The sequence below is a fragment of the Coffea eugenioides genome, chromosome 2, assembly GCF_003713205.1.
Source record: "Coffea eugenioides isolate CCC68of chromosome 2, Ceug_1.0, whole genome shotgun sequence".
In the NCBI taxonomy this organism is placed as follows: Eukaryota; Viridiplantae; Streptophyta; class Magnoliopsida; order Gentianales; family Rubiaceae; genus Coffea; species Coffea eugenioides.
In genome coordinates, this window is record NC_040036.1 from 27,523,205 (window position 1) to 27,591,204 (window position 68,000).

The window sequence follows — 68,000 nt, forward strand, 5'->3', positions numbered from 1 at the left end:
GAGGAATAGGGATTGGTTGTAGCAATCCAGGATAAGGAACATGCTCAGCTTTATTCTTCTGGCAAGTATCACAGTTCTGCACATATGCAATCACTGCCTGCTTCATTCCAGGCCAATAAAACAAGGATTTGAGCTTCTGCCAGCAGTTCCTCTGGCCTGAGTGCCCCCCCAAGGCAGAGTCATGCAAGGTCTGAATCAGTTGGCTCCTAATATTGTTGGCTCCCCCTACATAAAGCTTCCCCTGATACTTCAGAATTCCATCCATCAGGCTATACTCAGCATGTGCATTGGGGTCTAGAACTAGGTGGCTCATGATATCTTGGCATTGCAAGTCCCCTTCATAGCTCTTCTGCAACTCCTGCATCCATCCAGGTTTGACAGATGAGATGGCTAAACAGGACCCCAGCTCAGTTGGTTGTGCAGGTTCATGCCTCCTGGATAGGGCATCCGCTACCAAATTTTCAGCTCCCTTCCTATATTCTATCTTATAATCCAACCCCAAGAGTTTAGTCATCCACTTGTGCTGGATCGCAGTGTTAAGCTTCTGATCCAAAAGATATTTCAGTGACTGATGATCAGTCCGTATAATGAAATGGTTGCCCAACAAATAGTGTCTCCATTTGGTGACAGCCATTACCAGAGCTAAGAGCTCTTTTTCGTAGACTGAGAGTCCCAAATTTCTGACTGAAAGTGCCTTACTCAGGAAGGCAATGGGGTGTCCTTCCTGCATTAAGACAGCTCCAATTCCTCCCCCACTCGCATCTGTCTCCACCACAAAAGGTTTTGTAAAATCTGGTAACTGCAGGACTGGGGCTGAGCACATCAATTGTTTCAATTTTTCGAATGCCCCCTGAGCTTGACTGTTCCATTTGAAGTTATCCTTTCTCAGTAACTCATTGAGTGGTTTGCACACCATACCATAGTGTTGAATAAACCTCCTATAGTACCCTGTAAGGCCCAGAAAACCCCTTAACTCCTTAACTGACTGAGGCACAGGCCACTGCATAATGCTGCTAATTTTTGAGCAATCCATGCTAACCCCCTGATCTGTGATAGTATGTCCTAAGTAGTCAACCCTCTTCTCAGCAAACGCACACTTAGATCTCTTCACATAAAGTTGGTGTTTCCTTAGAATCTCCAATACAGCCCTCAAGTGTTGAACATGAGCCTCCATGGTGGGGCTATATACCAGAATATCATCAAAAAAAACCAATACAAATTTTCGCAGATAAGGTTGAAATATCTGATTCATCAATGATTGAAAAGTAGCTGGTGCATTAGTAAGCCCAAAGGGCATAACCAAGAATTCAAAGTGCCCACAATGAGTCTGGAAGGCTGTCTTGAAGGTGTCATGAGGCTTAACCCTGATCTGATGATAACCTGCAGTGAGATCCAATTTCGTTTTGTAAACAGACCCCACCAACTCATCCAGTAGTTCATCCACATTGGGAATTGGAAACCTGTCCTTGATGGTTATTTCATTCAATTTTCTATAGTCCACACAGAAACGCCAAGTCCCTTCTTTCTTCTTAACTAGCAACACAGGTGAAGCAAAAGGGCTGTTGCTGTACTTGACTATTCCCTTCTGAAGCATTTCTTTCACCTGTTTCTCTATTTCCTCCTTGTGACAGTGGGGGTACCTATAGGGTTTCAACTTGAAGGGTTGTGCCTCCTTCTTGAGGAGAATCTCATGGTCCACACTTCTGTGAGGGGGCAAGGATTGTGGAGTCTGGAACACATCCTCATAATCCTGAAGCACCTTCCTGACTTCCTGGGGAATAACTGCTGTCTCTTCTTCTATCTCCTTCTTACAGTTCAAAGCCAAGCACATCTGTCTTTTATACTCTATGAAGGTTCTCAGATCCTTCCCCCTGATTAAATCCATATCACAATCTTCTGCTTGTCCATGTAAGTGGATTTCGTTCCCTTCACTGTGTAAGGATATCCTAAGTTGTTGGAAGTCAAACGTGATAGGACTAAAGTGTGTCATCCAATCCACCCCCAAAATGATGTCCCATCCTTCTAATTCCATTACCTTCAAATCAAATCTGAACCCATGTTGGTTAATTTTCCAGTGCACGTTAGGACAGATAGCATTGCTAGTCACAGTAGTTCCATTCCCCATTGTGACAGAAAATGGCTGTTTAACCATTCTGTAAGCAATATCCATCCCTATTACCATTTCACTGTTGATATAACTGTCTGAACTACCCGTATCTACCAAAATAAAAACTTTCTCCCCATCCAGGTTGCCTGTCAGTGTGATTGTTTTCCTTCTCAGGGATTCAGACAATGCATGTAGGGACATCTCCATAGTTTGTCCTGGATTCCCTGTCTGTTCATCCTGCTCACCTACAGCATCTTCAAACACTGCATCCTCTTCATCCTCCAGTATCATGCAGTTTACATACCCTCGCTTACACTGGTGTCCTACACCATATTTCTCCCCACATTTGAAGCACAGTCCCTTACTTCTTCTATACTGTAACTCCTGTGTTGAAATCCTCTTTACGTCCTTAGTATCTTCCTGCACCTGGTTACTGTACCTAGGGCCCTTAGGAGCATTACTGACAGGGACCTTATAAGTACTGCTATCTACCACTGATGTATTATTCCTTGAAAATCCAAACCTACTCTCTCCTGACTGTTTAGAGTTTTTATTCTGCACCTGGAGTGAGTACTCCTGCCATTGAGACAGCTCGAAAGCTTCAGTCAAGGTAGCAGGTCTCAGCATCCTAATCATAGGTCTGATCTCCTCCTTCAAGCCACTAATGAAGCTAGAAATGAAGTAGTGCTCATCTAAATTCTTGTTCTTAATTAACTTTTGTGGTTTCAATTCTTCGAACTGCTCCTGGTATTCCCTCACACTACCTCTCTGTTGCAACTTATTAAATTCCTCTACTATATCCTTGCAAATACTGTCTGTGAATCGTTTGCACAACAGATCTCCAAATTCTGTCCAATTCAACTCAGGCCTTTCCAGTTTAATACCTTGAAACCACTTGTCCGCCCTTCCATCTAAGTACATTTCTATGATTTCAACCTTCTGATTTTCCAGAATTTGATAATTCATGAAGTATTTCTCACACTTGCGCAGCCAGTCCCTAGGATTTTCTCCACTAAACAGTTGTAAATCTAGCTTAGGAGGATTAGGAAGGTGATACTTACTCCAATCTCTTCTGTAAGAATTCTGTTGATCTCCTTCCGGTTGCAATCTTTGATGAGGCGGCGGCGTAGGAAGAAGTGGTCCTTGATCCATCGTGATTCGTTCTCCTCTGTCCGCTACTTTGTCCTGCGCAGTAGTCATCCTGGATAGTAGTGCATTAAATTTCTGATCCAGAGACTTGCTGAAGTTCTGTTCCATTCTTGACAACATATTCTCCATCCGTTTGTTGTTTTCTTCCAATTCCATTGTTAAATTGTTCTTGAGCTGTTGCTGTTCTGATTGATGTGAAAGTAGAGATTCCATCAGTTCTTGGAGCTTGATTTCCTGCCTCTTGACTTGTTCCTCCAATGTTCTGAATCTCGTACCTTCTGCCATGAATTTGATCTTGCTCCAAGGATCTAATGCTCTTGATACCAATTGTTAAGCTCTGGAGTTCTAATCATGTAAATTGAATGACTCCTAGCGAAGGAAGAAGATATCTGGGAGGGAGAGAGAAGAATTGGAAAGAGAGAAAAGAGAGGGAATTGAGCAGAGAGGGAAGTAACGAATTCAGTTATTTCTTGTCTGCTGATACACAGGTGGGACCCACCTTTAATACAATCATCCCACTAAGCAATTAGCCGCCCTACCCCAATTACATTTCTATTAAATGAAACGACATCGTTTCATGCCCTCAATTCCTGACCCGAATTCCTAATTTCTAACCCAATTACCCGCTCCTAACAACTGACCAATGACGACAATGCGCGTCCGTTGACTTCATTCCCTAACAATTCAACGACAAAAAAAAATCAAATCAAATCCCCTGTAAAGTGTCCAACGATTCAGGCAGAGCGTACAACACCCCACTGCGGGGCAGCCGAGCTCGTCAGAGCCACACCACTCTTCAGAGCTCAAACTTTCTTTCTGACACTCGTTTTCTGCTCATATTTCTTCTTCTAGACCTCTGTCGTAAATTTCCAACTTTCCACGGACCGGAATTAGGGTTTAAGACCTTGCACACGTAGTTTTAGCTTGGTTTTCTGATCGAAAATGTCGAACTTTTCGCGTAAATTGAGGTTATCATCAACGCTGTTGAAGCGTTTGCAACAAAATGTTACCGCGGTAAATTCGAAGAACGTGTGTAGATCTTTTACCACGACGGAAGGGCATCGTCCGACCCTTGTTCATAAACGCAGTCTCGACATTCTTCACGATCCATGGTTCAACAAGGTTAGACGAAGGATCTTATTTTTTTTGCTTTTTTTTTCTCTTGGTTTGTTTCTTAATTTTCGCAGATTTACTAGTGATTCTAGTTGTGAAGCTAAGAGCTTTATTTATAAATGCTTAACTATGCTGAGAAACATTTGAATTTTTCGACCTTCGTGTGCTTCAATTATTTATGATTTGCTGGATTGAGAATGAGCTTCTGGCAGCAGCCGAAGACTGTGAGCAGTTGCAGATTGTAAGGATATGCTTCAACAGTAGAAGTGGTTGTACACTTGCACGAAAGAATCTCCATAACTCAATTGTGCATGACTCAACTCTAGCTTGGCCATCTTTTTTCCCCTCTTTGGGGTATATTGGAGTATACTGCCATTGGCTTATTTGAAGTTTTTATACTTGGCTAGATGCTTACTCAAAATTCCGAGCAAAGTCTTAGTTTTGGATTGTCCTTTCGAAAGTAGGGAAAAGGAGCTTTTACGATGAGTTACATCTGTCAAATGGTTATCTAAAGTTTACATAATAGCATGAATTGCTGAATGCTAACTGAACTCTTGAGTTATAATTCTTAATTGAGTTGTCCTTGTGGAAGTATAATATTTATCTTAAAATGTGGTAATCTTGGGCAAATGAGATTTGTTGGCAAGTAAATTTTGACAAATCTTTGGGTTTGGAAAGCCTTTATTAATGTTTATAATTGCATCGGAAACTCTTGAACCATGAGAAGTGACTCGGAGTAGGAAGAAAGTTGCTTGAAAAATGGGAAGGGAACTCAAACCAGTTGTTCAGTTGTTGGTTTTAACACATTAGAAGACATACTAGTGCTCCAATTTCATATGGAGTAGAGATATGATGCACATTTCTCATTTCTATTATGATCCTCTACAGACTCTTATTTAACATAGAATGTCTCTTGACACTTGTACATGGTTCAAGTCTTCAATAGTTGCATGTTGTTGAATACAAGATGTGGCTCTTCGTGGTCCAAGGTTTGATTTTCTCAAGGTGTATGAAGAATTAATTCCTTGCTTTAGATCTGGGAGTTTATGCTCTTTGAATTCTGAAGTGAGTAAAGAGTGCATAGTTTTAGCTTCTTACATAGTCGTGTTTCAAATGCTAGGGAACAGCATTCTCAATGACAGAACGTGATCGCCTTAACCTTCGTGGGCTTTTGCCTCCAACTGTTATGTCTTCTGAACAGCAAATTCAGCGCTTCAGTAAGTCTTAATCGAGTGATATTTCATATGCAAATGGATAATACAGGATTTCCATCCCAACAGGAAGTAATTGATTAGTTTTGTGTAGAAAATTCGTGGGAACTAAGTAAATCAGATTAATTACTCAGTTGTTAAGATTGAGATGTTCTTGAACTTTAAGTTTCAGGCAAGAAGAAAGTCGGTGTTTTCAACTTAGGTAGTTTAGGATCAGATATTACAAAACAGAGGGCTATGGTTCTTTTAATATTTGTTATTAAATTTTGTTATTTAGTCTCAATATGCTTTAGCCATCCTAGTGAGAATTTAACTTCCTTTTAGGCTACCAGCATTTTTTATGCCACGTAAAGTCACTTGACCTTTCAAAATCAGACAAGTTCTGTATTATAAGTTGTTACCCCTTTGCATTTTAACATTCTCGGATATCCAGTAGATTCTGAAACTTCTATTGTGTCGCTGAAAAGTGAAAAGTGTTGTTTTTTATGGTAGTCTCTCCTAGATTTTTAGTTGCTTCTCTAACTTAATAGAGCTTTATCTTGTTTTAGGTTTTAAAATTGAGATAAAGATGCTTAATTTTTTTAATGTTGCCTTATAATAAATAATTATCTAGGCTTGTATTATTTCTGATTTCTTCTTGGACAACAGTGGCTGACCTCAAAAGACTTCAAGTCAATGCTAGAGATGGACCATTTGATCCAAATGCTTTGGCCAAGTGGCGCATTCTCAACCGCTTGCATGACAGAAATGAGACTATGTATTACAAGGTTGGTGCTTATAGTACTGCTTTCTATTTATCTTGCTTGAATTTTTTCAAATAAGATGCGAGGTTACTAACTCTGGACTCGACATGTTGGTTTGATCTGTTAGAGTTGAATTTTATCCAAGATATACTTTAAATCTAGGTATTTCAATAAATTCAAAACGTATGAGGATATAGAGATGGCAAATATTGGTAATAAAGGAAAACCAGAGCAGTTGTACACTCTGGAATTTCCTTTTTTTCTTGTTTTCTTTTCTTTGAGCATATCTTTTTTTATTAGGACCTGTTTGCTCATCTAATCAAGTGTGAAATCTTTGCCACGTGCAATAGCTTGAATCAACAATTCAACTCCAACAGCATCTATTTTAATTGCAATTGTAACAGCTGTGTCATAGTGACAACTTAGTTTTGGCTGATGACTAGCTCTTTCTTGGTTTTGTGCTGGACATATATGATTGGAGCTTTCACAAACCTTCTTCACTTGGAATTATGCAATTTCTCTACTATAATTTTCCATTTTCTGTTGTGCCAAGGCATTTTGCTGATTGTTGACATTTGAATTTTCCAGAGGCAATTTGGATTCATATTCGTATCTCATTTCAATGCTGCACATGTTGAACCAGAGATTTTAAATGATGTTGACAGGTTTTAATTGACAACATTGAGGAATATGCACCTGTAGTTTACACCCCTACTGTAGGTCTGGTGTGCCAGAAGTATAGTGGATTATTTAGACGACCAAGAGGAATGTACTTCAGTTCAGAAGATCGTGGAGAAATGATGTCAATGGTATATAATTGGCCTTCTGACCAGGTTTGTAGCACTTCTGGATATCTAATCCATTGGGAAGTTTTTATATTCTGGCATGAATTTATTTTGTTGAATTGCCATTACCAATATTTTGTAAACCTTGAAATTAGTGGACCAAATTCAGTAATTATGAAGCTTCAGTAGTATTTTGTGAAACTTTGCTCATGTAGTTTTCAGTAAAATCTTGTTTGTGATTTATTTTAAGTAAAAGTTAAAATGTACTGATGTGTGATCTTTTGCTGCAGGTTGATATGATTGTTGTCACTGATGGAAGCAGGATTTTAGGTCTTGGAGATCTTGGAGTTCAGGGAATTGCAATTGCAATAGGGAAGCTGGATCTTTATGTTGCTGCTGCTGGAATAAACCCTCAGAGAGTATTTTCTTACTCTTATGTATCCAGCTGTATTTGATGACTGCATTGGATTTGTGGATTATCAAATGAATTGGGACATGATGCTGCTGCTATTTCTTCATTCTGTTGTTGGATAAGCTTTTAAGATTTCATGACTAGGACTCATTGACATAACAAATGGAAAAAGTGTCATGACGAGCAATAGAGTAAACAGTTTAGTTTTTTAAAATTCTCTCATAATGTTAAAGAAGGTTTTGCATTACTTGAACAGGAACTTCAAATCTTAATGCTGAAATCGTACGAGCAAACAAGAGGGTATTCACCTGCTGTATAGCCTACTCATATAAAAGCTCAATTTTTTTTTTGTCTTGACTATTCTAAAGTTTATGCCACTCCCTCTTTTGGATATTAAACTCACTTATAGGAACTCCTACCTTTTATTAAAATGCCACAATGTTGCTTTTGAGTTATTCCAGCTTGCCCTCATGCACAATGATAACTAGTCATTTTGATTTGAGGAAATGGTTGCCTTGAGGTCTCATTTCATGTATTGGCGGAATGAAACTTCGGACTCGTTTTGGTGTAGTTGGAGTGACGCAGATGTGCCTACCCACATAACAGGATTGTTATGCGCTCACTATATTGTAGATTAAAAAATTTTTACATGTGCCCCACATAAAGTATTCTAACATCTTTTCAAGACTCATTTAAAGGTAATAGTATAAAAGAAACAAAATTTAGTGCAGCTCTAATTTTGCTGTAGCAAAAAAGGTGAAATATGACATTAGCAATGAGATTATAACTGCTGAATGTCTAGAATTAAATCAAGAGAGTAGTGACTTTAAGACTTCTGTATCAGTTTTATGCTGACTTTCTTCAATCTTATCCTTGGTCTTCTCAAATTCATTGTCTGCACTTTTGCTGGAGTTGCCTTTCACACGCCATCAAATGCCTTTAGGAGAGAGTTCGTTGACCATCTTGTGTTGTTTCCTGAAATTTTCAACTTTTGCTCTAGTTTATGCTGTAAACTGAAGTTCATGTTATATATTCGCAAGTTGACCAATACTTACATGTGCTTCTATTTGACCCCCTATAGGTGCTTCCAGTTATGATTGATGTAGGAACTAACAATGAGAAGCTTCTTCATGATCCTTTGTGTAAGTTTGTTCTTCTCCTACATTTGGATTAAGCTACTGTCCATTATTTTATTGCTTGTGACCCTTTTCACTTTGTGTGACTCTTGGAACATTGGAACCAAAAGGAACTTGGATTAGTGATTTTGTCATTATCTCTAGAAAAGATTAAGAGTAGCTTTCCTATCGTTAAAAGGTGGTGATCCATGAAGCTTAAGCCATATTTGTGTTAGTCTATAGAGCTTTACTGGATACAATACAAATTTCTAAAGACTTCAGTTATATGTGTTTTGAGCATGAACTTTTTACATTGCTCCATTGATAATCCTTAGAGTTTCTGAGTTTCTTTAAATGCTGAGTCTAGATTGGAGCATCCAACAAGGTTCTTTTCTTATAAAAGAATTCTATATGGTTTTGCATGCTTACAATAATACATGCATTGTTTTAACTGTGTCAGTGGATCATAAATCGTACCTCAGCTCTTGATATAAATAGGTTTTATCCTTGGTTTTTGTTGTTATATAGCCATCAGTATAGTAATTTGTGAGCTTCCACAATTATTAGAAGTTGCTTTTTTATTGTTAATTAGAGATTAAGGACTAAATGGGTACACAATGGGGACATAAAACTGTCAAAATGCAGTTTTTGATATAGCAACGGCCAAATTGAGATCTCTATGATACTTACAAAGTAACCAATTAGCTAACTTGCCATGCTTCTTACATTTTTCTCTTTCCCTTATTGCTTAGCATGGTTTTCTTGCTCAAACTGCACTGTGCAATCCAGTCTACCTGTTTTCATGATGCCATTTTGATTGCTTAATTTTTGTGCTGCTAGTAAGGCTGCTCTAATGTGGATGTTCAGATTAAGTTATTGATGTCTGCTTTCTGTAGAAGAGTATATTTATTATAATCTTAATCATGGTTGAAAGTCCATCTTTCATAACTGTATCCTACAAGTTCTTTCTTCAAATCTTGTAATTTCCTCTAAGTCATTTCATGTCTTGAATCCAGTAATGTGGAGCTAGGGGTTCACCTATTTGCCCTTTTTTTTTGGTGACTTTTTGGTCAATATATGTTACATTTCATGTCTATAGACTTGGGAATACAGCAGCATCGCCTTGAAGGAGATGAATACCTTGCAGTCATAGATGAATTCATGAATGCTGTCTTCACTCGTTGGCCCCACGTCATTGTGCAGGTATTTCATCAAGTTTGTTGTAGTTATATTGATTTAACCAAATGTTGAGGATCTTCATGTTGAGCTCTTACAAGAAATGAGGATGTCAAGATTTTTGTTGCCATTGTCATCATTTTCCCTTGCTCTTAACAAAATGTTGAAAGCATTTTGCATTGTTGCAGTTTGAAGATTTTCAAAGCAAGTGGGCCTTTAAGCTGTTGCAGCGTTACAGGAACGATTACAGAATGTTCAATGATGATGTTCAGGTAAAATTTCTCTGACTAATATGACATGGCATACTAACTAAAAATGTATGTTTGTACAAAGGATAATAGCATTGTACTGCAGAAGAAAATATGATTTACATGGTAGAACAACACAATTCAGGACCTTGAGATATATTGCAGGCATTATTTGTTGAGAAGGAAAAAAAAAGGAAAAGATGAAGCTCCCCTTAATTCATTACCAGCTTTCTGAAAGGAGAAACATGAGCCAAGGAGAAGTTGGACATTAGAAATGAATAATGGTGGTCTGGGAAAGGGGAAATGTGTAGGTGATGAAAGGGTAAATTTACATACCAGATGCCAAGTGGAAGTCTCTCTGAGATAGAATGCCCTTTGAGTTGGGTTTGTTGATTGATTTTTCAACTGTGAACCTATCATAGACTTGAGTTTCCAGATTTCTTTAGAGTATCAGAAATCTAAATTTGTGAAGTTGCTTGATCCAAGTACTCTATTAACTGACTTCTATCACTTCCTTTAGCAAAAGTTTTTGATTACTGGGTATACTTGATTGGCTAAAACATAGCTGACGTTGGAAATAGTATATGATTTGGGATTTGGCCTAATGCTAGTGAATGAGATCAGTTGCACATCAAAAGTTGTCTAAGGTGCATTGAACATCAAAGTAAATTGCATGGACGTGAAAAATCTCAATCACTTACAGGGTACAGCTGGAGTTGCAATTGCTGGTCTTTTAGGGGCTGTAAGAGCACAAGGGAGGCCAATGATTGATTTTCCTAAGATGAAGATTGTAGTTGCTGGTGCTGGAAGGTGAGGTTTTCTAGTAATTTTCAGTTTCCTTTTCTTTGTCTTCCTTTCTTTTTGTTTCTTTTCTTTCTCTTTCATGCCTTGGTAGAGGGAGGTTGAGTCATGCCTTGATAACATTGTAGTTCACATATGCTGTTTTGCTATTCATTGTTCTCCCTGTTCATTTGTACAAGGATATATACAGTTTCGGACTTGCATATTTAGTTGGTTAACTATAGCATGGATTGTCATTTTAGGGAATGTAGTGTGATGAAGTCAAATATGCAGACCAAGAACTTTTCCTAGCTAGGAGGATATTAGTCCAGGAAATATAGCACGCTAGGGTAAACATTGTTAAGTACGCCTGAATTGTTTTCTATGAATGCAGTGCAGGAATAGGAGTTCTTAATGCTGCTAGGAAGACCATGGCAAGAATGTTAGGAAACACTGAAGTTGCTTTTGAAAGTGCTAGGAGTCAATTTTGGGTGGTTGACGCCAATGTGAGTAATCTCATTCAATGCTCTGTTCTTCTCAGTGTCTGCTATTGTTTGATCAATCCTTCTGATTTTAAGTTACAATACACTTTCTTATTGTGGGGAGATTGCTTTCTATTACAATGTTCTATTCTAATGAAGTAACTAATTTAATTTACCCAGCTCTCAGTTTTGCTGGAGAGGCTGCTTGAAAAATCTGTTTTGAATTACAGATTATATAGAACATGTTCTTAGTGTCCAAAAGTGATTAAAAGGTTAATTACATCATCTATAAGTTCAATGGATTATCCTACTTATACCTTATCTTTTATGAAAAATCACGCGTCAGTTTCTGTACTACTACTTAGGTAAAGGGTATTATCTAAAGCTTTTGGATTCTGTATTGGAAAATCAAAGTATTATTAAATCCAAAGTCATTTTAAAAAAGAATGTGTCATATTTACTGCATTAACCTGTCTTGGCTTTTACTTGATGATTCACCGCAAATTTGGACAAATCCCAGCTGGTCATGGTCTAGAATCGGGTGGGACTTGGTCTGAGGTATAATGTTCTCATTTTCTACATCAGAAGTTAAGAATTCCCGTCTGAGATTGCGGTTTTATTTTGGATGGAGTCAATGCAAAGAACCACTAATACTACTCAGACTGTGAATAATTGGCATTCTACTACAACTTTTGTAGCCCTTCTATCATGTTGACTGCTCTCATGCGACTTTTTTTACTAAATACAAAGAATTGTTTCATTGATTATACTGCTTTTTTAGCAACCTGATAGTTGGAACAGTTGGCTGTTTATTTTGGTTTTGAAGGTAGTATTTTTGTAGGTAGCATTGATTTGCGCGGAACAACATTTGCATGGTTCAACTTATTAGTTTTGCTCTTTATCAGGATCTGTACAAGTTATCAGCTGTCTTTATTTGGAGTAGTTGCATGTTCATACTGAACAGTATCATGTTGTGAACTATTCGTAAATGAAGTTGATGTTGACTTCTACTATTTCGAAGCACTGAAAGATATGACTAAATAGTTTACACATCCATTTTGTGAGTTTAGGGACTGTTAACTGAGGCACGTGACAGTATTGATCCAGAGGCTCGCCGATTTGCATGGAAGGTAAAAGAAGCTGACCGTCAAGGGCTTAAGGAAGGAGCAAGTCTTGCAGAAGTGGTCAGTGAATGTTTTGACCTTTCACAGATGTGAATGCTTAATACTGCAAATCTTTACATTTTTTCTGCTTTTACAATCGATTGGTTTCCATGTTGTTACTCAAGGACTTCCCTAAGCTATGCACTGCCTTCTTCTATTTGCAGTATATCTAAGAAATCAAATTCTACTAACACAAGTATGTATTTGAATGTGCAAACTAAGTTTCTCAAACATCCCACGTGTCTAGGTTTGATAATTAAATACTCAATGAAACTAATCTGAGAGAGCAAAAATATTTAAGATGAGAACTGCCTGTATGGCCTTCATTCTGTTTCTTGAAGGATTTCACGAGTGAGTTTGGCTAGAATAGTTGGAAAATTATGCAGATGGTTGTTGTCTCATGGTTACTTTATTCCCCTATACTTTGGGGAGTCATGGGATGTTTATGATAAAAATAAATAACTGCTGCAGTTTATTTTAGCCCTTGAATACATGCCAGGAAGATCATGACAACCAATTATTAATGACCTATACTTGTAAGACTTCTTTTCTGCAAAGTTGTGTGTAACATGTGCTCATGAATGAAACACTAATTTGCTTCATGTCAACATGCTATAGTTTATTCATATTAAAATTTCCAAATTTTAGTAACTCAATGTAGTTCTTTTGTGTGTGTGTGTGTGTGTGCGTTTTATGGACCTCTGACTGCTGTTAATATGAATAAACCACCATCTGTGTTCAGCCTGCAATTTGAATTCCAAAGCTTTCTCTCTCTCCCTCTCTCTCTTCCCCTTCCCCTTTTCTCCCTTTCCTTCTGAGTTTTCTGTTAATTTGTTTGGGAATTTAAGCTGCACATCTTTCAAAATTGTTTGTTGTAGGATATCACAGCTAGGCGCTTAAAAAAAGAAGATCAGCGAACTTGCAAGCATTTGTTAACACCCACTTTACCTGTTCATATGACAGCATAATTTAATATCGGGTCCAGGATTCGAGTCAAATCTACTTTGCTATGTGATCTAAGCGTTAACATTTTTTAATTGTGAAATTACATCTTCAGGTTTCCTTTATTGGCATGTGATTTTGGTCATGAGCTTCATTTTATTACTAACAGGTCCGTCAAGTTAAGCCAGATGTACTTCTTGGTTTATCTGCTGTTGGGGGCCTGTTCTCTAAAGAGGTATGCCTTTGTTGCATAATCAATATAGAGAGTTTTTCCTCTGTATGAGAAACTGAAGTTGAGTGCTGACTTAGATATTAAGTTGGAAGTGGCCGATAAATTTTTCTCTCCTGTCATAAACCATATTTTCCTCCATATCAATGGACAACTTCAATAAAGATGGTACTGCTTTGTAATTCAAGTTAACATAGCACTGCAATTTACTCATAAATGGTCAAGGGTTGTGTTTTGGTTAGAATTGCTGCAATCTATAAGTTAGTATTGCAGTCTGAAACTTCAAAAGAATTCTCAACTTTCTGAGATTGATGTGGTTCATGTCCATCTTCTTTTACTTGTATTCATGTGCTTCTATGTTAACCAATGCCTATACAATTGTATGGTAATTGGTTAGCTATATGGTTCTTTTTCGTCTGCTTTCCTACATTCAATCAATGCGAAACTAGCTTTGCCTTTGTAATAAAGGCTTGTCCTGTTTTTCCTTGGCTTTAGTCCACATAAATAATACCAGCTGTAAGTACTCTTCTATTTGTTTAACTTTTCCCATATGTTTTATGCTCTTGATGAGAACAAAGCAAGCTTGATGACGTGAGGATCATCCAAAAAGACTTTCCTTTAACAATATTTATAAGTGATTGGAAATACTTTTCTGTCTTCAGGTGTTGGAAGCCCTCAAAGATTCAACTTCTACGAGGCCGGCTATTTTCCCAATGTCAAATCCAACTACCAACGGTATCTTCTTCACGAAGCAGAGAAAAGATTTGAGCATTGTGTACGAAGAGCCTCTATAATTTGTTTTTGACTTTTTGAATTTTTCTAGCTGAATGCACTCCTGAGGAAGCATATTCTATCGTCGGTGACAACATTATATTTGCAAGTGGCAGTCCGTTTAAAAATGTTGAACTGGGTATGTCTTGTGCCTAATGCTTTTATATTAGGCATTGGATTTTCTTTCATTTTTTAATTTTAAGTATCCAAAAACCATTTAAGCTGGAAGAAGCTAGACAAGATTAACAGGTAGATGCATGGCAAAAATACAATTAACTACCAGATTAGCATTATCAATGACACGAGGCTGTCAGTCTTCTATCTTGCCTACAACTCAACCTCACTCATCATACCCTCGTTTACCCATGAACACTAATTTCCATGATTCCGATCGATATCTGACAGCATTCATCTTACTCCATGATAGCTACATCAGATCTCACTAATGTCCATGACACTGCATAGTTCACCTTTTTTGGGTTCCACTGGTAATTTCTTGGTGTTAAATCTTATGCTGTTTGCTTGATTAGCTTTCTGGAGGAAAACACGTCAGAACCTCCCAAATTTTGACATATATGAAAGCATATGCTCTTCTCCTTTTGGGAAACTCTGTTCAAATAAAAGAGAAGATGCTTCTTCCTAGGCCAAGAATTTTGTGTCCAAAGAAAGAGCTGCAAGTTGATCTGTTAAACAATTCCTACGGATTTTAATTGTTCTCATTCTGTCTTATTTAAATGTATGTATCAAGACATCTGGTCTGTAAATGCATTCTGAACCATGTCTCGATGAATAGGAGGCGGTCGTATTGGGCACTGCAATCAAGGAAACAACATGTACCTTTTTCCTGGGTAAGAGGCTAAACCTTGGACATACAAAGTAAGAGTTTATCTGATCTTTTATATTTTGATCTATATCTTGAATGTTGCATTTGAGTTCACAGGATAGGACTGGGTACTCTTCTATCCGGGTCTAGAATCATATCAGATGGCATGCTACAAGCAGCTGCTGAATGGTATTTCCTGTATATTTTATCTGGACTAAGAAATAATTAAGTTTACCTCTGAAACCATCATGATATCCAAATTCACTGACAGATTCCAATGATTAGACCTACATGTCAATGGGGCCATTCAACAGTGTGCTTTCTTTTGTTTAAGAAACAAAATGTGTACAGCCGTCTTATGTGGTTTACTTGTTTCTATTTGGAGAATCTGTAAGCTTTGTTAAAGTAATAGAACACTGGTTCCAAAGCTTACAAATTCGAAAGAAAATAATCCTGTTGTTTCTTGTTAAGAGATAATGTCTAGATACTTCTTCATAGATTCAAGAATGGCAGGAAATCTGGACACTCATTTGCTGTTCAGCAGCCAATAACGAATAGACCAAAAATTTTAGTTTTTGAACAAGGCAGAATCATGTATGACTTGCATGAATTTAGAATAGATGTTTTCTGCTGGCAATAGGGAATTATAACCTTTCTGACATTGAATTGAAAATTACAGTCTAGCAGCATATATGACAGAGGAGGAGGTGCTCAACGGGATCATATACCCTCCAATATCCAAGTAAGGATAGGTTTTTAGTGATCAGATTGCAATTTGCTTCAGCTAGTAGTTCCTATATCAAGGGAGGTACAGTGTTGATATGATTCCTGCATGCAGGATACGAGATATAACCAAGGAGGTAGCTGCAGCTGTCATTAAGGAAGCTGTAGCAGAGGATCTGGCAGAAGGATATCGTGAAATGGACAGCCATGAGCTAAGGAAACTTAATCAGGTATCTTCCAGTAATGCTGATCTTCTTCACCATTGCTTTTTCTACACATTTAAAACAGCAGACCTGCTTGAAATGCTTATAGGTCTTGGGGCAACATGAGCTTCTATATGGCTCATAACGGCTATCTTGTATGCATAACCTATTGAATCATAGCTGGTACAATTAATGTCTTTGTACATGATTACTGGGGATCTTGCGAAAGCTAGTCATAAAATCTAGTTTGCTGAATATATGAAGCATAATACGAGTTTAAGATAACTTTTTCTGGCCACTGAGTGGCTGTAGGAATTTTTATAACCAAAGTGTGAATGAGACATGTTAGTTGATTAGGTTGTGTTCTTTACACAACTTTGTCTATGGTCGAATTCAGTCTCCCAGTGAACTTCCATATGTATCAAGTACGGTTTGTCTGTACAAAATCAGCCGTTTACTAACTATGATTTCTTTACTTATGTTTCTCCCCAATTTGCAGGAAGAAATTGCAAATTATGTTGAAACCAATATGTGGAGTCCAGATTACCCAACGCTTATATACAAAGAGGATTGAACGCACCCAACCTTTCTAGGAACAATTTGGCGAGCGTGAATGAAGTATTCTTATTTTTACGTGGACACAACCACAATTGGTACTTAGCCTGCACCCTGGCAATGTCTGTTTCCGGAGATTGTAATATATATTTTGTTTAGGTTCTGAGCTGCATGTATCTATCAATTTCCGTGGAAATTTTTTCACCCTTCCCAAAACCCAAAAGAACCCAACAGATCCTGTAAACAGTAGAATTTGGGAGCCAAGTTTTGCCATAACTCTTCCCCTGTTCTGAGTCTATAGCGAGGATGAGGATGGTGATGCAAGAAGGCCTTTTGGTTCGGATTTCCTGCTCTATTCTTGTAAGTGAATCGATGATGACATGAAGGCCATTTTTATTCTCGAATTGATATAAACGATGACGAATTGTATAAACAGTTAGAGGTGAGTAAATAGAATAAAAATCAAGGATCCTTATTTGACAAACGCAAAATTACAGATTACGAGATTCTTGACTAGACAGAAAAGAAAGGGAGTAGAGTAGCACCAGGTTAAATCAGAAACAAGAAGCTGAGATCGGAACAGAATTAAATAATAAATAATAATTCTACAAAAAGAATTTATTTTTAACATTTTTTTGAATAAATATTTTTCATAGTTGAACTTTTGGGAAAAAAAAAGATTAATTTTTCTTACATTGGCAGTGTATAAACTATTAACGTTGTATGAATGATAACTATGTAAAATTTGAATTTAAAACTTAATTTTTGTACACATGTCATGAATGAAACAGTAATAGTGTATATATTGTCAGTGTGTATAAGAATTATTCAAAAAAAAAAAAAAAACTCCGACACCATTCTGTAAAGTTACTTACTTTTATATTGTGATTTTTTTTAATCGAGCTCAAATACATATATTGATACTTTACTTTCCTAGAATTCATACACTTGGAGATTAATACTGGAGGCAAATACCGAAGATATATACTTCACGGTTTCCTGTGGGCTGGGCTGGGCTGGGCTGGGCTATCGGGGTATGGCGGTGGAGTGGGGGCTATGGCTGGCAGAGGAAAGGTAATCCCTTCCATTTTTATATAAACTTTCACAAATGCTCAAATAAGTAGAGATTCTGTAGAAGAATTATTATACATGTAGAACAGAACACTTGGTTCTTTTCTGGGCCTGGGAGAAGATGATGAAGAGTTTCCGGCTGGCAATCGTACTCGTATTACTGCTGGTTACGATCCTCATCATGCTGGATTCAACCGTTGCATTAGAAGCAATTAGCCACCGCGGTGGCGGTGGTCGAGGTGGAGGCAGCCGCGGAGGGGGCGGTGGTGGAAAGAGGAATAGATTTATCCCGGTTGTTGTAGGAGGTCATGGCCGTGGTCATCATCATAAGAGCTCCGCCTCGCCCAGCATCAAGGGGGATCTTATGGCTATGCCTATGCATGGTCCTGTCTACTGCATATTCTCATGTATAATCTTGTTATTCCCTATGATTTACTAGCTTGTTTTTTTTTCTCAAACACCATGGAAGCCAGGGCTTGAAAGGCGTGTCAGATCAGGAGCAGAATTCCGGCTTTGAAAGGTTGATAGTCCAATGTAGATATTTAGAGTTTGAGGTCCGTGCTTATCAGAAAACTATCTAATCTTGCCTGCATTTTCAGTAGTGCCTTCCAATTCATAGTTGTGTAAATGGATGAGGTAAATATCGTCTTTGTTTAAACTACTGTGTTCACGGGTTCATGCTTTTGCCTGTAACTACAATCGATTGCTGTATGGATTATCACATTACAATTACAAAGTTTCATGTAATCTAACGAGATTGATTAAAAAAAATTAAGGCACCTAAATTAATTCAAATTCAAAATTATTTTGTATTATGGATTCGTGGTTGGTAATGTATAAGCTAATTGTCGCTCACCACGTATTTTGATATGATTATTCTGCGTGTCCACTTGTAAAGCATATAATAGAAGAGGTGTGTGTCTACCCATAAAGGATTCTATGGAAATAATAGGATATAACATAAATGAAAAAGGGAATTCTGATAGCAAATATAAACTAATTAGGCACAAATTTAAAGAAGTCTAGATTAAACAGTTCCTCCTTTTAATTTCAACCTAACCTATATTAACGTTAAGAGACTTAATTCTATTGATTTTGACTCAAATTTATTAGTACCAAATATAGTTAGAATTCAGAAATTCATAGAAAAATTAATAAATAATTAGATTATCCCATTTACGAGATAAAGAATAATAAAATGAATCATTGAAAATTTCAATTTTGATAGAATAGAAAATAGACATGGGACGGAGGGTTTTTCTAAGTAACGAACTTCTCTGAATAGGAAGATTTTAAATATACAACCGTGAAGGACATGATATAAGACGTGTTCGCTTCAACAAAATGAATATTTTAATATGCACGAGATTTATCATACACATTACCTTTACGAAATTTTTTTTTCTTTAGTACATATTGGACGATCTTTGACAAGGTCACAAACTTACAATGGATTCATTCATGGTGAATGAAGTTGCACCTATGTAGATCCAAATCGTTCTAGATTAGAATCTAATCTTAAGAGAGAGCAAAGATATGATAAAGAATTTATTGGTCTGACATTTCCGCGGCATCTGATTCGTTTCACAATTAGCAAAGGGTTCAATACCACTTGGGAGGTGGGCCTAAGACATGCCTTGAGGCCTACTCATTCCAGTCTTTTAACTTTATTGCATGCTAGAGCCGCCCAATCCAAACACAACGCCCCATTTCATGTGATTTTGTCGGCCCGCCCAATCTCTTGCTCAGTCTCTGCTAAGTAACGGACGTACGACTATCATGCATGCTTCTTGCTAAATTTTGTTGCAAGATTAAGCATAGTCTGATACTTTTATGTATTTAGAATACAAGTTGGCTCGATCAATTAGTTTCAAATGTGTTAAACATCAATGCTTGGTTCGTGGTTTGAGTTCCAGTGCAAGCCCATTATTCGAATGGAACTCAAGAATCACCAGATGCTTTAAGCAAGGTAACATTGGAGGTGCTCGCCATATGTTTGATGAAATGTCCCACAAGAATGTGGTGACTTGGAACTGTATGATTTCTGGATTTATCCGAAATGGAATGATTGGAGAGGCCCGTCAAGTTTTTAACACAATGCCATGGAAAAATGTGGTGTCTTATACAGCCATGCTTAGTGGGTATGCGAAAATGGGAAATTTAGACGAGGCGAGGAAGCTGTTTGATGAAGTTGGTGATAAGAATGTGGTATGTTGGAATTCAATGATTTCAGGATATTTGAGTAACGGGAGGATAGAGGAAGGTAGAGCATTGTTTGATGTAATGCCAGCGAAGAATAGTGTGTCGTGGGCGACTATGATTGAAGGTTATTTTAAGTATGGGGATGTGAATGAAGCTAGGAGGTTGTTTGTTGAAGCACCGGAGAAAAATTTGTTGGTTTATAATACTATGTTGGCAGGATATGCTGAACTGGGTTATGTAGAGGATTCGTCTGAGTTGTTTAGGACAATGGTTGAGAAAGATGTGGCTTCATGGACTAATATGATTAGGAGTTTGATGAGAGCTGGGGAGGTGGAGAGAGGTAGGCAATTGTTTGATGAGATGCCTCAGAAAGATGTAGTGGCTTGGACTGCGATGATTCAGGGATACTTGGATGCCAATCAGATAGATGAAGCTGAAAAATTATTCAATGAAATGGCTTATTGGGATATCATTGCATGGAACTCGATGATTGGAGGATACATTCGGAGTAACAGGTTTCAAGATGCTCTAGACCTATTTGTCAAGATGCCTAGAAAGGATATAGTATCATGGAACTTGATACTTGAAGGATATGTGAAACAAGGTGATATGGTTAGTGCACACAAATTTTTTATGGAGATGCCTAAAAGAGATAAAACCACTTGGAATATAATCATTTCCGGATATGAAAGCAAGGAAGCTTTGATTTTGTATGTTCAGATGTTGCAAGAAGGTTTCAAGCCTGATCAGGGGACATTTACTGTTGTGCTTTCAATCTGTGGTGCTCTTGCTCTAGAAATTTGGGGTAGATTAGTGCATACTTATCTGATCAAGACAGGTTTCGAAATTGATACGATGGTAGTGAGTGCATTGATATCCATGTACTCTAGATGTGGTCTAATAGAGGATGCTACTTCAGTGTTTGACAGGACAAAAGTTCATGACACTGTAGTGTGGAATGCTATGATTGTCTCGCAGGCATATCATGGTTCTGCTGCAGAAGCCTTTAGTCTTTTGTCTTTGATGATTAAAGCTGGATGTGAACCAGATTCTGTGACTTTTTTGGGACTATTGATTGCGTGTGCTCATTCTGGTCTCGTTGGTCATGGCTGGAAATATTTCAATTCAATGCAGAAGTGGAAGCTGATTCCAAAACCAGAGCATTATGCTGTTATGGTTGATCTCCTCAGTAGATCGGGCTTGGTGGTGGAAGCATATGAACTTGTGAAACAATTGCCTCTTAACCTCCCAGTCTATGCTTGGGAAACATTACTCAGCTCTTGCAGAGTCCACGAAAATTTTGAACTAGCTGATATCGTTGCTAAAAAACTTTCAAGCCTTGAACGTCAAAATGTTGGAATGCATGTACTTCTATCAAATACATATGCCGCCAGAGGAATGTGGAAGAATGCAGCACATGTTAGAGAATTCTTAGAAGATCAAAAGTTGAAGAAAGAATTGGCATGCAGTTGGATTGGATAAATGGCTGTATTTCTCAGTTTGTGTATAGTGACAAATCTCATCCGGAGACGATAGGAATATACCAAAAATTAGAGAATCTTTCTGGGGTCATTCGGGAGTTTCATGCGCTGATTCATTCAAGATGTTTAATTTTGGTTGGGGAGAATACAACATGTGTACTTCAATTTTATTTTCTTGTACATAAGTGATTAGTGTACAGGAAGAATTATGTGTTATATGATGTGGTAAATGTTTGAATGCCCAAGTTAAACCCAGGGGCATTGCAAATATTAATAGCTTAATGTTGGCAGAGACCATAGCAGAATAAGATGTTACTCGGTTATCCACTAAACTTTTGAAACGATACACTTACGATCACTTGTAAGAGTATGAAGTTACCCATTCAAGTCTCAGACATGTATGTTTTAAGTCATTTCATCTGTTTTCATTAGTCAAATTTACCTTTCGACTATGTCTTGTGATTTGTACGAGTTCTTATATTTGACAGACTTAACAGTAAAAACAGATACAATAGTTCAAATATACACGTTTGGAAGTTGAATGGATAGCCTTATGCTTTAAAAGTTGAGTGACCAAAATTATATAAATTCATTTCAAAAGTGTAATGACTAATCGGGTAATTTGCTCTAGTAGAAATTGTAACATTATTATGAAGCAGACAAGCAAAGAGCTTCCGGCATGCTATACATGATGAATGAAAAGGGGGCCTCTTGCATGATTACGTCAAATAAGATTGGCCTGCATTCGTTTTGAAAACCACGCCTGGACTGCGTTTTCTAGTCAGAAGACAGCAAGAAGTGCCAAAATTTTTTAGGCTCTTGTACCTCTACGCCAATTGATGCAATTCAAGAGTCTGAATCCTCTGCTTTATTTTATGGTCTTGGGCACACCATGAATCTCATCTTAGCTCTCAAGGTTTGATGTATCATTCACTTCTTTCAGTTATGTTGATTGTTACATTTCAAGGTGGAAGTTGTTCTTGTCAATGTAAATTGAAGGTTCAAATGAGACTTTAAGAAGAAATTGAAGAACTAAGACCGACATCTGGGCACAAGTCCAACGATGAACATTCACAAGTAGCAGTGCTCGACATCCATGATTCCATTGGCCCTCCCACCATCACAGCTGACACCACCTTTATTTCCCCAACGTCCACTTCCACAGCCCTTCTCGGCATTCTTTTGGAAGCATTACTTTAGTTGCATTATCATATCCACATCTCACCTCCAACGGTGCTATCGACAATATTTCAAATTTCAAAATTTCAAACATTTGATTAAAAAAACTTTAAATAAAAGAAAAAAAAGCAGAACTGAACGAAACTGGACCACCCTTTTTTCCCCCCTTAATAAAAAGGCCACTCAATTAATAATTTATTGGGGAGTTCTATAATCTATTTAAGGTACTGTAGTGTACCGATGATATTAAATTAATCGTTAGATATAGAATAAGAGTTATCAACCGTTAAATTATTTTAAAAGTTTAAATTATTACTATTTCTAAATGATGTGACAAGATATAAATAGACTAAAAACATATAGGTATCGTACCCAAAAAGAATGCAGCATTTTTCTAGTCTATTACTTCCTTCATTTCATTAAAAGTGTTCTACTTTTCATTTTGAAATGTTTCAAAATATTTGTTCTATCGAAAAAATCAAAACATTTTTTAGTCTTTTTTTTTCAAAATAGTTCTTTCCTCTTCTTCTAATCATATACATGTTACCGTTCAAATTCAAAATTTGAATTTATAGGGATAAAATTGAAAAAAAAAAGCACAAATATTACAATCAAATAATTATTTTTAAAAAGTTAAATTCCCAAAACAAAACCAAATAATTGGGACGAAGAGTGTATGTTTTGCTCCTTCAATTTTGGGTTGAAAGGACAAAAATAGCACCGCGCACAAATATCCCATTTGGACATTTCTTCCCTCGGCGTAACAGTAACAAATTTATATTTCTTTTTTTTTAACTCTTAAATTAAAAATACTTGAAATTTCAATTCATATACTCCAGTAGCATATTTTTAAGTTTTAACCAGTCCAACTTCAAGTCTTTTGTTTCAACTGGTACTACTACTGCTTCCTCAAACGTTGTTTCATTTCGCGTTCTTTTCAACTCGCCCCTCTTCTTTCGTTTCTCTTGCTCAGGCCCCCAACAATTCTTGATGCTGGTTGTTGCTTAATTATTAAGCTAGATTCTTAGAACAAATTCTTTGATTTAATTGATTATTTTTGAAGATCTGAGCTTTTGGATACTTTAGTTACTGCTCCGATCAATTGAAACAAAGAAGTGGGCTCGGAAGCTATGGCGACTATGGAGAGCTTGATTGGTTTGGTGAACAGGATTCAAAGGGCTTGTACTGCCCTTGGTGACTACGGAGGCGGCGATAATGCTTTCTCTTCTCTCTGGGACGCTCTTCCCTCTGTTGCCGTCGTCGGTGGCCAGGTCCTCTTTCCTCCCCGCTTTCATTTTGCCGCTATATTTAGCGCTCAATTTCGTTTCTTATGCAGTTCGAAGTGAAATGAAAAAAGAAGCACCAAGTCTTCGTGAAAATGGTGTATAATGCTTGAAAGTAATGATTTTTCCGGAGAGAAAGTAGCAGATCTAGGAGATATGATTGTGTAGACTGGACTTTTTTGTGGAAATGGTTTTTGCTAGTTGGTTAGTTTGTTTAATTTGAGTTAAGATAGAAGATTATTTTTGATCGGATGTTATTTCAGTTTGCTGCTGGTAATATGTTATTGCTTATGATTTTGACATTGGCCTTTGGGGGAAATTGCAGAGTTCTGGAAAGTCATCTGTTTTGGAAAGTATTGTGGGCAGGGATTTTCTTCCTCGAGGATCTGGTAAATTCTGATATTTTCTTATTAGCTTTTGTGCGTGCGTGTATGTTTGTTAGTTATTCTTTGTCAAGTTGTTATTTTTGGAAGTAAGGGATGTTCTTGAGATATTTCTTTGACGGGGAAGGACTCGTTATGTTACAGGTATTGTTACAAGGCGACCTTTGGTTCTGCAACTACAGAAGACAGAGGATGGACAGCAGGAGTATGCTGAATTTGGGCATTTGCCACGCAGACGGTTTACTGATTTTTGTATGTTTATCATTCTCTTGGGTGGTCTTTTAATTTATTATCCACTTGGGCTGTCTTCTCTCGAACAGTCCAGTGAAATGCCTTCTATACGTGTAAAGAGATGTTCATAATTATGTGAGATTCTGGTCTTGTTTAGCTCAAATAACGGCAATAGATTGCTAGCTTGGTATTCATTCAACGCTTCCCGGTGTGTATATGTGACTTCTATTATCATTTTTTCCCCAGCTGTGGTTCGCAAGGAAATTCAAGATGAAACTGATAGAATTACAGGGAAGACAAAGCAAATTTCTAATGTTCCAATCCACCTAAGTATCTATTCCCCATATGGTATGTTTTATTATTATTTTACTTAAGCAAATTTCTTTTATTTTTCACAAGATTGTGAAATTTTTGGACCAAATAATTTGTTAGGTTTCCAAATGCTTTTCATATTAGGTTTATATAGATATCATGATTTGGAATTTACGTGTCTTTGTTGCTTCTTAGCATTTTCTTCTAATTCTGAGGGACTTTGCAGGAGTAGTATTGGAATTAGTGTAGCTAAATCTCCTTTTTATTTTAATTAGGAGTATATTTTTCATCTCTTGAATTGATTTTGTGTTTCTTGCCTTGGTCCCAAATGCATTGTTTGGCGGAGTTCGCCAACTTAGATTTGTTTCAGATGCTAGCATGAGAATCGCTATGCTTTTGTAACTTGTTAGAACTTCAAAAAATAAATTCTGAGGGAAAACTTAAAATTCTTGATGAGATTCAAGATTAATAATGTGACTGCTCTTTGGATTGATCATAGTTCACAATTAGACCTGTGTTTTAATGTCAGTCTTATTTGTCATATTAAATTAGTATTAGTGGTTGATTTCATGTTTTAATAATTGTTGCAATAAAGAACCATAAGAGTAACCTAATGTACATTTTTCTTTCTCTTGTTTTCTCCCTTTTAAGTTATTTGCTTTAATAAACCACTTCGTCTATCTTTTTCTTGATGGTATGGTGTGGTTCCTTTGTCTTGGCAGTTGTCAACCTTACTCTGATTGATCTACCCGGTTTGACGAAAGTTGCAGTTGGTATGTTTAACGTATTGATTTGATTTTTATGATTTATTGGATCTTTTTGATGTCATTTTTATTTCTATACCAATCTTGGTTATTTTTTGCAGAGGGGCAACCTGAAAGTATAGTACAAGACATAGAGAACATGGTTCGAACATATGTTGAAAAGGTAATTAATCAATTTTGTTCTTTACAGTGTAAAATCTGAATAGGAAAAGTTGATTTTAGTGATTTTGCTTGCTGCAATAGAAATAGAATCTAGCCTTGACAACTTTTCTTCTTTAGCTTCGTCATGATTTGCTTGAACAGGAAGAGAGGTCATTGGTTGACGACGCAATCGAAGTCCAAATAGTGTTATGAATTCAATTCCTGAATTTTCACTTCCCTCAAACATTAGCTAAAGAATTACAAATGCTTCAGTAATACTGGTGGGATATTGTCTTTTGTGGCATGTAATGGGATTGTTTCAGGAAGTCAAAGGCTTGGTTGACATTTCATTTGAAACTCGGGGAATGTTGTTTTGTTTCAGTTTATAACTTAGTTTAAACACATGTACTTCCATTTGCTGTCCCTTTTTTTACACAAACTTGTCGAAATTAAATTTTGTTTTAAAACTCAGTTTGAACATTTGCATTCATCTGATTCATTTTACTTCTTAAAAGAATTTATGTGCTGCCACTGCTATGAGAATAACGTGTAGATGGTACTTGGTTTGAAGTTTTCCATGCACTTGACCTATTTCATCATAAATTTTTGTTGATGTCATGTGCAGCCTAACTGCGTCATCCTGGCTATATCTCCTGCCAATCAAGATATAGCAACATCAGATGCTATAAAACTTGCAAGGGAGGTGGACCCGCAAGGTATTCTTATCATGGCAATTATGTTATACAGATTTTCAGTCTCTGGAGCTATTACATCAGATATCTGTATTTGTTCCTATATCTTATCCTGTACCTTTGGAAATTTGTACAGGTGAGCGGACATTTGGGGTGTTGACAAAGCTTGATTTGATGGATAAAGGAACCAATGCATTGGATGTTAGTACTCTCTCCTACTTAACACATGAATTATATCTCTTTCTTAACACATGAACAAGGTCTTGAAGACTTTGTAAAGTCTGAACTGATTTTCTTATGCTAATTCAAAATTTGTAGATTTTTTCACTACATGTTCGTCATTTTTGCCATTTTGACTATATAAAACTTAGAATTTGGTTATTAAAAGTCATCAGTGAGTTTGTCATAATATGAGTAATTGCAAGTTTAATGCACTTGTCCCCATTTATTAGTCTTTTAATTCAGCTAATTATTTTATGTTCAAAACATTTTTGAAGCACCTGGTTTCATGCCCTATAAACTGAATTGCTGTCCTTATTTTTCCAAAGGTTCAGCTAATTATTTTATGTTCAAAACATTTTTGAAGCACCTGATTTCATGTCCCATAAACTGAATTGCTGTCCTTATCTTTCCAAAGGTTCTTGAGGGAAGATCTTACCGCTTACAACAACCTTGGGTGGGTATTGTAAACCGATCACAAGCTGATATCAACAAAAATGTGGATATGATTGCAGCAAGAAGAAGGGAGCGTGAATATTTTGCTACAAGTCCTGATTATGGGCATCTGGCCAGTAAAATGGGTTCTGAATATCTTGCAAAACTTCTTTCAAGGGTATAGACTTTGAGTTATATTTGCATAGCAGTATGTCTTGTCATTTTCATGGTAAACGGAACCATATCAGTAAGTATTTCCATTTCAGCATCTGGAGTCTGTAATCAAGGCAAGAATACCAAGCATCACGTCATTGATTAATAAAAGCATTGAGGAACTTGAATCTGAGATGGACCACCTTGGAAGGCCCATAGCTGTTGATGCTGGGGTGAGATTCTTTCACCCATCTTTAGTTTTGAATAAAGGAACTACTGATCTTGTCCTGACTGCAACCTTGTGATTTCAGGCTCAGTTGTACACTATCTTGGAACTTTGCCGTGCTTTTGACAAGATATTTAAGGAGCATCTGGAGGGAGGGTATGGAATTTTTCTTTCTTTCATTTAATTTTGATTTCTGGTAGTATCAGAGATGAGTTATCATCTTCTTTCCTATCTTGTTTTCATGCTATTCAGGTTCTGTTACTTGTTAACTAGCTTGTGAGAGATTTCATGTTCTTGGTTTTCCTATTTTGAAGTGACTGTTAGCTAACTTACAGTGCATTAATGTAATTTGTTGGACTAACTGTGTGTTGTCAACACTCATAGCATGACGTTGTGGTAGGCACTTCATTACACTTTGAAAGCTTTCTATCATTGGAATGTGAGTGGTAAATGTTTTGTGTTTGGAAGTGGCTAAGGACCTTCGAACAGTCATACTTGGATGGTGCAAATAATAATTGCTGGATATTGGCACCAAGCTAATTTACTTCTTTGCAACTCATTGTTTTTTTGATGACAAGTTTGAGAGCTTTTCACTTGATATGGGTTAGTCTATTTGTTGTAGCAAACCCTATTACTAATTAAACAGCTCAAATGAGTGTCCCCAGACCCGTAAGGTCATAAAATTGGCTGGTTAGGATTAGCAGCAGCCAGGTTGCTATCCGTGCATTAACTCTGTTTTATTTTTCTTTCTTTCTTGATTTCATGTTGATATTGCTCTATAATTTCTAACTTAGAGAAGAAATGTTTCGGGATTAACTCTGTTGTCCACTTTATGACTGCTATGGACTTCATTTTATCAGTCAGCTTGCTTCAATGATAAGTACGTTTAAGTGATTTTAGGCTGTAAGCATTAACACGAGATTTGTTTGTTTGGGTTTTTTGTTTTTGGTGAATGTTAATATATAAGGCTAATTAATGATTATATTTGTGTGTTATCAATGGTCTTCGGGAATTTTGATTTAATTCCTTATGGTAGAAAAGTTTTCACCGTCTACGTTTTTTTTGTGTTTTTATAGTGTTTCTGTTCTTAATTTTTTTATTCACTTTTACAGCCGACCAGGAGGAGATCAGATTTATGCAGTTTTTGACAACAAGCTCCCTGCCGCATTGAAAAAGCTGCCTTTTGACCGACATCTATCGATACAAAATGTTAGGAAAGTTGTCTCAGAGGCTGATGGTTACCAGCCACACTTGATTGCCCCTGAGCAAGGTTATCGACGGCTGATTGAGGGAGCTTTAAACTATTTCAGAGGCCCAGCTGAAGCTTCTGTGGATGCTGTAAGTTAATCTCTTGATGCTTGTAGACTTTTGCATCGTCTCTCTGAAATCTCTTCTAGCGTCTTAACTCTCCAAGAAAACATTTTCTAGGTTCACTTTGTCCTCAAGGAACTTGTGAGGAGGTCAGTTGGAGAATGCCAGGTTAGAACGATATACATTTCATTCCGAGTGCCCTTTTTCGTCTAGCTTATGTGGTTAATTTGGGTTGCCTTCGACCTTTGAATTATGGTGGGACAGGAGTTGAAACGATTTCCAAGTTTGCAATCCACAATAGCTGCAGCAGCCAGTGAGGCGTTGGAGAGGTTCCGAGAGGAAAGCAAGAAGACTGTAGTCAGACTGGTGGACATGGAATCTTCATACTTGACCGTGGATTTCTTCAGGAGACTTCCTCAGGAAGTGGAAAAGGCAGGTAATGTAGCTGGGGCTAATGCAGCTGCCGCCACAAATATCGATCGCTATGCGGAAGGTCATTTTAGGAGGATTGGATCAAATGTATCATCTTACATCAGTATGGTGTCCGAGACACTCAAGAATACTATTCCAAAGGCTGTGGTTTATTGTCAAGTTAAAGAAGCAAAGCAATGTCTGTTAAATCACTTCTACACACAAATTGGAAAGAGAGAGGTTTGTTGACTCATCCCTAGAGAATTTCTATGTGGAACCCATAGCTCAAAGTTTATTTGGGTGATTTGTGGCAGAGTGTAGCTTGATTCCTTAACCAACAAGCTTTACAAATCTTGAGCTATTTTCGATATGGGTTATGGCACTTGACTGGGTTTGTGATATTGCAGGGTAAGCAGCTTGCGGATTTATTGGATGAAGATCCAGCATTGATGGAGAGGAGAGTGGAATGTGCAAAAAGGCTTGAATTGTACAAGAAAGCCAGGGATGAAATTGATTCTGTGTCATGGGCTAGATGATGATGAGAGCGATGATGCATGTTGGAGATGTTTTGTAATATAATACAACTGGATGCGCGGTTCAGACTACTGATTGTTGGGTCATTTGACAGCTGATAATTCTTTTTGGTGGAACAATTTATTCTTAGACTATGGTTTGCTGGATTAGTAGGTTTTGTTTGTTTTACCATGTTACCTACATTAGTGTGAATACAAGCTGGTATTCCACATCTGCTTGTCGGATCTGTAGTCTTGCTTTCGTTGAACTACTTTCGGTATATATGTTATGGTTTGAATTATTCAAAAGAGAAGTATGAAAGAAATTGCTTGACATATCTATAATGATCGAAAACAACTTATATAGTATGGATATGGATACCATTAATTCCATCTAGCATTGATTGTACCCTGTTAATTTATTGTTGTGCTTTTTTATTTGAGTTTTGGCAAGACTGCAGAGAGGGACAAAGAAAAAGCACCAGCTGCTAAGACAAATATCCTCAATGGTAGACTGAATTAATTGCTAATTCAACTCTTCCGGCGTTTGGGCTGGTGGTTAAGGGCTTGGTGGGGTGGGAGGTAGGGGTTCAAATTTTGCCTTTCATCAATTGTCATATTACGTGATTCTCTAAAAATTCAGATGGGTATTTAGTATATTCGTCTGATCCAACAATGGTTCAGTCCCTGTCGGTTCTTTTATTGGCTCAGTTAGACTCCTCTTTAAAATAGGTTAAAATAGGAGTAGAAGCAAATGTAGAGTAGGCTATTTTATTGGCTCAGTTAGACTCCTTAAAATAGGTTAAAATAGGAGTAGAAGCAAGTATAGAGTAGGCTATTATTGACTGTCGTCGAAGAAAAAAATAATTCAACTCTTCTAGTGTTGTTACTGCCATATCAAGTGGAATTGATTAGCATGTGGTGTGCAGTAGGGCAGCGGGTACAATATTTTGATACGTAGACGTTAAAAACAAATTTTCCTATGAGAACAAGAGGGGAAGGGGAAGGGCTGGAGGCTTGGAGCCATCCTTCAAGAAAACCGCGATAAGAAGTTAATACTTTAAATCAGTCATAAAAATGACTCATCAGTGTATGGAAAGTTTTTGTGGGAAAGATTCAGAGAGATTCCCACAGAAAAGAATGGAAAAATTAAGACAATTAAACCATGTGTGCTAGCTAGTATGAGATTCAGAAACATTCCCATAGAAAAGAATGGAAAAAATTGGCCAGCAGATTTAGTGATCTTCACCCACTCTAATTCCTATCTAGTCCTTCCAAGGCCCCCCACAACTTTGGATCCTGAAAATCGTTGATAACAAAAGTAGCCCCTGCCTCGATCAATAGCTTCCTTGGGTTTCTTGTGGCTACACCTACCACTGGCATCCCAGCTGAAACCCCAGCTCTTGTACCCGATACAGAATCCTTCAAGGAACAGGAAAAAATGTCAAGCTTCTGAACCATTATTACGAAAAATTGCTAAAGGAATGCCTAATTTTTTGAACATAATGGTTGGATGGAAGGTCCAAGCCTGACCTCAAAAGCAAATGCACGTTCAGGTGCAATTCTAAGTGCATCAAGAGCGTTCAGGTAGGGGTCAGGGAAAGGCTTTGCCCGTTCACATTCACTTCCAATGACTAGTAGTTCAAAGAAACTGGCAAGGCCCACCATAGAAATCATTAGCTCAGCATTTGGTCTTGGAGCATTAGTAACCGCAGCTCGCTTCAGACCACGATCCTCAATCCATTTGCACAACTTGTCAAGGCCATTAACAGGTTTTAGTTGTTCTGATGCCAATCTACATGTTACAAAAGAATCAAGGACATCATGTGTCAAAATTTTGTACCACACTTGGTTGTGCCATATATACTGGTATTTCAAAGTAAAGATTAATCCATATTTTTGGGTCCTACGAACAGAAAGCAGCCTTGATGATGGTTGTAAATATAGTTGGAAGGTCACATACACAGAATACGGATCATTGAAACAACTTAAATTCTTTCTTTATGTTACAAACTCCTGGAAGTTCCATTAGGACTTCGACATCAGTCTCAAATGGCTCAAATTTCTTAAAGGTCCAGAATATGGTGCTTCACCTACTAGTTTGTGCAAACGCTGTTTAAAGACATTTTTGGTGACATGCAGTGTCTCTTGTTATCTTAGTTGTAAGGATCTAACATAGCAATTCAGTCTAGTTATACCTGCGAAACATCTCCTCCTTATCCTCCATAAATTTCATGGCTCTATCAAAGTCCCAGTCTGGAAAGAGGATGTGACAGAGTTCATCATTATGCATGCCGCTAATATTTTTTATGAAAAAATCTTCCGTTAGTGGCTGTCCTCCATTGAAACCTACCTGTCATACATTGTTAAAAATTTTCTGAAGAACTTCTGGCAACATTTATTTACTTCCAACTGACAAAGCAAAGCATGGAAAATAAGATTTGTTAAGTTAAATAGAAAAAACAACCTCTTGAAGCATTTCTCTGAAGGCATAGTAGTGGATAGGATCTGAATCGCACAATGTACCATCAATGTCAAACAGTATCTCTTCCAAAGGAGCGACAACAGGGAGAGTACTCTTGCTTCACAAACATGGAAATTTTGTTAGTGCTGCTAAAAATTCATCTCAAGGATTATGAAACACCTAGATGTTGAACATAGCCAGCACACTACTAGAAGGCATATATTTGTGGTGGATTACTGAGCAACAGGCTAATGCGAAACATGATCTTCTCTACAGAAATTTCTTATTAAGCTAAATGTGATCATAATGCACATATGCAAGGCAGAAAGATGCATAGAAGGAAGGATTGGCTACTGATTCTCCATAAAGTATGTATGAAAGTAGTTTGCTCACTAAAAACTCCTGACAAGTTTTAGTGTTTGTCAAAGGATAAAACAATAGCTTCTGGATGATTTTGCAGCTTTTTGCAAACATTTTTATTAGTTGATGAATGTCCAGCACAGCCTTTCAAAGTTCTCTCCATATTATTTATCACATCATGAAGTATAAGAAACTGTAAATGTCTCTAAGAATGAAACTGAAAAGCGCCCTTAGCAATGCATATACATTCCAGAGTTTTCTCTAGGAATGATGAATGGTAATCTGTTATTGGTAGAGCATCATTTCAGCATTATTAACATTAAACTTCACAGTATTGGGCAAGAAGAATTCGAATGAAAATCGTAATTATACTGCAAATGACAGGCGGCACTATGACAAAGGATCAATCTCTTTTGCCTTGCTTGACTATAGTGTACTTTGAATTGCAATCCAACACCCCGTTTCTTTTGTTTAGGAATTTTTTTCCCATACATATTTGTTAATAACCTGATGCAGTTGATTCACATACTTTACCAAGGAGGTGATAGAACCTACGATTTTATGGAATTAGAAAAAGATATCAGTTGAAATATAGCGCCAGAAATGGGCCGCAAACAAAACAAGATTTCCTTTTCCTTCGACGAAATTTATCTCTGTATCCAAGTATATCGTATAGATATCTTGGAGGCTCCTATTTGAGACCGCATTCATATAAAAAAAAACATCATAAACACTAGTCCAACCATGAATAGCCAATTGCGTTCCTCAAGGACAGAAGAATAGATTAGCAGAAGCGGGAAAAAAAAAAGAAAAGAAAAGAAAGAAAGAAAGAGCATCATCATAATATGCAGTGAATTACCTTTGCACTGGGAATTGGGAAAGCGATTCACTGGGCATCCGAGCCCGCGGAGCAATACTTGTAGTGGGACTCCTGGAAAACCTTTTAGTACTAATGATTCTGCAAAACGGTCTAGCGCATGGGTGGTTGTTGGATGTAGCAGGGGCTGATGAGAAAATACGATTGCCAATCAGACTTGGCATACTCCCAACTGATGAAATGTCCGAAACTCACCCTTCCTTCCTTCCTCTTCTTCTGACAGTTTATCTGGGGTTGTGCGTGCTAGACGGTCAGACAGATCCAAGAATTCTGTTAAAGCTAGCTCACACCAGAAATGATTCTAGTGGTTCTTGTAAACGCTATGGTATATTCCATGGCATACTGTTTAAAGAATAGTACAGTGTTTCCCTTCTGGTTTAAAGAAGGGAAAATCGCCAATTTAGTCCCTAAACTTTTTTTTTCTGTCGATTTAGTCCCTATACATTATTTATAGCCAATTTAATCCCTAAACTTATATTTCGGTTCCAATCAAGGAGCTTCACGGCGGAGCCACCGCATAATTTCCATCAGCTTCCCAATCGAGCAACCCATAAGGGGTATTTTCGAAACTTCCATTCTGGAGCCTTTACCAAAATTAACCGAAACAAAAGTCCTATGAGAAATACCCACCCAAAACCCAAAATGAAAACAAAAAAATTTCTTGGGCAAAAATTTCTTGCTCAGCTCTCACAGAAGAGGGGTGGTGGCCTTGTGGCTTTATTTCGAATCTTGGAAGAATTTTTGAAAAGTTCTCACTAAAAAATCTGAATGCATCCCATGTTTGTGTTTTATCATCTAAATCTTCTTAATCTTCAGCCAACCAATTGATAGAATAAATGCAAATGAGAATCACAAGTAGGAATACCAGTAACAAAGGGCGGCGCTGCCCTTGATCCGGGCAGAAGAAAGAAGCCCTCAGAGGCTAGAGCACGTACAAGAAACACCCAAGGTGATGCACTTCTTTCAGAAAGCACAAAAACACGCACAACACCCACTAAAATACAACTCTAACACGTTTCACAAAATGGTGGCTTCAGCTTCAATCATCCCATCAAACCCAACCGCCACCGCCAAATTTCCCACCACCTCAACCGCTGCCACCACCTCTCTCTCCCCACCCTCCTCCCTCAAATTCGCCTCAATTTCGCCAAACTATCCCTCCACTAAACCCCTCATTTCCCATTCTGCTCTTCCCCATTTCCAACACAAGCCCCTTTCCGCCATCACTCCCCCCAACGCCTCCACCACTCCTCCTCCCACCGTCACCGCTTCCATTTTTCATGGCATCTGCTACGTTGTCGGCGACAACATAGACACTGACCAAATCATTGCCGCCAAGTATCTTACCCTGGTCCTCTCCAACCCCCCCCACAAGTTCGTTGTCTTCAAAATCTGTGACAACCAAAGTAGCTCCTCAAGCCGCTTTCAATAGTTTTTCTGGGTTTCCGAAGCTATAGCTACCACTGGCATCCCTGCTGCAACCCCCGCTTTCACTCCAGATGCAGAATCCTGCGAAGGAACACAGAAAAAATATCAGACTTGTTCAAGATTGCCGTTCAAAAGTATCCGAGGAGAACATAATTGATCTTATGAACCAAGTGGTTGAGAGCAATCCTAAGCCTAACCTCAACCACAAAAGCGTGTTCTCGGGCAACTTTAAGATGTTCAAGAGCCTTCAGGTAGGGGTCAGGAAAAGGTTTTGCTCGATCACACTCACTTCCGAGGACTATGAGTTCGAAGAAATCGTCAAGACCTAACATTGATATTATTAGCTCAGCAGATTCTTTTGGAGCATTAGTGACTGCAGCTCGCTTCAGACCACGTTCTTCAATCCATTTGCATAACTTGTCAAGACCATTAACTGGTTTCAATTGTTCTGGTGCCAACCTGTGTGTTACCAGCAAATTGTGCTTATCATGGATTCTTGTATATTGTACTTTCTCTTGCCAAAATATGTTCAAAAAAGTAACTTCCTCTCACTCATCATTGGCACCTAATGAAATTAACAAGTTCCATATAATGATAAAGAAATCAGCTGGCATTCCTAACCTGATAAAACCACTGAGCATCTCACACTAATTTGGCCGATACTTTTGTTCAGACCATCTTATGAGTTACTAGCATTTTAGAAGCAGTTAAGCCAAATGGTACCTTCGAAACATAGCCTCCTTGTCGTCCATAAATTTCATGGCTCTATCAAAATCCCAATCTGGAAAGAGAAGCTGACAGAGTTCATCATTATGCAAGCCATTCATTCTTTTAATGAAAAATTCCTCAGTTATCGGCTGCCCTCCGTTGTAACCTACCTGCAATAGATTTATCTTTACGTAAGTTGGACTTTAGGTAGCAATTTAAGATTCCCAGTTGACAAAGACAAATGTACAAAAGAAACTATAGGGAGTAAAAAGAAGAATATTCAACCTCTTGAAGCATTTCTCTGAAGGCATAATAGTGGATGGGGACTGAATCACATAGGGTGCCATCGATGTCAAACAGTATTGCTTCCAGGGGATCACATACAGATAGAGCATTCTTGCTTCAAAAACATTCAACTCTTGTTAATTAAAAGCTTAATTCACTGAATACGAAACACCTAAGATGCACGACATGAAAAGCACAGCTCAAGAATCAAGAACAGACAAGAAAAAGGAAAAAGCACTACACGTTATAGAGAATCAAACCCCCACCCCCTGGCCCCTCCCCGCTTCTCAAGTTCCACCCCCCTCCTCTGACCCGCAAAAGAAAAAGAAAAGAAAAGAATCAATCACCAATCACCATTGCAGTGGTTGAGAAGTTAATTCACTGGAAATCCGGGCCCGAGTAGCAACACTTGTAAGGCGGATACAGGAACCAGAAAAATTTTTGCAAAATGGCCTCGAATGCGAAAGGATCTTGGATACATCAGTAGAGATTGATGAGAAAACTTGATTACCAGCCAGAGTTGGCATTCTCTGAAGTCCAGGTGATGAAAAATACTCGATTCTTTAGCAGTTAGGGAGGGGGAATTAGTTGAAACTTGAAACTAAACTCTCTTCCCTGTGTCTGTCTATGCTACTCTATTGTTTTGACTCTCCTTGTGGTTGGTTGATTTGTTTGTCGTCCGAGACACTCGGGACCCAAGACTTCGGGCAAATGACTCCTAATTCAAGAAATTGTTCTCGTTTTTCACGGGAGGGTGTTTTTCTTCTTTATATCAATATTCAATTGTATAATTCAAAAAGTGGAATTAAATAATGAGCTTGGTGACAAATTTTTTAGCATGGCAAAGAGGATAGGTCCAAGATCCAGTCACCATTAATGATTCATCCATCTAACGTTCCTAAAGATGTAGAATGTTACTAACACAAATAAATCATGACAAACAACTTATGAATCTCTTAGATAGGAGTGTAAGAAGTAGGTATCATTCAAGACAAATGGTACCTGGATTTGATTTATGCCACAAAAATTGTACTGCACCTTCTCCACACCAAATAAACCACTGAATTTTGGTTAACTGACCACCAAAAAGAGGCTAAATCCTTCTTTAGAATGTATGTCGGGAATTCAAAACACAATAAAAAAAAATTCAAAGGAGGTGTCAGAGCATCCCTTCAGTCTAGTCAAATCTGTATACTTGCTAGCTTCTTACATAGTTTCTTTAAACTCCCCCTCCTGTAGAACACGCTAAATGGTCATACATTTTCCAACTTTTCCTGATAGGTCGCCCTGTTGATCTTGCCAAATCTGTGAATTTTCTTTTCACTAGCATACAGGAATAATTCGCGAATCAGTCAAATTTTTGCAGCTATCCTTTCTTTTTCTTTTTTAAGATAAAAGCATGACTATAACAAGTTGTGTGCTGTGTGCTGATTCCCTTTCCGTGTGAAAAAGAATCTTTACAATAATGTCCTCACCTTGGACTTATCTTTTTCAACAATCGAAATTACCGGAAACAACACAACAAAGTTAGATTAACGCTCAGAGGTAATCGAAATCCTGGTGCAAACACAATCTAAGGTGGAGCTCACAAACCAACACCATCCAACTAATTGGTAACTGGAAGTGCGGCTGAGGATCTTAAACCCAGGGTAACTATCCCACAATCTTTAGATGTGGGATGGTGTCCCATCCCCCCCCCCCCCCGCACACGTCTCACCAAATTTATTGGTTTACTGGAAACAACACAACAAAGTTAGATTAACACTCAGAAGTAATCACAACAAAGTTAGATTAACACTCAGAAGTAATCGAAATCCTGGTACAAGCACAATCTAAGGTGGAGCCCACAAACCAATACCATCCAGCCAATTGATAATTGAAAGTGCAGCTGAGGACCTTAAACCCAGGGTAACTACCCCACAATCATTCGATGTGGGATGGACCTTGGACTTATCTTGCTCGTGTTCGTCCGTCACCTGCCATTTACTCCGCCACCTACCTAAGGCACTAGATGATTCATGATACCCTGCGTGTGTAGAGCTTCTTTTTTTTTGGTAGGAATGGGAGAAAGTGATGGTATAATAATTTGTGGGCCGGGTCTATCTTAGTTAACTACTAATAAATATGTCAAAACAAATGCTCCTAACTCAAGGGGTGCCAATCGGCCCTTGTAAGTTGGGTTTTGAAAAGTCCAAACTCAGCTTACAATATAAAAATACGCTTTCGGACTTTTAGGTTTAGGTTTTGGACTCAGTTTACAAAGTTCATGCTCAACTCATAAAAAAATTAGAACTTTGGACCTAATTTGGGCTTGGTTCAAGCTTGCAATTAATCCATAATTATATTTTTCTTTCATATAACTAATCCATAATTATATATTATATGTATGTATATAATATTTATCTTGTTTTACCATTATATGCAAATTACAAATTTTGTATGCAATAATAAATATTATTATTAATCAATATACATCATTACAAATTAAAAAAAAATACACTTATATGCTTAATTATTTGGGCAGTGCTTTATTCGAGTTGAGCCTTATTAAATTCAAACTCGGCTCACAATTCAATTGGATTTTATTTTGAGACCCAAACTTAACCCATTCCAATCACATGTAAGGTTCAACCCTAACTTTTTTTTTTGGGACCGATTGGATTGGCTCGATCCCATTGACAATCCTAACTATACTGGTGGTTAATTATTAATTATAGAGACTTAAAGATGAATTAGAATGAGTATCAAAACTAAGAAAAACTCTACACACATGTTTCCCTCTGTTCATGAACGCTAGTAGGATCTCGATCTCTTAGAGTGAAGGTTTTACAATTTGTAATTAGTGCTCTGGCTATGGAGGTACTTAACATATATTAACAACTAGAGCTTTTAACCAACCGAGTTGTTTGTGAACGTGTTCGTGTTTGGTTTGTCAGATTTGAAAAAAAAAAACTCAATAATTGAATAAATGAATCGAGTTTGAACACAATATTAGGCTCATTTCATAATCAAACCGAACACGAACTTGTTCATGAACTATTCGAATAGTTCATGAACACATATATAATTATAAATATAAATAAATTTAATATTATTAAATATATATTATATTTTAATGAAAAGTAATTATGAATAAATTAGCATTATTTATTTTTTAAAAATCAATAAATACAATTAAATTATTTAAAATAATGTATTATTTATTAAAAATATAATTAAAATCATTTTCAAAATCAAATTCGAGTTCGAGGCTCGAGTTCGAATTTGACTCGCATAGTTTAACGAGTCGGACTTGAGTTTGAATTCAAATATTTATATAAATAAACGAATCGAATTCAAATAGTATTTATAATTCGTTAATATTCGAGTCGAACTCCAACCATATTCGTATAATATACAAATAGAACCTGAACACCAAGCTGTGGACTTGATTTGGCTTGTTAAAAGCTCTATTAACAACTAATATGAATCTATCAATCGTGCATGTACCAGATTCACGGTTAATCATATACACGTGTAATCACAATCTACCATCCCCAATTTTGGAGACATGCATATTGCTCCCATGCTTGACTATCTTGACATTAAAAATCCTTAGCCCACCCACGTTTTGTAACTGAGCAAAGGATGTCCCTCTTCCCTTTGTACCAAAAAAAAAAAAAAACCTAAGCCCATAAGTAATGTGATGGAAATGACTTCAAAGTCTTCAATACGGCTTGAAGCACAAGAACTTTCATGGTGCGTAGGCGTTTCAGCGGACTAAATACAAAAACAAACTAGCCCTAGTGGCGAGCTAGGCTGGTAACCATATGTGGTGGTATCCAAAAGCTCATTAATTCGAATCCCGCTGTGGTATGACGCTTGCATCCTTGGGCAGGATTCTACAAGTCAGAAGTCAAGAGGTGGATTGGTCTGGCTAAATTGGGGGTGTTATTGAGTCAAGTCGAACTTTGCTAAATGCATCCTTGAACTTAATGAATCAAGTCGAATTTGCTATATGCATCCTTGGACAGGACTCTACAAGTCAGAAGGTGGATTAGTCTAGCTAAACTAGGGGTGTTAATGAGTCAAGTCGAACTTCAGTAATGCCATACTCAAACTTGAATTCGATGCTACACAAACCTACTCAAGCTCGAGCTCGACTTGAGCGAGTAAAAATTATGTCAATCTCGAGCTTGACTCATTAAGGCTAAGGTATACTCAAGCTCAAATTCAATGCTACACAAGCCTGCTCAAGCTCGAGCTCGACTTGAGCGAGTAGAAAATTATGTTAATCTCGAGCTCAACTCATTAAGGCTAAGACTGCTCGAGCTCGACTTGAGCGAGCAGAAAATTATGTCAACCTCAAGGTCAACTCATTAAAGCTCGAGACTAGTCTCGAGGCTTAACAGACTCCAAGGCTCGAAATAAAATTCGAAAAAAGGCTCAAAAATTTATGGTAAATTATCTAAAATCCTCATTTTTTTAGTTTTTACAATATTACATTTTGTCATTTATGAGTTTTATTGAGTAGACAACACTTATGGTAAATTACCTAAAACATAAACCCTTATTAGTCATTTCACAATTAAAATAAAAATATAATATAAATAACATACCAATAATCAAGCTACTTAACGAGCATTTGAGTAGCACAAATGGAGGCTTGAATTCAACTTAGTATATGCATTCAGCTACTTGAACTTGAGCTCGAACTCATTTGAACATTTGACCGAATTGCTCGCGAGCTACTTGGGAGAGGCTTGACTCGCTAGCAGCCCAGCAGCGGGCAGCCCGCTTCAGTGGAAAAAATATTACAAAAACATTGAGTCCAAAAGAAATAAGCTCGATAACGGATGCATGGCTATAGGCCAGGCCTGTTGAGAAACAGAAGCAGCCAAACTGGCCCCGTCCATAAAGAGCTTCTCTTAGGAAAAGCAAAGGAGCTGTTGAGAATTTGAGAGTGAAGGAGAAAAGTAGCAGACGATACAGAGAGAGAGAGATAGAGAATGAGCGCGACCGCAAATTTGTTGCAGCAGCTCTGCCAATATTCTTCAACCTCTCTTCTCTTCCGCCACTCCAAACTTTCTAAAAAAGGTATTCCATTAACCTATTTCCTCCCTTTAATTGTTCTATTACTATTACTAAATTCGTTTACCCAACTGGTTTTCAGTTGTTTTCAGTTCGTAGTTTCTAATTTACTTCTTTTTTTTTTTTGCGTGCTGAATGAAAAATATTTTACTTCCGCGTTTGCCTTTATTGTGTATAATGTGCTTTAAAATGTAGTTATATTGAACTTTTTTATTTGGTCAAGGAAAATGATACTTTTTTCTTTCTTATATGGGAATTGTCATTATTTGAATTGTTAATTTCAATCAATGATCAAGTAGAGGTGAGGAGATAAAAAAGAAAAAAAGACAGATGCTTTACTTGTCTTTCTTTGATATGTGATATACCTCTTTCTTGGCCCCTTCTTTTCTTTGTTTTTGATGTCTTATCAAGGTAGAGCTGTAATTGCAGGTTCATACTTGGTGCCTAAAATGGTTATGTATCCAATTCCATGCTTTTACAAGTGTATGCAGTCCACTTCTTATGAAGCCGTTGTGCAAGGAAGTGCAAGGAAGCTATGTACCATCTGCAGACGCAAGCCAGAAAACTGAAGCAAAGGTACTTGCTTTGTGAAAGATTATAGATTATCTTCTAGAAAGAAATAATGAACTTCAATCAAGTTTTTGCTTTAGTTTTGACTTTAGTCGTATTCATCATATTTGTTTGGTTTAATTTGTTACGGATAGGTGGGATGTTGTAGAAGGCCAATCAAACTCTAGCAAGTCATATAGGCTTCATGGGGGGGGATTTAATTGTACAGGAAAATTAATCACGTGACAGATAGCGAGCTTTTCTGCATATCTGGCGCTAATAGAGATTAAGGTTTTGATATTCCTCAATGGGGTTTCAGGAGCTCTCTTGTTGTTCTTCTAATGTTTATCTTTTTTAAACATTGGAATTGGAGCTTGTTGGTCCTCTTCTTTTCACTTTCTGGCAACTCTCAATTAATAACTTTTGATATTTGGATCCATCCATGTGTTAATTGTGTATTTTCGCTTTCCCTTGTTAGGAAAAAGCATCAACTACAGCTGAAACAGTTGGTGCATTCCAAAAGCTTCCGATGGTGATGCCATCAGTTGATATACTATATTCTGCACTGCGGAAGGCAAAGAGGGTTTCACCTACAAAGGGTAATGAATTGTTTTTTCATTATTCAATGCTGAACTGCTAGGTCGTGTTTGGATTCACATTGTTTGACAATAGCAACTGTAGTTTGCTTTAAATGTTCATAGGCATTGCTAATGTTGCAAAGCGAGAAAGAAATCGAGGTGCAAAGCAGCTTGATGCATTAATGAAGGTGATTTCTCAAATACAATAATTTCCCCCCACTTCAGTTGTTTTATCTTAATTTGTAACCCTGTTCACAAAAAAAAAAAAGAGTTAAATGCTTTTGTCTTTTCTAACCGTAGGAACTAGCCATTCCTTTGAGAACTTATATAGAAGACTTCCCGAACAAGAAATATTTGCATCCATATGAGAAATCACTTGTTGAGTTAACACTTGGGGATGGAAACTACGAAGAGGTAACTTCTTAGATATATGTTTTCATGATTAAAGCATGAGAGTTGATATTTCACTTTTCATGGTACTTTGACCATTATATTTGGGTTCTCATCTTTAGCCTGTTTCTCTGCTTAGGTGTTGGGAAAGGTTGAAGCTTTGAGGAAGAAGGTGGTTTCAGTTGGAAAGGAACATGCTTCAATTTGTGCTAAGGTAGAGATGTGGTTCTTTTAAACAAACAGCTTTTATGCAATATGCTTAGAGGTCTTCAATTTTCTTTCTACCTATCAAGGTTAAACAATAATTTGCCTTCTGCAATTGTCAAACTTCTTGTTTGAACATAGATTATGTCCATCTCAATTATATATAGGAGAATGTCCAATTTTTTTACTATTTGACTCCTAGATCATCTACTCAGTGGAGAAGTGAATCTTCTGTAACATCCTAGCACATGTTAGTCACCCAAATAATTCCTATGTTTTCTTTCAAGTTTTTAACTAGTGAGTTCTGACAGCTATAGGTACTCATGCAAGGAGCTTGATTAATTAAGCTGATTAATAATTATTGGTGATACACGGGAACAATAGTAATTGAACCTGCAAAGACATGTTTCTTTTTGTTTGTTTGCTAAGTTAATCTTGTATCCATGCTTCCTTTTTTGCCCGTTTTACTTGCTCAAAAGGTCATATGACCATTATTTTCATGAATTTCTGGCAGTCTTTATCAAAACGGGAAGCTGGAGAAAGATTGAGTGAGGTAAGCAACTACTGAGTTGCAGATGAACTCATTGTTCTGTAGTTTTCTTCCTTTTCCTGTACATGTTTAACTTGCAGGGCATGAAGAAACTCGAAGAAATCTTTCTTCGAGAGGGGAAAGTTGTTGACGAATTGTTAAACATTGCTAAGGTACTAAAGGAGGGCTCTTATTCAAGGTTTATTTTTCTAGTTAATTTTTGACTTATGAACGCTATTGACAAGTCAGTAAATTTAACACAGCTATTGTTGATTCCTTGGTTGACTTCAAATGGATCTTAGTTGAATTATTTTCTTGTCAGTTTACTGTATCCACGAACTTATTTGTAGAGTTTGTTATCCAAGATTGCAAGACAATATCAGGTCATTTGCTACTTGACCGTAAAGAATTTATTTAAAACGGTTCATTGAATTATGGGTTAACTTTGGCTTCAAAAGTATTATTTTGCAGGTTGTAGCTGTAAACTTGATGAAATAGTTAATTTTCAAATTTATCAAATATATACGTCAGGCAAATGGCTGACAGTTATTTTTTAATGTGATCTTCACCATGCACCTTTCCGCATACTCTTGAATTTGATGCTGAACTATTTGTCCCTCCCAAGAATGTTAGACAAACATCAAACATTTGATGCATAATGTCCATGATAGGTTTTAATTGGGCTCAAGAATGTAGACAGTTCTGGGTTTTTCATGGACTTCTCTTTTGATACTTATTTTATGTACTCATTCGTGTTCTTCAGTTTGGGCCTTGTGTGTGTGTCAAATCAATACATTTAGAAATTTTGTCTTGGAAAAACTAACTTGTATCCAAGTGAATTTTTTCATGTGGATGTCCTTGACTGTAAACATTTCTTGTCAGTTTCTCATTTATATGAGACCTTATCTCCATTGGCCTCAAAATAGGTGGAGTTGTCTCTGCCAGTTTGCCTGCCATGTTTGACAATTGTCTAATGCTGCAGATTTTGCGAGCAATGCCAGTCGTTGATTTGGAAACGCCAACTCTCTGCCTTGTTGGAGCTCCTAATGTAGGAAAGTCATCCTTGGTCCGTCTACTTTCGACAGGGAAACCTGAGGTAGGCAATTGGTCCTGGTTTTATCTGTCTTTATCTATATAAATAATTAAATTCAGAAGTGGCAAGTAAGCAAAACTGACTGGAGTTTAGCTTGATTTGATGAAATGAAGTTTCTCTGATTTGAGTTGCTGTGGTTTTTGTTTTGGCTCAATCATGAATGTATGGAAACATCAAACTGTTGTTGGTTTCTTGACATCGTAAGCAGAATCTTGCCATGTATTGAAATGTCTTCCAAAAAATATACTTTGAGTTCAGATGCTCAGATAATCATGTTTTACTGTATTTCCAAGTTTATGTTTTCATAACAATGCACCTGATGACTATTGATGATAGTACAACATAATCCTGCCAGTGATCATAAAGAAATGCTATGAACTGGCTCGCTCTATTTGATCACGTTTGTGGCATGATTCTTCAAACATTAATCGGAATATTGCTCTTTGATATCTGGATGCTTGTTCATATCATTTTACAGCACTTTGTTCAATAACTTTTCTAGATTTTCATATCAAAAGTAGAGAAAAACAAATGTCAGCTTCTTTATGATATTTTCCACGAATATTGGAATTGGAATACTCTTATTGATAGAAAGAAACCCAGTTTTGAATTTTCACCAAAAAGAAATAAAAAATATTCTTCTTGTTATATAATTCTCATGTATGTGAATACGAATCCATTTTCTTCTTTCTCCGTAAGCAATCTTCTCATTTGTGATCAACATCTTTTGGAGTCTTAACGGATATATTTCTATGAAAAAAAAGAACGTCTTGTAGAAGTCTTTGCTAAGGATTTTCAAGCCAGTCTATGGTTGTTCAAGATCCTTTCATACATTATGTTAGGTATCAAGGAAAATCCATTCTGTATGTGTTTAAGATTTATTTTTGATAGCTGCAAACTAGAATGCAAGTTTTAAGAATGTCATAGCAAGGATTGAAAACTGGCAGTCAGATTTTCCTAACAAATGTCACTTTGTTGGATGAATGAAGCATGATTCCATCGGTATTCTCTGTTTGTACTTGTATCTGTTGTGAAGATTTGTTTGGATTCTACAATTACAACTGAAATATTGTTGAATTTTTGTTTTCATAATTGATTTTGGGTATTTTTCCTTTTATGCAGTTAACTTTATTTTAGAAGTGGTAATGAATCGTCTTTTTTATAAACTGTTTCTGATCCATTCATTTGTTCAGATTTGCAATTACCCTTTTACAACTAGGGGGATTCTGATGGGTCATATAACTTTCAGCTACCAGAATTTTCAGGTTTATTAGATCTTTTAAGGTGCAATTCTGTCTTTCTTCGTAAGTTTCTCTTCTATCATATTGTTCACTCCATGATTTGGTTTCAGGTGACAGACACCCCTGGGCTTCTGCGTAGACATGATGGTAATTAACTTATTTACTTTTTATACAATTGCCAGAGAGTGTTGCTGGTACTTGTAATTTTTCTTTGGTAATTCTTATTAAGCATATATTATTTAGTGGTATGTATGTGCATGTGAGCCATAGCTGTTCATTCTTGATGTAAGGATAAAGTGACCACCTAGGTTTGATGTTTCTAAGCTGATATTAATCAGAAAAACATTGGACTTCAGTTTCAATTTGGTAATCACCTTTTTAAGTGTGGTCATATTTGAGCTTTAGTAACCTGACATAAAGAAAGTCAAGTTGCATTTGCAATATTTCATGTCTGGGCTATTAGAAAGATTCACTGATACTATGGGCTTCTGTATGAGTGGAATCTATACTGGCACCTTTTGAACTATGGATTGCTTGTTGGACGTTAACAGCATTATGATAGTTTTTCAGATTTTCATTCCCATGTTGCAATATGTTGCAGAAGAGATCATTCTTAGACCTTGGACTCTTTACATCTAGAGTTGCTGAGTTGAGTATGGGCCTCCCAGCTTTGCTTGTATGTAGTACTTAAATTCACAGGATAAGCAACAAAGCCTTTTAATTTGAATTGGGTTGTCTACACAAACTTTTGTCCTAGGTGGAACTGTACTCACAGAATTGATATGATGTTCAAGGCTCTTTGAAACAGATGAAGTTTTAATTTTTTTTCCAATGACAAGTTTGCATTGCTGGGTGTGAGATGAAGTGTAGCATTATCTTTTTTTTCTTTTGTTAAATAGTAACACTAAGTTTGTGAGTTCTATTCATGTTGATGAATGAGAATTACTGGTCATGCTTTAAAATTGTTCAATGTCTTCAGTAGTTACTCATGTACGAAGATACTTCTTTAAACACCATTCTTGCTTTTAAATGCTTATGAACAAAAACAACAAAAATTGTGTTTGTAGTAGTCCAATAAAGTTTCTTTAGAGCTTAAAAAGAAAAAATTTTTGTTCTCAAGAATTACTTACATCTTTGTTTCCCTGAACCTGCAGAAGATAGGAACAACTTGGAAAAGTTGACACTTGCTGTCCTCTCTCATTTGCCGACTGCTGTACTATATGTTCATGATCTTTCTGGAGAATGTGGGACATCACCTTCTGATCAGGTATTTTATGCTTATGCTACCTATCATATTATCAAATATCTTGCTGGGCATTTGAGTTCTCTGAAGCATAAATGAGACTTTAGGTGAGTGCAACCATCTGTTATAGAGTCAATCATCCACTGCATGACACTTCACCCGAATATGAGTAGAATGAGTGTAATAGATGGAGAGGATTATATGATCCATAACCTTGTTAATGTTCAGAGACTGGTAGGCTGTTGTTTATCCCCTGCCTTTAATGCTCTTTTCTTGGTGAATGCAGTATGTAAACATTAATCAGTGTTGAACCAAAATGCAAGTCTTCTATGGTATCATGGCATAGAGGTTATGTAGTCTCCATGAATATATGCATTAAATAATGATCCAGTAGATGAAAAACAAGGGGCATTATATTTCTTTGGTTATGAAGCATTAGAGTCTTATCATATATGCAAATGTTGATGCTGTTTGCGAATATGGACCTCCAACTACTTCTGTTCAAACGTGCAGCATGTATTTCAGACATTTCAGAACAACATTAGGGAGTCAATATAGTGTTTAACGTTTGTTCATTTTTATGTATTTGGGAGTACAATTATTGAATTGTATTTAGTTTTTGTAGCAGGGTACGAAGTTCAAAAACTTACGTCTACATGAATAAAGTTTTGACTCAGATCTCACATTTCTCTGTGTGTGTTCTGTAGTGTAGCATAGCCCTCTATATTTACATGGTAAAGTTATTTGTTTTCATCATATTTGCTTATGCAGTTTGTCATCTATAAGGAAATAAGGGAAAGGTTTAGCAACCATCTTTGGCTTGATGTTTTGTCCAAATGTGATTTGCTGGAAGAATCTCCTGTTGTCTACGTTACAGAAGATGTTAATTGTGATGATTATGAGCTGGCTAAATATCGGAAAATGGGACCTGATGGAGCCTTGTGCGTGTCAGTGAAGAGTGAAATGGGACTTGATGAGGTAATCTTCTGGTCTTCTTTTATATGCAGCTCTATGTTAACTGAGAAGTTAGAGAACTCTTGAAACCATATGGGTATTTGGCCCTGAATCATGGTTTTTCTTCTCGTTTACGCTTCTTTAACAGTTGTAAAAGGCCACCCGTCCTTTCCTTTTTGGGCTGTATTAGATTTCTAAAATGAAGTTAGCTTTCTCGTATCTGGGATTCAATTCTGTTGCATTCTTTGCAATTTGCAGTTGAAGAGTAGAGTGCATAAGTTGCTGGGTTCTCAATTCATGAAGATAAAGGGCAATCAAGAAAAATTGGAAGTATGTGGGTGATCTAAATTTACGAAAGGCACAAGAATTGGGGAATCTCACAATCTCTGCAAGCAGTATTCTGGAATGAAGCATCTCAAGGGACCTGATAGTACACAAGGCAAAACAGTTGATATTTGATCTTTGTTGCTTGCAGATGCAGCCTGATACTTTGAAGCAAAATGCAGATTCAATGGTGATAAGAGGCTCCTTGGTGGCTTGGCTGATATTGGATGGAAGTTGTGCAAGTCCTCAATCCTATTTGATTGACAGCATATCCACAGTTTCAGCTTTAGGTATTCATCAATTTCTACGGCTTCAAGAAGCGATTTGTTTCTCCTCTTTTCTACCTGGTTGTTCTGCCTCCAATGCTTATTAATGCTCCCCTAGCCCTAACTGTATGAACCAGCATTCTTCTGGATTATGTCTACTTATTTAGTTGTGGTAGTGATCTTCTAACGCTACTGCAATTTGATTTCTCCCTAGAACTTGAAAAGCTTTGCAGTAGTTAGACGTGCAACTATCTATTTATTAACTGCTGAAGAATTTGCTGTATGCGTGATTAAGTGATCACGAGTTTCAATCTTTAAACCCTGACGGTGACATAGACCACAGTTGTCAGTTGTACTGATAGCTTTCTCAGGAGATCGAAACTTCAGTGATATTAAATATTGCTTATTTGCCAGAGTATCAAATTCCGCTAAAACTTGTACATTTTAGTTTTGACTGACTAGTTTCCTTGCTATGGTGAAATAAAAGGAATGAATATCAGACAGAACACTGCAAAATAATACCAGGTACCGTGGTAGATGCCAGTAGGAAACTAAATTATAATGTGCAGTGCATTTTCATCATCTGGAGTACTTGAGTAAACAGAAATCTATATACAATCCAAGTCAATCAAGTACTAATATTTAGCAAATACACATTCCACGCTACAAAAGATTGAAAGAGTTAAAGGGAAGATGATTTACTAGCTAACATTCATCAGCTTCCAAGACTGCTGACAATACCTTACCTGCTCCTAAAGGAAAAAAGCCTAAAACATTTACACCCATGCGAACAGCCATGAAAATAAAATGTCCCATGACTTCCACTTTCCTCCCCTGGATATAAACAAGGGAAATAGCAACACCTATAAATTTAACGGGAGTGGAAGCACCATAGATTGAATAACACAGAAAGGGATAGTGAAGGTGGCAGTGGCAGTTGCATCTAATTGGAACTTTTTGTGTGTAATACTACTGTCCAAATCGCATACTTAACCAAAATGTTGCGTTCATGTCACAGCGCTCTGATTCTTCAGATGACCTTGTTGTTTTTAAAATTTTTACCAAGCTACTAAACTAGGTGAATAACTCTCGTATGCGAATTATGCTCTAGATCAGCCCTGCATCCTTGAGATTTTATAGATCACGACAAGTTCACGAGAGTTGGTTAAATTTGTTAAACATGATGTTGTTAATCTTGTTGATGCCAATATCAGAAATGGGCTCAATTGGCTGCTCATCACCATCACAGACGCTGCTCAAAGGTTCTCTACTGAATTCATCTGCACAATGAAAGAGCAATAACAAGATCAAATTGACCAATAGAAGTTCCTTTTTCGACCCGATACATAGCCGTTCTGATACAGACCCAGAAAACAGATGGTGAGAGGCCTAAGAAACAGGCTAGGCTTTTTAACATTTTATTTTTATGGTACCTGTGTTGCAGCCATGCTAGCTTTTCTCATTAAATTTACATATCATATTCAATTCACCAACAATTTCACAAATAAAGGTAATATAACAACAGCATGCCATGAGCTCATAGTTAGCTCAATTCCAATGAAGAATTGAGCCGGTAAGGACTTGAAGAAGCATAGAAAAAGACAAGTCATAATTACCAAACATTGTACTGAAAGAAGTTGGAGGTGGCGTAGCCATGAAGTTCAGTCCAATGTAAAATCCAATTGCCAGTACTACCGTCACCATCAAATAAGCTGGCACAGCCAATGCCCAGTACCTGAAACGATCAATAGAACTTAGCTGTTTTGCTTTTGTCCTGAAGGTAAGACTGATATGGGACATGTACGCATAAATATGCATCAAGGAATTTGACTAAGGACAAGGTTTGAGCAGATGCACAAAATATAACATAAGAATGTAATCTAACATAAAAACTTGAGAAGACATGGCTACTAAAAGCTCTGGTGCAATCCTCGTCATATATACCAAAGGCATTTTGCTGGTAACAATTGAAATTTGAAAAAATGTATGAAATCTTCCTCTCATAAATGGCTACAGTATTCCAAGCTACAAATCCAAATGGCATCATCTAACTGAAGTTTACCATCTAAAAGTATGCATTCCACGTCATGGATTACCTGTTAAAAGTTAAGCAGGTAGATACTCAGTTTTCTGTGTTATTTCATTTCTTCCTTCTACTAAAATGTTATTTCAGACATCAAATCAGTTACAGCAAAACAAAGTAAGATACACCAAGTCTGTCACGATGGTGAACTAAAGATAGAAAATGTATGTGAAGCTTTAAAGTGTCATAACAAAGAGACTTCCAATGAGTTGTTTACATTCTAATTTAAATCATGCACTAAGAATTAGCATCAATACGTAACAGACAGGTAAACAGAATAGGAGCTCCAGGTTTAAGAAATGAGCCAATTTACCCAGCTTACTAACCTGCTTGGATAGTAGAAGATCCCAACAGAATGCAACCAATTTTCTGGAACATATGCCCACACCAAAAAGATAACTGCCCATGGAAAAATAAGAAATTCCATATTAGGCATTTAGCTGTAAAAAATCATATAAAAATCCCAGGACGATTTGTTTCTCCAAGATTTGAGCTTAAAGTTTAAGTGGAGAAATATAACATATCCAGTTCAGTTACAATCTCCCTGTATCAAAAAATTACATTAGAAATATAATGCCAGAGATATATTAATCAACCAACTTTAGTCCATTGACCAAAAATCCACCAAGATGCTACTCTATAAGACTTAAAAGAGTTCCTGATGTCTATAGTTTACACGCATGTTAGCCACCATTCTAGCAGTTTCCTTAAAACACACCTTTTCTAATAACAATTAACCTTAGAAGCAAGCAAGATAGTCCTATATCCTGCCTGCTTTCAACTGCTAAATTACAGCAACCTCCAATTTCTCTAAATGCTGAAATTGTGTTTATCTGTGCAGATTTTGATAAGAAAATACAAAGTCCAAAAAACAAAGAGAACCTCGGAAAAAACACTCCAAGAACACCAGACACGCCATTTACCATGAAAACCAATACACCAACCAATACCTAGCATATTGGTTTTTTTTTCCCCACATTGGCGTCCATACATTGAACATTCAAAGACATGAATTTGTGAAGTTGAAAGACTAATGAACTTATGTGAGAACACAACAAAAGAAAAACCAGATTGAACCCATTCTTGCTAAAACTGTCAACTTCAAGAACCAAGCACAAATTCTTCTCAGTGAATTCTATTTGGGCTGAAGTGAAATACAGTTAAAAGATCTTCCTTGTAATATTGGACAAATCATCTACAACATGATTACTTGTATTTCATCAATTTTCCCTTCACCTGGTGTATAAGAGCAGAACTATAAGATGAAAAAATTGCATCTTGGAACTTAGCTTCTCCAATATCACTTCTAATAAAAAATAAAAAATAATTCTTCCAGGTTAATTAAAATGACAGAAATGATCATCCTCGGATATTTGAAACATACAAAAATTGACAAACTAAGGTGCATCTCCCAAAGCTCCAATGAGAATGTCTTGTTCGTGCAGCAAAAATGCATGGGCAATTGAATAGAAGAAAACCATAGAGAAATCAAGATGTAAAATTTCTCAAAAGTACTTGAAGCCATCACAATTTTCGATTTAAAACAAAGGCGGGCTAAAAAAATAAGGCCACCTGTAGCAACAACAGTAGAAATGGAACCAACAAAACCATAAACTTCAGAGGGCTTGGGACCATGCTCCCCAGAGACACCAAATCCTGAAGCTTTGTCATCTGGATATGTAAAAGAACCAGTTGCCCTTCTGTTCCTGGAGAAGCTCAGAGTCCTTCTCGGACTATTTACTGAACGAGGATCCTCCATTTACTTTTTATGCTTCAGAAGATTCCACTACTCCACAGGCCACAATCCAACTTCAAGTCATTTTAGACCAGCCCAGATAACCCATTGCTGCAACTAAGCCATAAGCAACCATGATCAAACTACCACAGTGTAACCCACAGAATAAGCAGTGGAAAATAAAAACCAGTAGAAGGACTTAGCAGGATCATTCTAATTCATATGAAATGGCACCTACAAGATTCTGCCCCATTTGCACTTGGGCTATTCACCTATTAGTTCAACAGTCAATTTAATCTTGGCAGAAATTAACCGACCAAATCTACAGAGAAATTGGAAGAAGAAAACTTACCCAGCAAATTTTCCAAGTACAGGAAGAAAGAGCCGTGGCCGAAAGAAACTAGGAAAGAAATGTTGTGATTTTGCGGGGAATACCTTCGCGTCGTGCAGCAGCGTTGATGTCTAAAGGGAAGCGGGCTACGACGTCGTCTTTGAGATTAAAGCCTGCCGGCTTCTATTTCGTCTATAGGGACCTTGGAATCTTTAATTTGTAAAGGGCCTCCAAAATTTTCTGAATTCGTCCTTGTAACAACTCTCAATTCATGCTTTACAGGTTTGCCCCTAAATATTTTTTTGGTTTTCTAAATTGATTGATTTTATTGAAATATGTCTGCCTTCCTTCAATGTTCTCAATTCATCCTTGTAGCAACTCTCAATTCATTTTTTGCAGGCTTACCTCTAAATATTTTTTTTGATTTTTTAAATTCATTGATTCTATTAAAACACGTTTATCTTCTTACTTTTGCACATGCATTAGTATACAATTTAAATCCAAATGATCAATTGTATTATTATATATTTTTAATTTTCGTATATGTAACTGTAATACTGAACGTTTATATTCGATAGTATCCAATAATCAAATCTATTGATAGTCTATTCATAATTATTTTTTTGTATTATTACATTTGCATCTCATATAACAAAAGATGATTTAGTATAAGAACTATCGAATCAAGATTTGAAAGTATATCACGAGGACAAATCAAAAAAAATTCTTGGGGGAAGTGAGAAAGCTCTATTGATGAGGGGCATGTTTTAATTAACATATTTTCCAGAAAATCGAGTAGAGGGCCTCCCTGCTACTAACAAGGCAAATTTGGCGTGCGCATGAAAGAAAATTAGCTGCGAAGCAGGGTAAATGTTTCTGTTTTTGGCGGGAAAGTTTCTCCCATTCCACTTCCAGTTTTCATCTCTAACTCAACTTTTTTTTAATAATTTAAAGATACAGCCAACCAAACTCCACCGGCGGGCTTCGCCTTCGGCCACCTTTCTGAGCCGCCTCGGCCGCATCCCCGGCGGGAACCACCCATCTTCCACTTCCTACCAGTAATAATCTGATACCCTCAGGTAAACCAAGAATATAGTTCTAAAGCCACTATTAAATAATTAAAATTCATTACAGGGAAGCTCTATCTTTTGGCTGTGGCAGAATTCAAACAATTTTGATTATTATTTATGAATGTCATTAGCATATTGTACTAATTACCATGGCTTTTTATATGCTTAAATTGTTAATTTATTTAGCTGGAAATTAGTATTAATGCATGTGCTTAGGGCTAGAAAAATGCAAAATTTTACTCCATTAGAAGCAAGCGAGTTGATTGTTTCTGCTGCCTTTATGTTAGGTGCTGATAGATATAGCAATTATCGTTGATAAAATAATCCAGAAGTGGGGAGAAAGTGGATATGGAAACGGAAATGGAACTCAAAAATCGAAATGGCAGAGAAGGGGGAGCAGAAGTAGTATTAAATCTTCAACCACATTCCTCGATCTCTATTGCTTATCATCCGTTATTTGGTCCTCACGATGACCTAGTGCTCCTTGAGCTCGATGAGAAGCTCATTCCTGATATCCTCCAAGAAAGGTACCGTGCAATAACAGTTTTTCTAATCCTGTAGGATTCGATTAGTTTATTGTCATGATGTTTATTTTAATCCGTGCTGCTCTTTTTAAATTGTTAGAGTTACATTAAGAGGGCAACCTAATGAAGATGCAGTTCTTTGTACTTCATCAAAAACATATGCTGTAAAGTTTGTTGGGACGTCGAACTCTGTATTTCTTATGCCTCCTTCAGACCAATTTGCTTCACGTGAAAATGTGCAAGATTGCGATGAGAAAGATAGTGGGAAGATGATGGTTGCTTCTGTTCTTAAAGTTGCACCTGGTAATATGGAGCTTGTTGAAGTGGCTCCTAGATTAGATAAGCTTAAATTGCTTCTTTCTGAAAATCCGTACAGTTTTTATGAGGCTTCTCAAATGGAAGATTCTGAAGGAACGGAGAAAATTGATTTTGGCTTATACAGATGGGAGGATCTTGTTGACAGGATTCAAGCTAGTGACTCAGAACTTAGATCTGAATTAGAAGCTCTTTTTGCTGTGGAGGTCAACGGGTTTTGGAGAATCTTGGATGAGGATTATAAGGATGGGCTTCTGAACATGCTTTTGCACAATTCGGTACTGAATGATTGGTCTTTTGATGCACTTAGTGAAGATGATGTTGTGGCTGTGTTGGTAGCAGATGGATTTCCTTGCAATATCGCAAGGCACTGTTTGCAAATCTATGGTCATAGGGTGGACGGGGGAATTGGTGGTTCTTGTACTTGGAGATTGGATGAAACACGGGTCTGCGTGCATTTTGCTAGAAGAATCTTGAGAGGAGGAAAAATGAGGTTAGAAAATTTCATGGAGGAGTGGATGAAAAAGGTTCCAGAAGGGATGCATGCAAGATTTGACATGCTAGAAGGGGAGATTTTAACTGAAAAGCTTGCTATCGAGACTTGGATCTATGCATTTAGTGTATCTTCTCTGCCATCTACACCTGCTGAGCGTTTTTCCATTCTTTTTCAGGAGCGGCCAAAGTGGGAGTGGAAGGACCTTGATCCATATGTCAGGTCTAATTCTGTCTTTTATTAGTTCCTGCTATGATTATTGTACTCTAACCTACTGCTGGTTTTGTCCTAACATGTTAACTTTTGGTTGCTTATAGGGATCTAAAAGTGCCTGGACTTTCTTCAGAAAGTTTACTTCTCAAATACACCCGCAGAACTCAGCCAACCCTAGATGCGGAACCTATTTTTACTGCAAGATAATCTCGGCATTTGGTGCAATTGTTGTGACGGTTATGCAGGTTTCTATGCTATATAGATTTACCTGTTAACGTGAACATGAGAATAGATGTTGTCAGGTTTATCTTGCTTCTTAAAATTTGCCATACTTATTACATGTTTGATCTACACAATAATACCTCATTTGTGATTTATTGAAAATTGTAGATGTTTAGTTGTGTATGGAATTATGCTTGCACAGTGCTTCAGTAGCCGTAAAAAGGTTGACATTGATGGCCTGATGTTTTGTTGAGTTTGTTATTAACTGTCACTTCATTGACTATTTAAACAAACTTGAAATTTTAAAAATGTAGTTCAGAAACTGAAAGGTGGATTCCGTCCTTGTTTTTTGGACACTGGGTGATGAGTGGGTTCCTTGACTGAATTTTCATACTTGAAAATAAAACTTCAGGCCTTTATTTGATAAGAAATTTTGGTTGGAAGAAGTCCTTAACTTCCCATTTCCAAAGGGTATGCAAGGAAAAATGAAACTATATCTTGGTCTTTTTGGATGAGGATAGTTTACATGGAAATTTACATGAAGTGGAGAACACTTTGGAACATGAGGACTTTGCTTTTTGAAAGGAGAATGGAGAGCAACCATGATGTGGAGCACCGAGTTACATGTTACCAGTTTTCCGCAGAACTAAATAGAGGAGGATAAAAGTTTCAAATTTGTTTAAACTGCTGGGAGTGTCACGAGAGTATGCAAAACGTCAATTCTAATTTAGGGAGAGTGCAAAGTTGATTTGAATTTTGAGCGGGGCAGGAAGTTCTATAGGCAATACATCAGCATCTGACTTTCAGTGCCATCGACATATTGTTCCCATCCCCCCTAACTTCCTTTTGGAATAATAGTGTGCATCATAAAAAGGGTAATGCAGGAGGTTCTATCTATCTTTTGTTGAGTGGTCAGAACCTATATATTTTGGAAGATTATTTATTGTCAGTGCTCTGCTGTGGTCTTTTTTGGCTTGAAACAAATAGGGTGAAATTGATCGATTACCTTATCCAATTGCTGAAGAAGGTAGTAATGATTTTCTGAGCTTTCAGAATGCAATCAAGCAGGCTGTCAACTTGAACTGTGATGCTTTGCTGGAGAACCAGCAAAATGGTATTAAGGACATTCCATTGAACTTGCGCATATATCACATGTAGGTACTGAAGTACAGATAACGTTGTAAAAATATATTGATCCCTAGACAAAGTCCTTCTTTTCAATATTTCTTGTCCCGCAGAAACTGATGCTTGGACATTCGAGTGCTCAGTTCAGGGAGCTGTTCTACAGCTATATCATGACAGTTCGTTATCTTCTGAGGCTTCAATTCGAAAATATGCGTTACTTTTGTATATTCATTTTGAATATGTGCGTCCTGAATTAATTGATACACATGTTAGAGAGATAACGCATCAATTCTAGTTATAGTGGACAATCCAGTTCTTCTCAACTATGGTCATTGTATTCAAAGGTTTACTTGGTCAGCCTCTAGAACATATTCAATGCTGACGAATAGATAGAATGAGAATGCACAAAGCAACAAGTGCTTTTGATCAACAGAAGAGTGGGCAACTTCTGAAAGGTACTCAAGGTCAGTATTGGTGAAATGAAAGTAGGACCACATCCATGGAACTCTATTCTTATTCCTTTCCTATATGTTCGACGCGATTCTGAAAGAATATACTGGCATGCCTCCAAAAGACTCTTGCCCAAGGCGGGGTTCTTGGGATGAAATTATATGTTTGCAAGACTAGGGCCCAAAGATGAATAAATCGCGGTTAAAAGTGTGCTTTAAACGTCAAAAAATAATAAAAATAACAATATGTTAAAAAGAGTCTGTCTAACAGGTGGTTTTTTTTTTTTCCTTGTACACAATAAATCCTATTCTACACCTACTCTTACTCTACACTAACGGGTGCTCTTTCATGTGTCATATTTTTTAAAATATAATATTAATTAAGAAAAGTAAATAAATACAAGAGACAGTAGATAATATTAAATAGGGAAAGTATATAAATCTAAAAGGGATAATAATTGTTAGCGAAGTATGAGATTTACAGTTATCAATCCAAAACTTATAATTCGAAACTCAGAAAATGGTACTAACTATATGAGTCGAGCCTGAGCTTGTTAAAACTCGGATCAGATGGCTCGATTGACAAGCCTAATTACTTGTCACCCATAGTGCCAATCAATATAATTACAACTAATTTTCACCCATAACCACCCACAAGCTTTGTAACCATCAAGTTAACTAAAATTCTATTCAAAAGACTTTTGAAAGATCAAAGTTTACATTTTTTTTAATGAAAATTTTATATTAAATTCTTTCATCGAAAAAATTGATTGCACACACATCCAATGCACCTTTATCGCTAGTTACAAAATAACCTACGGATTGTAGGATTAATGCTTTAGACTAAATTATAGTATATATTTAAGAGTTTTTCCGTAAGGAGTGGTTATTATGCACTTAATTTATGAATTAATCTTCTATACACTTTTACTATTGAGCGCATGACACATAATTCGAATTTAAATTTGAAACCCAAATTTTGCACATATGTCATGCATCCAACCGTTATAGTGTATATCCTGTCAGTGTATACAAGATTTATTCTTAATTTATACTAAAATTATTATATGCGTACAGCCTTACATTCACAGTATCTTTTCCTAGTTTTCTTGTATTTAAGCATTTTTCCTATTTAACTTTTTTAAAAAAAAAACCTATACGCGCTGCTCCATTTACTAAGAGTCAAAAGACGCATTATAATTTATAACCTTTTCTAAGTTCTCACGTCAAAGCAATAACCAATTGTGCATATTGAAGTGAAATGAACCCAAAAATCAACATTCAACTAATTACGTTGCACATAAGATATCAATATTCGACCGGGATTATAAATGCCAAATGAGTTAGAAAATACTACTCTCACTATCCCAATATTAGAATCGTTTTTTGGGAATCCAACTTTTTACGGAGACATAGTAATCATTATGTTCAGATGAGGAGGCATTGATGAATTTACATATATATCATTTGAATTCAAAATATTCTCTTGATAGATGTGTATTGGGATTTTAAAAAAGTTATTTTTTCAAATTGTAAGATTAGAAAACATGTGTTAAATTTGAAACGGTAACACTTATTTTGAAATATCAATACAGTAAAAATATGACAATAATAATGAGACGGAAGTATACTAGCCGAGCCTCAGTATAAAGGAGTAGATCCAAGCAAGCACTTAAATGCCATGCGACAAAAGAATTGCGCGACATTTAATCCCCTTTAGATCTGTCTCCGCACGTTAATGAGCAGAGGCTGCAAGCTTTTGTCTCGGCTTTTTGGGTTCGATTGATTGAATGGCGTGATTAGACACAGGAGAGCGTCGGGAGCCTTACGCTGTGGTCGGTGGAGACATGGAGGAATGAAATGCGGAGGGTAATTACTAGTAATTAGGAACTTTGCGTCGTTTCAACGGTATGCAGTGAAGGTCGTTTGCTAGTCCATGCCATGGTCATGTACTCAACATCAAGGCTTCTGCCAAATTGGCAATGCTCATTACATATAATAAATGTTATTTAGTCTAAAGCATTAATCCTACAATCCGTAGGTTAATTTGTAACTAGCGATAATGGTGCACTGGATGTGTGTGTGTGATTTAGGAACGATCACTTTTTATATGAAAGAATTTAGTATAAAATTTTTATAAATAAAAAAGCGGCCAGGTTTGGATTGCCGGTTTTCGTCGAAAAATTACGTCATTTTCCGTGATCATATTTCCCTATTACCTTTTTCCCTCACATACATCAAATCGTTACAGTAATTTTTCCATGAAAAATTACGGAAAATGCAATCCAAACACAACCTTTGATCTTTTAAAAATGTTTTGAATAGAATTTTAGTTAACTTGACGGTTACAATGTTTTGTGGTTGGTTATGGATCAAAATTAGTTGTGATTGATTACTTCGGTTGGTTAGCAATAGGGGTGACAAGTAATTAGGCTCGTCAATCGGACTATTTGATCCGAGTTTTAACAAATTCAGACTCGACTTATATAGTTAGTACCACTTTCTGAGTTTCGAGTTATGAGTTTTTGATTGATAAATGTAAATCTCATATTTCGCTAATAATTATTATCCTCCTTGGATTTATATACTTTCTTTATTTAATCTTATTTACCGTCTCTTGTATTTATTTACTTTCTCGAATTAATTTTACTTTTTTTATCTCATATATATCACATTAAAAAAAAGTGTTATAGTATTAAATTTTTTCAAAAAATTATCTCAAATAATCTACCATCCAAACACAATAGACTCCTTAAAGTATTAAAGTTGTCCATTTAAGATAGAATCTATCCCATTTTAGTTTCAAAACTATTGAGCTTTTTATACTTTGGTTCTTTAAGTAATACTTAAATGGGGCAGAATTTATACTTTAGAGACAAAAGTGAAACATACTTTATATTTTATATTTTAGGATCTAAAATGTCCTACTTTAAAATTCAGAGAACAAAGTGAAAATTCTGATATAATTAAAGGGTGCAAAGTAGAATTATCCCTTGATCTGAAATGTTTCCATACCGAATTGGCCCAAAATAGTCAAGGGGCCACACTCGAAACTTCTCAATATGCACAAATGGTCATCGCTTTGACGCGAGAACTTAGAAAGGTTATAAATTATAATGCGTCTTTTGACCCTTGGTAAATGGAGCAACGCGTATACTTTTTCAAAAATCAAATGGGAAAAATCAACGCGTATAGGGTTTTTTTTTTTTTTTTAAAAAAGTTAAATGGAAAAATGCTTAAATACAAGAAAACTAGAAAAAGATAGTGAATGTCGGGCTGCACGTTTGGATAGGGTAATATTTGAAATATTATTTGAAATAATTACTGTAATACTTTTTGTGATGTGATGTATGCGAGATAAAAAGGTGGTTGAAAATATAAAAAGGTGAGTTGGAAAATGTGTTTACGATGCAAGCGAAATATTATTTGAGATTTAGTATAAATTAAGTGCACTAATAAGCACTCCTTACCAAAAAAATCTTAAATATATAATCATATTTGTATCGCTTTTCTTCCTCAAAATAAGTTTAAACCACGTTTGGATGAGAAGACCACATGTATAATTGAAGAAAAATCATAAAAAGATTTTACCTGAGGTATATTATAGATTAATCCTAATAATTATCCTGGATAGATGGGACCTCTTCTGTCTACTTTACGGACAAAAAATGGGGGAGTATTATAAACCTCTGGTGAGATTTCTTTTAATAACACTCAGTACTTTTAAAGTTTTAAAAATATCACTCAACTTCCTTACAAATTGCAAAATGGTTGTATTAATCCTGGCTTCATACATAACACGCGTATCAAATAAATGGAATTAAAAAAATTAAAGAAAAAGAAACAAAAGTTACCTTCTTTTCTTCCCTCTTCTTTTAACACTCTATCTTGTCCATTTTCTTGAATGACTACGCGATTTTTTTTTTTGTTGTAAATTAGTGATTATGGTTGAGTGTATTACATGTTTTGATTTCATTCTGTAGTGATTCAGTACAACATAAAAACATAAGTGACGGGAGGGGTTTAAGAAGAAGTTGGAAAAAATAGGATTTATAAAAAATTGGTTTTAATTATATAAAGTTGAATTGATGCTAATGTATTTCTTTACAAGTATTTTTTTTTATTTTTTCAAATTTATATGTTTAGAACTACTAATACTTTGTGATGTGGTGGCATTACATAAGATTATATTTGAAGTGGTGATTTTTTAATGAAACAAACAAAGTGGCTTAACAGTTTTTTTGTTCAGCGAAAGCACCAAAAGTGTAGCTTAGGGGTTTCAAAAATTTTGCCAAATAAATAGCAAAAATAAAGGAGGTAAATGATATTTTTAAAAGAGTAAATCTTATAAGGAGTAAAATCTCAAAAGTACTGCATGTTATTTATTAAGAGAAACATCAAAGGAGGTTTCTGATATTTTCCCCCAAAAAAAAATCATAAAATTAAATCTTCATGCTGGTTGACTGACTGGCTCAAAAAGGACAGCAGAATGTTCGGTTTGCTTGAAATTGAATGTGACATTACTATTCACTATTCACTATGTCACCTCCCCTGGTGACTGGTGAGAGGGGAAGAAGAAGATCTATAATTTGTACCGCGGGAGTGCGGGTTTCCTACCACCAACCTGTTTTAATTGGCAGTTAAAAACGATTCCCCCGCAATTATTTTCCCCTCTCTATAAATACCGAAGCTGCTGCTCTCCGTTTCTTCTCAGGCCTGTCCTAGCTGCCCAAAGCTACATCTCTCTCCTTATTTCCCTCGCTTTCATCTCTCTTATTTTCCTTCTCTACCAGGTAATCTATCTATCTATCTATCCAGAATCCTCTCAGATCTTGTCTTCTGCAATCCTTTCCGGTTAATTTGATAATTGATCTTGTGGTTTCCTTCTCTCTTTGCTCCACCGTCTTCACATTTGCTTATTTTAAAGTTCTGGTGTTTTTTTGTTATGATGTTTTTTAGTTTAGGATTGAAATTCTGTATTATTGCCTTTAGTGCTCGCAATTGTATATTGATCTCGTTGATAATTCGTTAGGCTTGATTCAGTTTTTGAGTTTTTCTTGCATTATTTATGTTAGATAGATCTTGTGGTAAAGTGTTTGTCTTCCTTGTTAAACGTCAATTTCTGTTGCTTGTTTGGCGAAGAATCATGATTTTATGCGCAAATTGTTGTTACATTTGGTTAGATTTTGCTGAATTTTGATTTTATGGTAATATACACGTATGCGAGCTTGACAAATAGGTTTCAGCGGATAATGGTTAAATTCTGTAGATCTTGTCTTGCAGTTTGATTAAATTGAATATTTTTCCCCCCTCCACAATAGTTGTAGCTCTGTAATTGGCTTTGTAACTTTCTGCTGATTAAACAACTAAATTACTTCCTTACGATGGGAATTTTGGATTTTTTTCTTGCCATGCATGATCTGCTTGATCTGTTCTTGATCTCAACAAATAGACAAAGCTTTCACCAAAGTTTGAATTTTTGTAGGGTAGATACATTTAGTTTTCTTTGATTTGTCTAGCATGCCTTCTTATTTTATATAAACCACATTTTTTTTTCATTGTTTTTCTAGAAAGTCATTCTACAATTAAAAAAAAAGATTTTGTATCGACTTTCTCTTGTTTTAGCTGAAAGATAACATTTGATGATTTCAGTGCTCAATGTCCTTTTTGCTAAAGGCTCCACTTTTGCTATAATCACTCTGCGCAAACCTTTATCTGTCAAAGAAGGCGCACAAAAATGCTTTTCTCTTTACATCCTGCATAACTTAAAGAAGTGTCAAAAGAATGGTAATGCACGTGTGTATATACACCCTGAGTCATTTGTTGTAGTTTATATCTTGAATGTGAGATGTCCTTGGGGTCCTTGGGGGGCAGTAAAAAGTTGAAGAAAAATCTTCTAATAGTATATTCATGAAGAAGGCTTGTAAAGATTGGATTTATTTGTCGTAGATTGTTGGATCCAAAAATAGAAAAATTGGTCTTACACCTAAGTAACAGATGTACTTGTTTAGGTTGTTTGAAGTCTAATTTCTGTTTCCCTTTGTCTTGTCACTTGAAGAAGATCACTTGAAAAGCTTTTGAAGATATTCAGTGGGAGGTTTTTATCTTGTCCTCTTAAACTGATTAAAGTTTAGTGTGGATAGTAATTATCAGATATGGGTAGTCTATGTCACAGGATGCTTGTGTTCTGGAATTTGGTGCAACCAGCTATTGGCTTTGAACTAGATTGCACTATAGACACGCACCTATTATATCATAATCTTGTTTTCAGCTGTCAATGATATATAACTATATGAAACCTGTATTCCTAAAATTTTTGAGTTATTCTGAGGTTTTAAACTATTGTTACCTTATGTTGATGTTTGGTTCTCTTGCACAGCTTTGGTTGGTGCTCATGGGGACTGTTCTTGATGCTGCCAGCAAGGTATATTTGCTGATCCATTTTGCATTATCAATTCTTACTGTTGCCCAAACTGCTATAATCCTCATATGATAGTCTTGTCAAGCAAAGAATTCGAGAATGCTTGAACTGATGTACTTAGAGTAACCTACGAAATGCAATTAGTTCTTTACTGGTCAAAAGTTGTTCTTATTGAAATTATCCTGTTTCAGAAAGTTTGATGTCAAGGTCAGAAATGACCGTTCTAGAGGCAAGAAACCAGAAATACCCCTCACTTATTTGGCCATGTGTCTTGTTTAACATGTGATCTTTTATTTTAGGATGCAAATGGAAGTCTGTTGACTGACAAAAAGGTTACAGTTGTTTTTGTCTTGGGTAAGTGCAGTTCTCTTGCTTTAGTTCTTTATAGATAGACAATTATGTTTTATCCTTGCATTTCCAAAAATTAGTGAAATTGGATGCTTGGCTTTATTATCTCAGTGCTTTTGGTTCTATCTTTTTAATAATTTCAATAATGGATGTTAATACCTCCTATAATTATAAAATAAACAGGTGGCCCAGGTAGTGGCAAGGGAACCCAGTGTGCTAACATTGTCGAGCATTATGGATACACCCACCTTAGTGCTGGTGATCTCCTTAGAGCAGAAATAAAATCTGGTTCGGAAAATGGGTAAAATCTCTGCTCACCATTTATAGCTGTTACTGAAACTCCACAGGCTATGAATATTCTCTTTTTATATGTGCTTTTTCTCTTGGTTCCTGGAAGCAAAATGTACAGATTTTGCTTCATTTGACATGGCTATGACTGTTTTGCTCACCTAAAGGACACTCTTGACATGGATATGACTGTGTGGTGGTCATCTGGAGGATATACTCTTGATGCGTACAACTTTACTGATGACATAGATAACTGGTTGTACAACATCTATAAGAAATTCTTGACATGTACTTGCTTTTTATAGATTTTTCTCATTTGATCATTGATAAGGGAGATTCAAAAGTTTGTGCAACTTTCTTACTACTATTTCTATGTAGATAGAAAACCATTTAGTCAAAATTGCACAATTCACTTTAAGACAAGAATGGTGTGTCTTAGTTGTTAAGTGACTGGAGTTGCTTAGAGGACCAACATAATTCATTCTCCGAGGTTGTTTAGTAGTAAATATCTCGCTTTAATCTGAATATCACAATCTCGATTTGTAAGTTTTATAATCCCTGGGCATGTACAAACATCTTTATTTCTTTACTATATTTGAGCATTTAATTCTTGGGGATTGTAAAGGTGGAAATTATCCTTTTTTCTTTTTGTTGCATATAAATCTGCCATTTTATGGAGACCTTTATTATCACTCATATTGTATCATCTATGGCCCTTGAACGTACTGATTTTTGTCTTTAATCGCTTTTTACCTTTTAAAGTCTTATGTGATTTTGATTTTTATACTCATCTACTATATAGGACAATGATTCAGAACATGATTAAGGAGGGCAAAATAGTGCCTTCTGAGGTGACAATTAAGCTTCTCCAACGAGCCATGAATGAAAGTGGCAATGACAAGTTCCTAATTGATGGTTTCCCTCGTAATGAGGAAAACCGTGCAGCCTTTGAGTTAGTTGTAAGTTTTCTGTTATACCTTCCCTTTAAATTTCATTTCATTAGTTCAGTGGACCAAATCATTGCATTTCCCACTGTTTCCTGTTGATTGTTACCTGCACTGGGAGTTTTAGACCAGTATATGTTAAAAGTTAGTGCTGCTTCATTTCTTGTTCTGCAGACTGGAATGGAACCAACATTTGTCCTTTTTTTTGATTGTCCGGAAGAAGAGATGGAAAAGCGTCTTCTGAGTCGAAACCAGGTTAGACTTGCTTTCCATTTGACAACATTGGGTATAATGTCCCCTTGTTCTACTGTCTGAAAACCAGTTAAACCTTATAGTTGCTCTCTTACTACGGTCTGAATATACCCTGCTACATATTTGATTTTGATTTCTGTTTCCATGTGAAGGGAAGAGAAGATGATAACATTGAGACAATAAGGAAGCGTTTTAGGGTTTACATGGAATCCAGTCTTCCTGTAATTGAATACTACAACTCTAAAGGGAAGGTTCGGAAGGTAATACTTTTTATATACTTCAATTTTCCATTTTCACTAAGTCTTTTTGTTCACTAAAGAAGAGGTCGAGCATAATCGGTAACTTGAAGGTTCTCTGATGTGCAGATTGATGCTGCAAAGCCTGTGGAAGAAGTATTTGGAGCTGTTAAAGAAGTTTTCACCCCATCCAATGTTGAGGTAATGCATTATAGAAACTTCCTATGCTCCATCCTTTAGAAAGGGGACAAAAACCTGAATGGGTGCTGCCAAATTATGGTTGTAACTATGTTGTGTATTTGCAGAATGATAGTAAAATCAGCCTTATTTTATATAGAATGTAAATGGGAGTGCATAATATCTTTCAGCTTAGAAAGTTACAGCAATTCTATTAAAAATTAATCATCATCATATATTTGAAACTATCATCGTATTTACCTTGAGCTTGTGTTTTTTTCTGCTGGCTTGAGGATTCAGTTGCAAATTATTGACATTGCAGCCATAGGGGTATGGATCATTGATAATTACCAAAAACATAAACAAAACAAAAAAAACTAAAAGAAGAAGAAGAAGATATGGAAGAAAAACTATTTGATCATTGAAAGAATTGAAAGAATTGATCATCGCAAAATGGCAAATAAGATCAAAGCAATTAGTACTGTTCAAAAAGGATTGTTATTCACACTCCTTCCAATTCTTTTCTGGGTTGTGTTTGCGAGTTGGCTCCCCATATTTCCAGAAACAGGAAATGAAAGTTTAAAGTTGGCTTCTAATTTTGCCACCTAGAGAACATAAGTATGAACACTGGCGTGAGATTTAAATGATAAACTGACACCAAAAAAAAAAAAAGCGTTCTTCTTTGGTTCTTGGTTTGCTGTTTGAGACAGATTATTTTAGGCAAAACAGTCTCTGTACATTGCATAAGAATTTTGATGCAGCTTTCAGGCAGTGAATACTAAGAGAATAAATGTTGCCTTTATCTATTTCCTTGAGCTCACAAACTTTTAAGGTTTTGTTGAGCTATCAGAGTCAATCCTGTCCTCATAGAAAGGATTTGCTTCCTAGTGACTGATGCATGAAAGTGTTAATATATGTTTTTTTAAGTAAATGCTTTTGGTTGAAGACTTTTTTTTTATCAGTAGAAAACCTCTCCAATGAAAACTTCTGAAAGGGAGGCTAGAAGTTTTGTGTGTCATTTTTTTGATGACCTTAGATTGCCTAATTTTCAGTCAGTTTTCCCTTCTGGGAACTAATTCTGAAGAATTTGTGGTGCAGGTTGCCGCCTAGGATAACATGTAACATACAGTACCCGAGATTCCTGTTATGGTAATATATTCAGTACTTACTCTTCTGATGCCATCTTTAGAATGGTAGTCTAATTGGTTTTTACATGCATCTGCACTATAATATATCATTCTTTAGAAATTAATAGAGTTTGGATGGCATGATGGAATTTGTTCATCAGCCATATTTGCTTCAAGTTAATGCTTCACTGATTGCGCTTTTTACTCAACAGGTATAATGTTATTGGCGGCATAATTTCTTAGCATGTCAGCAAGTGGATTTGCGGCTATACTTGTTACTCCACTAGAAAATTTGTGTTTTCTTGATTTTTTATTACTATTTAGAAGTGAGGTTGTGGCTTCCATGAGTAGGATGCCTCCGTAATGTCATATGAAGAGAATTTTTTTTGATAATAAGATCATCTCAAGTTTTTATGATTAATTGTTTCCCTTTCCCTCTAATCTCTATACAGTCTCAATGATGTGGTGCAGCGGAACTGCAGAAGTATAAAAAACTTTCTCCTTCTGTTGTTGTTAGACTACTATTGGATAAGATTTTATTCTTATCAATTTATTCTATTCCTTTTATGCATCCTCTGTTTTAGTTGCTTTGCCCCTTTTGTACGTCCAGCCGTCGAAACGGATGTCAAATAAAGCCTATCATGTTCTTTGAATTCCTCGAATTATAAAAACCAAGCACCCTGAAGCAAAGAATAAAGGACAAAATGCAAATTTGAATTTCAGACCCTGAAGAGGCATGCAAATAGTCCAGCACTCTCGCTCCATCAGTTGCAAAAATGAGCAATAATACTCTGAAGCCTGAATCACATTCTAAGCTTCCAAGCTTGAATGTTCATTTTCTTGTTTACATTTCTCCTGTTGGGCTGCCACAACAAGAAGGCATCTGGTAAAGACCTCTGCCTCTACACAATGTTTTCATCAGTCATCACTCCATCGGCTGAAAAACTATAACGCCCAGACATCCTCCTGTGATTTCTTTTGCAATGCATAAGGTGGGAAGAAAACTTCCTCTTCTATGTAAAACTAGAAAACTTGATGAAAGAAATCTTTTCTTCATCATTCCATAGCAAGGTTGTAGCCTGCAATATAAACAATCAGAGGAAGAGGTACAATAAGAATGGCAGCAGGTTTCCAAATCAAAGCAAGGTACATCCTGGATGCTGCATTTTGTCATACACTAATTCTACTTCCTCGTCACGTTCTAGTAAACATTCTTCCGTATTTCATATGCCTTTACAGTACTTCAAGCCACAGTAGAAAGAAGTTACATTCTGCGGAGATGGTGGAGCAGTGGCAGGAAAGGCCAAAAAGCAGCAGCAAAAGTCTAGACAAAAATAATACCATTCTC

The 68,000-nt window shown here is 36.6% G+C and overlaps 9 protein-coding genes and 1 pseudogene across 11 annotated transcripts in view; 6 read left to right on the forward strand and 4 right to left on the reverse strand.

The window, feature by feature from the left end:
* The first annotated feature begins 3,948 nt into the window (after positions 1-3,948).
* On the forward strand, positions 3,949-17,214 carry LOC113761157 (NAD-dependent malic enzyme 62 kDa isoform, mitochondrial). Its single transcript, XM_027304018.1, has 19 exons — positions 3,949-4,378; positions 5,490-5,586; positions 6,229-6,347; positions 6,989-7,156; positions 7,399-7,527; positions 8,602-8,662; positions 9,735-9,838; positions 10,000-10,083; positions 10,763-10,869; positions 11,234-11,345; positions 12,392-12,505; positions 13,596-13,661; positions 14,318-14,390; positions 14,479-14,565; positions 15,220-15,274; positions 15,367-15,438; positions 15,929-15,991; positions 16,088-16,202; positions 16,675-17,214. Exons 1-19 carry the CDS (start codon positions 4,199-4,201, stop codon positions 16,747-16,749), a joined length of 1,881 nt encoding a protein of 626 aa, XP_027159819.1. The 5' UTR covers positions 3,949-4,198; the 3' UTR covers positions 16,750-17,214.
* Positions 17,215-19,622: 2,408 nt separating this feature from the next.
* On the forward strand, positions 19,623-21,877 carry LOC113762690 (annotated as a pseudogene).
* Positions 21,878-23,513: 1,636 nt separating this feature from the next.
* On the forward strand, positions 23,514-30,115 carry LOC113760728 (dynamin-related protein 1E-like). Its single transcript, XM_027303414.1, has 15 exons — positions 23,514-23,934; positions 24,272-24,335; positions 24,474-24,581; positions 24,807-24,908; positions 25,595-25,645; positions 25,738-25,799; positions 26,403-26,493; positions 26,606-26,670; positions 27,107-27,301; positions 27,390-27,509; positions 27,588-27,658; positions 28,615-28,840; positions 28,931-28,981; positions 29,078-29,464; positions 29,632-30,115. Exons 1-15 carry the CDS (start codon positions 23,794-23,796, stop codon positions 29,758-29,760), a joined length of 1,863 nt encoding a protein of 620 aa, XP_027159215.1. The 5' UTR covers positions 23,514-23,793; the 3' UTR covers positions 29,761-30,115.
* A 668-nt stretch (positions 30,116-30,783) lies between these two features.
* On the reverse strand, positions 30,784-33,804 carry LOC113763082 (haloacid dehalogenase-like hydrolase domain-containing protein Sgpp). Its single transcript, XM_027306783.1, has 5 exons — positions 33,420-33,804; positions 32,204-32,318; positions 31,935-32,089; positions 31,270-31,531; positions 30,784-31,158 (listed from the first exon to the last, which is right to left on the reverse strand). Exons 1-5 carry the CDS (start codon positions 33,599-33,601, stop codon positions 30,991-30,993), a joined length of 882 nt encoding a protein of 293 aa, XP_027162584.1. The 5' UTR covers positions 33,602-33,804; the 3' UTR covers positions 30,784-30,990.
* A 1,019-nt stretch (positions 33,805-34,823) lies between these two features.
* LOC113763083 (haloacid dehalogenase-like hydrolase domain-containing protein Sgpp) lies at positions 34,824-36,559 on the reverse strand. Its single transcript, XM_027306784.1, has 5 exons — positions 36,213-36,559; positions 35,859-35,973; positions 35,589-35,743; positions 35,063-35,324; positions 34,824-34,946 (listed from the first exon to the last, which is right to left on the reverse strand). Exons 1-5 carry the CDS (start codon positions 36,383-36,385, stop codon positions 34,863-34,865), a joined length of 789 nt encoding a protein of 262 aa, XP_027162585.1. The 5' UTR covers positions 36,386-36,559; the 3' UTR covers positions 34,824-34,862.
* Positions 36,560-41,456: 4,897 nt separating this feature from the next.
* On the forward strand, positions 41,457-48,705 carry LOC113763663 (nucleolar GTP-binding protein 1). Of its 2 annotated transcripts, XM_027307549.1 has the most exons (13): positions 41,457-41,504; positions 41,956-42,076; positions 42,179-42,243; positions 42,356-42,469; positions 42,585-42,659; positions 43,164-43,202; positions 43,280-43,351; positions 44,161-44,274; positions 45,465-45,536; positions 45,623-45,659; positions 46,667-46,779; positions 47,527-47,733; positions 47,968-48,705. In XM_027307549.1, the coding sequence occupies exons 2-13, from the start codon at positions 42,007-42,009 to the stop codon at positions 48,049-48,051; spliced, it is 1,062 nt and encodes a 353-aa protein (XP_027163350.1). In that variant the 5' UTR covers positions 41,457-41,504; positions 41,956-42,006; the 3' UTR covers positions 48,052-48,705. The 2 variants fall into 2 exon arrangements, with proteins under 2 accessions (XP_027163350.1, XP_027163352.1); XM_027307551.1 differs by lacking the exon at positions 41,457-41,504 and having other exon boundaries at positions 41,986-42,076; positions 42,159-42,243.
* Positions 48,706-48,845: 140 nt separating this feature from the next.
* Positions 48,846-52,569, reverse strand: LOC113753926 (phosphatidylinositol N-acetylglucosaminyltransferase subunit P). Of its 2 annotated transcripts, none has more exons than XM_027298213.1 (5): positions 52,470-52,569; positions 51,955-52,228; positions 50,709-50,781; positions 49,916-50,034; positions 48,846-49,579 (listed from the first exon to the last, which is right to left on the reverse strand). In XM_027298213.1, exons 2-5 carry the CDS (start codon positions 52,139-52,141, stop codon positions 49,452-49,454), a joined length of 507 nt encoding a protein of 168 aa, XP_027154014.1. In that variant the 5' UTR covers positions 52,142-52,228; positions 52,470-52,569; the 3' UTR covers positions 48,846-49,451. The 2 variants fall into 2 exon arrangements, with proteins under 2 accessions (XP_027154014.1, XP_027154009.1); XM_027298208.1 differs by having other exon boundaries at positions 51,955-52,234.
* Positions 52,570-53,434: 865 nt separating this feature from the next.
* On the forward strand, positions 53,435-55,432 carry LOC113753915 (sister chromatid cohesion protein DCC1). The gene is made up of 4 exons (XM_027298196.1): positions 53,435-53,527; positions 53,806-54,045; positions 54,143-55,072; positions 55,168-55,432. Exons 2-4 carry the CDS (start codon positions 53,867-53,869, stop codon positions 55,268-55,270), a joined length of 1,212 nt encoding a protein of 403 aa, XP_027153997.1. The 5' UTR covers positions 53,435-53,527; positions 53,806-53,866; the 3' UTR covers positions 55,271-55,432.
* A 6,004-nt stretch (positions 55,433-61,436) lies between these two features.
* Positions 61,437-67,219, forward strand: LOC113760766 (UMP-CMP kinase 3-like). Its single transcript, XM_027303483.1, has 10 exons — positions 61,437-61,652; positions 63,239-63,283; positions 63,580-63,634; positions 63,812-63,929; positions 64,719-64,875; positions 65,035-65,115; positions 65,265-65,372; positions 65,478-65,549; positions 66,624-66,674; positions 66,865-67,219. The coding sequence occupies exons 2-9, from the start codon at positions 63,254-63,256 to the stop codon at positions 66,633-66,635; spliced, it is 633 nt and encodes a 210-aa protein (XP_027159284.1). The 5' UTR covers positions 61,437-61,652; positions 63,239-63,253; the 3' UTR covers positions 66,636-66,674; positions 66,865-67,219.
* A 126-nt stretch (positions 67,220-67,345) lies between these two features.
* Positions 67,346-68,000, reverse strand: part of LOC113760765 (50S ribosomal protein L18) — a 2,193-nt gene continuing 1,538 nt past the window's right edge. The window contains exon 2 of the mRNA XM_027303482.1: positions 67,346-68,000. This exon is cut by the window's right edge and continues 372 nt beyond it. Coding sequence (XP_027159283.1) covers positions 67,977-68,000 — 24 coding nt within the window. The 3' untranslated portion in view covers positions 67,346-67,976.

What these genes read in the sequence shown, in the direction of transcription:
- LOC113761157 (XM_027304018.1), top strand. Translation starts at nt 4,199, where the DNA reads ATGTCGAACTTTTCGCGTAAATTGAGGTTATCATCAACGCTGTTGAAG. An exon ending in CTGGAATAAACCCTCAGAGA is followed by an intron (nt 7,528 to 8,601) that starts GTATTTTCTTAC and finishes GACCCCCTATAG; the next exon opens with GTGCTTCCAGTTATGATTGA. An exon ending in GTCAAATCCAACTACCAACG is followed by an intron (nt 14,391 to 14,478) that starts GTATCTTCTTCA and finishes GAATTTTTCTAG; the next exon opens with CTGAATGCACTCCTGAGGAA.
- LOC113760728 (XM_027303414.1), top strand. Translation starts at nt 23,794, where the DNA reads ATGGCGACTATGGAGAGCTTGATTGGTTTGGTGAACAGGATTCAAAGG. An exon ending in TTGCAAAACTTCTTTCAAGG is followed by an intron (nt 27,302 to 27,389) that starts GTATAGACTTTG and finishes TTTCCATTTCAG; the next exon opens with CATCTGGAGTCTGTAATCAA. An exon ending in AAGGAGCATCTGGAGGGAGG is followed by an intron (nt 27,659 to 28,614) that starts GTATGGAATTTT and finishes TCACTTTTACAG; the next exon opens with CCGACCAGGAGGAGATCAGA.
- LOC113763082 (XM_027306783.1), bottom strand. Translation starts at nt 33,601, where the DNA reads ATGCCAAGTCTGATTGGCAATCGTATTTTCTCATCAGCCCCTGCTACA. An exon ending in TCCCAATTCCCAGTGCAAAG is followed by an intron (nt 32,319 to 33,419) that starts GTAATTCACTGC and finishes ATGTTTGTGAAG; the next exon opens with CAAGAGTACTCTCCCTGTTG. An exon ending in AAGGAGGAGATGTTTCGCAG is followed by an intron (nt 31,532 to 31,934) that starts GTATAACTAGAC and finishes TGTAACATGTAG; the next exon opens with ATTGGCATCAGAACAACTAA.
- LOC113763083 (XM_027306784.1), bottom strand. Translation starts at nt 36,385, where the DNA reads ATGCCAACTCTGGCTGGTAATCAAGTTTTCTCATCAATCTCTACTGAT. An exon ending in ACTTCTCAACCACTGCAATG is followed by an intron (nt 35,974 to 36,212) that starts GTGATTGGTGAT and finishes ATGTTTTTGAAG; the next exon opens with CAAGAATGCTCTATCTGTAT. An exon ending in AAGGAGGCTATGTTTCGAAG is followed by an intron (nt 35,325 to 35,588) that starts GTACCATTTGGC and finishes GGTAACACACAG; the next exon opens with GTTGGCACCAGAACAATTGA.
- LOC113763663 (XM_027307549.1), top strand. Translation starts at nt 42,007, where the DNA reads ATGGTGATGCCATCAGTTGATATACTATATTCTGCACTGCGGAAGGCA. An exon ending in GCTTCTGCGTAGACATGATG is followed by an intron (nt 45,660 to 46,666) that starts GTAATTAACTTA and finishes CTGAACCTGCAG; the next exon opens with AAGATAGGAACAACTTGGAA. An exon ending in GGACATCACCTTCTGATCAG is followed by an intron (nt 46,780 to 47,526) that starts GTATTTTATGCT and finishes TTGCTTATGCAG; the next exon opens with TTTGTCATCTATAAGGAAAT.
- LOC113753926 (XM_027298213.1), bottom strand. Translation starts at nt 52,141, where the DNA reads ATGGAGGATCCTCGTTCAGTAAATAGTCCGAGAAGGACTCTGAGCTTC. An exon ending in TTCTACTGTTGTTGCTACAG is followed by an intron (nt 50,782 to 51,954) that starts GTGGCCTTATTT and finishes TTCCATGGGCAG; the next exon opens with TTATCTTTTTGGTGTGGGCA. An exon ending in ATCTTCTACTATCCAAGCAG is followed by an intron (nt 50,035 to 50,708) that starts GTTAGTAAGCTG and finishes TGATCGTTTCAG; the next exon opens with GTACTGGGCATTGGCTGTGC.
- LOC113753915 (XM_027298196.1), top strand. Translation starts at nt 53,867, where the DNA reads ATGGAAACGGAAATGGAACTCAAAAATCGAAATGGCAGAGAAGGGGGA. An exon ending in CCTGATATCCTCCAAGAAAG is followed by an intron (nt 54,046 to 54,142) that starts GTACCGTGCAAT and finishes TTAAATTGTTAG; the next exon opens with AGTTACATTAAGAGGGCAAC. An exon ending in GACCTTGATCCATATGTCAG is followed by an intron (nt 55,073 to 55,167) that starts GTCTAATTCTGT and finishes GGTTGCTTATAG; the next exon opens with GGATCTAAAAGTGCCTGGAC.
- LOC113760766 (XM_027303483.1), top strand. Translation starts at nt 63,254, where the DNA reads ATGGGGACTGTTCTTGATGCTGCCAGCAAG. An exon ending in AAATCTGGTTCGGAAAATGG is followed by an intron (nt 63,930 to 64,718) that starts GTAAAATCTCTG and finishes TCTACTATATAG; the next exon opens with GACAATGATTCAGAACATGA. An exon ending in CTAAAGGGAAGGTTCGGAAG is followed by an intron (nt 65,373 to 65,477) that starts GTAATACTTTTT and finishes TCTGATGTGCAG; the next exon opens with ATTGATGCTGCAAAGCCTGT.